This window comes from Hemiscyllium ocellatum, chromosome 13 (genome assembly GCF_020745735.1).
Source record: "Hemiscyllium ocellatum isolate sHemOce1 chromosome 13, sHemOce1.pat.X.cur, whole genome shotgun sequence".
Taxonomy (NCBI): domain Eukaryota; kingdom Metazoa; phylum Chordata; class Chondrichthyes; order Orectolobiformes; family Hemiscylliidae; genus Hemiscyllium; species Hemiscyllium ocellatum.
Window position 1 is genome coordinate 29,285,760 of NC_083413.1, and position 65,981 is coordinate 29,351,740.

General features: G+C 41.0%; 1 protein-coding gene across 1 annotated transcript; it reads left to right on the forward strand.

Moving 5' to 3' along the window:
• The first annotated feature begins 4,999 nt into the window (after window positions 1–4,999).
• On the forward strand, window positions 5,000–60,579 carry daw1 (dynein assembly factor with WDR repeat domains 1). The gene is made up of 13 exons (XM_060834098.1): window positions 5,000–5,039; window positions 5,462–5,534; window positions 17,092–17,236; window positions 19,897–19,955; window positions 28,593–28,715; window positions 34,681–34,780; window positions 37,088–37,195; window positions 45,043–45,149; window positions 48,434–48,536; window positions 50,735–50,849; window positions 51,768–51,844; window positions 59,549–59,711; window positions 60,545–60,579. The coding sequence occupies exons 1-13, from the start codon at window positions 5,000–5,002 to the stop codon at window positions 60,577–60,579; spliced, it is 1,248 nt and encodes a 415-aa protein (XP_060690081.1).
• The last annotated feature ends 5,402 nt before the right edge of the window (window positions 60,580–65,981 follow it).

Below are 65,981 nucleotides of genomic sequence, written 5' to 3' on the forward strand. Positions count from 1 at the left end.
ACTCAACACAGACATCTATTATAAACCGACTGACTCCCACAGCTACCTGGACTACACCTCCTCCCACCCTGCCCCCTGTAAAAACGCCATCCCATATTCCCAATTCCTTCGTCTCCGCCGCATCTGCTCCCAGGAGGACCAATTCCAACACCGCACAGCCCAGATGGCCTCCTTCTTCAAGGACCGCAGATTCCCCCCAGACGTGATCGACGATGCCCTCCACTGCATCTCCTCCACTTCCCGCTCCTCCGCCCTTGAGCCCCGCTCCTCCAACCGCCATCAAGACAGAACCCCACTGGTTCTCACCTACCACCCCACCAACCTCCGCATACAACGTATCATCCGCCGCCATTTCCGCCACCTCCAAACGGACCCCACCACCAAGGATATATTTCCCTCCCCTCCCCTATCAGCGTTCCGCAAGGACCACTCCCTTCGTGACTCCCTTGTCAGATCCACACCCTCCACCAACCCAACCTCCACCCCCGGCACCTTCCCCTGCAACCGCAGGAAATGTAAAACTTGCGCCCACACCTCCACACTCACTTCCCTCCAAGGCCCCAAGGGATCCTTCCATATCCGCCACAAGTTCACCTGTACCTTCACACACATCATCTATTGCATCCGCTGCACCCGATGTGGCCTCCTCTATATTGGTGAGACAGGCCGCTTACTTGCGGAACGCTTCAGAGAACACCTCCGGGCCGCCCGAACCAACCAACCCAATCACCCCGTGGCTCAACACTTTAACTCTCCCTCCCACTCCACCGAGGACATGCAGGTCCTTGGACTCCTCCACCGGCAGAACACAACTACACGACGGCTGGAGGAGGAGCGCCTCATCTTCCGCCTGGGAACCCTCCAACCACAAGGTATGAATTCAGATTTCTCCAGTTTCCTCATTTCCCCTCCCCCCACCTTGTCTCAGTCGGTTCCCTCAACTCAGCACCGCCCTCCTAACCTGCAATCCTCTTCCTGACCTCTCCGCCCCCACCCCACTCCGGCCTATCACCCTCACCTTGACCTCCTTCCACCTATCCCACCTCCATCGCCCCTCCCCCTAGTCCCTCCTCCCTACCTTTTATCTTAGCCTGCTTTGCTCTCTCTCTCTTATTCCTGATGAAGGGCTTATGCTCGAAACGTCGAATTCTCTATTCCTGAGATGCTGCCTGGCCTGCTGTGCTTTGACCAGCAACACATTTGCAGCTGTGATCTCCAGCATCTGCAGACCTCATTTTTTACTTTAGCTAAGTGTGAAGTCATTCACTTTGGTAGGAGTAACAAGAAGATGGATTACTGGGCTAATGGTAGGCTACTTGGTAGTGTGGATGAGCAGAGGGATCTTGGTGTCCATGTACACAGATCTCTGAAAGTTGCCAGCCAGGTAAATAGTGCTGTGAGGAAGGCATATGGTGTACTGGGCTTTATCGGTAGAGGAATTGAGTTCCGGAGTCATGTTGCAACTGTATAAGACTCTGGTGCGGCCTCATCTGGAGTATTGTGTGCAGTTTTGGTCGCCATACTATAGGAAGGATGTGGAGGCATTGGAACGAGTGCAGAGGAGGTTTACCAGGATGTTGCCTGGAATGGTAGGAAAATCTTATGAGGAAAGGCTGAGGCACTTGGGGCTGTTCTCATTGGAGAAGAGAAGGTTTAAGGGAGATTTGATAGAGGTGTATAAGATGATTAGGAGTTTAGATAGGGTCGACACTGAGAACCTTTTACCGCTAATGGAGTCAGGTGTTACTAGGGGACACAGCTTTAAATTAAGGGGTGGTAGGTATAGGACAGATGTTAGGGGTAGATTCTTTACACAGCGGGTTGTGAGTTCATGGAATGCCCTGCCAGTAGTAGTGGTGAACTCTCCTTCTTTATGGTCATTTAAGCGGGCATTGGATAGGCATTTGGAAGTTATTGGGCTAGTGTAGGTTAGGTAGGATTCGGTTGGCGCAACATCGAGGGCCGAAGGGCCTGTACTGCGCTGTATCTTTCTATGTTCTATGTTCTATCAAAAGTGAAAGAACTTTGAGAAAATATCCTTCCACTTTATGGTCTGGACTTCTGATCCTCGGAATTTATTTTACTCTGTCATTATTCTTTTTCAATCCGGGGAATAGCTCTTAAGCCATTTGTCTTTTGTCTGTGTTAATTGTGCTTAAGTGTGTATATATATTTAGAGAATTTTAAGGGGTATCATTTAAATTGCATAGCATTAAAGTGAAAATCTCTGCTTTTATTAAAATTAAATGTGTTGAAGAATTTTTTCCTGTTAATGATAAAACCCGGTGTGATTTTCTTTTATCCTGAATAGTGGTCAATGAGGGAAACTGGTTATTTCGCAGTCTCATTGAAATATTATACAGATTCACATTCTGTGATGGTTTGTGAAACAGTGGGGTATGATTATCAGCACACACTTTTGCGGTGAAGTTGTGATAGGCTGGATGATTTCTCCAGAGGTTAGCATCAGGGTCACTGCTTGTTTTTGATCGCTATTAATGATCTAAACGTGGACTCACAAGACATAGTTTTAAAACTTCAAGGTGACACATGACTTGCAAATGGATTGTGAGTAGAATGGGCAGATACACTGCAGATTAAGTTTAATGAAGAGAAATATGAAGTGACCTATCTTGGAAGAAACAACAAGGAAAGATGATGTAAAATGAAATATGCAATTCTGAAATGTCTGCAGGAGCAAAGGAAACTCAGAGTATATATGCACAATTAGTTGAACTAGTTCAGATTATGATGATAGTGGTATAAAATGACTACAAATTTCAACTTTCACCATCTGATTTTGACACCTAGGATAGGGTAGTGGACAGCAAAGAAGGCTACCTCAGATTACAATGGGATCTTGATCAGTTGGGCCAATCGGCTGAGAACTGGCAGATGGAGTTTAATTTAGATAAATGAGAGGTGCTGCATTTTGGGAAAGCAAATCTTAGACTTATACACTTAATGGTAAGGTCCTAGGGAGCGTTGCTGAACAAAAAGACCTCGGAGTGCAGGTTCATGGCTCCTTGAAAGTAGAGTTGCAGGTAGATAGGATAATTAAGAAGGTGTTTGATATGCTTTCCATTATTGGTCAGAGTATTGAGTTCAGGAGTTGGGAGGTCATGTTGCGGCTGTTCAGGACATTGGTTTGGCTGCTGTTGGAATATTGTGTGCAATTCTGGTCTCCTTCCAATCAGAAAGATGTTGTGAAACTTGAAAGGGCTCAGAAAAGATTTACAAGGGTGTTGCCAGTGTTGCTATAGGGAGAGGTTTAATAGGATAGGGCTATTTTACTTATAGAGGTTTATAAAATCATGAGGGGCATGGATAGGGTAAATAGACAAGGTATTTTTCCTGTCGTGGGGGAGTCCAGAACTAGAGGGCATAGGTTTACGGTGAGAGGGGAAAGATATAAAGAGACGTAAGGGGCAGCTTTTTCACTCAGAGGGTGGTACGTATATGGAATGAACTGCCAGAGGAAGTGGTGGAGGCTAGTACAATTGCAACATTTAAAAGCCATCTGGATGGGTATATGAAGGGATGGAGGGATGTTGGCCAGGTGCTGGCAAGTGCAACTAGATTGGGTTGGGATATCTGGTCGGCATATATGAATTGGACCGAAGGGTCTGTTTTCATGATGTACATCTCTATGACTCTATGACCTTCCATATTCTAAATTGGTTTTAAAAAAGGCAAAACACTGGTTTATGATGGTTTCAGTGATCACATGGTCAGGTTGAGCCAGCTCTTGAAACCATCAATAAAAAGATACCAGTCCCTCCTGAAAATGACATGATTATAAAAAGACACTGAAATGTAGGTCTGGGGTCTGCAAGTTGATTCACATCTTACTATAAATCTCACATATTGGGGTGAAAGTTGTCTACAGACTATCCAACATGGAAAAGCAATGAAACAATACAAGGGAATAAACAAAGTGAACTGTATTTCAGGCAAAAGTGTTCGGCAGATAAAGGAGTAAAATGTATTGGTAACAACAGAACTGGAAATGTCTTTCTCTCTCTCTCTCTCTCTCTGACCCAGTCTCTCTCAGCCTGTTGAAAATAGCACCTATGGCAAAATGCAAAAATATTTTGCCACGGATGAGCATGCAGGAAACTAATTAATCAGTGGAATCAGGATAAAACTTAAATGCCACAAGGACTCTAACGTCTTTTTATATTGCCTATTCTTGACATTCCCTTTTGTCCAAGGTAATCCCCTCTTTGTAAACTTTATATCTATGTTTCTTTTAGTGCTTCTTACATTTTATTATTTTCCTGAGGGTAGTAATAGAATTCCTGCTTCTTTCATTCAAGAAAACCTTGTCATGGATTTTTAAACTTTGGACTGGAGATATGTTTTAATTGAAGTTTGATGTTGCTGTTTAGCAAAAAGAATGATCAATCCTTGTTGCAGCCAACTCAGCTGCTCAAAGGAAACCAATCCACTCTTCTCATAGTCATAACAAAATAACAATATAGGATCCTGAACCGTAGATGTAGGGGCACAAAGTACAAAAGCAAGAACTTTGAGTTATACCTGCATTAAGCATTTATTTGGCTTCAATTGGATCATTGGGTTCAATTCTGGAAACTGCACTTCAGAAAGGAAGGCATTAGATTACTGAAAACATTTACAACAACAGTTACAGAGATGACTCAGAAATGAGAATAGATTAGAAAAACAGTGCCCGTTCTCCTAAGAGGACATACATTTGGGAGAAGATTTGATTGAAGTGTTCAAAGTCATGAATCAATGTGCCAAACGGTCTCTTTCTGCACTGTAGTGTTTCTATGAATGTGTAAAGTTGAATGGTGACCTTGAGTCATTGAACAGACAGCAACGTCCTCCTTTGCCAAAATGGCGGAAGAGGAACAACGCACAGAAATAGCGCGTGCGTGCTGGCCACCAATCAGCGACCAGCGTGTGCGTCTGCGCAGTTTGGATGACGGTTTGGTTGCTCGGCAACAGGAGAAGGACGCGGTCTCAGTGAAAGATGAGGCTCAAACGGTTTCTGCTGCGGTACTACCCGCCAGGTGAGAACGGGAGGATAACCCGGGGCTGGAGCCCTGAACCCCCGAGGCTGGGGGCCGCTAACTCTCCGGGGTGGTGCCGGAGTGCCGCTGCGCCGGGCGAGCCTCTCTGACACCCAGCAAACTCGGGAGGCTGTTACTGGCCCTACCCCCACTCCCCCTCACCTCCCCTTCCCTTTAAACTGGGGACATCAAACATTGCGCCTCACAGCCCATCCACCGTGAACTTCTTGACTGGGTCACTGTTATTTTGCTTTGATCTATGAAGCTAAAGTGTAGGTTCCTTCAAAGCTCTTCAGTGCTCTGTGCAGCTCAGTTCTAAATGCTATCCAGTCGGCTCACATTTGGAGAATGTGGATGCTGCACTCATCAGAAGTTCCTATGCCTTTCAAGAATACTCAATGTTTTTTTTGTATCTTTGCCAGGAATCATTTTGGAATACGAAAAAGGAGGGGAGACAAAGAACAAATCCATTGATCTGCTTGACTTGACTCCGGTGTAAGTGTGATGTAGCATTAAAATACGAATTACTTTGAAATAGTATCACATAGTTTTTACTGGATTCTGCCCAAGTCCTCTCTCTCCCTTTTTCAGCTATGCATGTCATCATTGGAAAAATTACCATAGATAACATGAGAAATGTTTCTTTAAACTAGTGATTGGTTACGATCTGGAACGCATAGTTTGGGAGATTCTCTTTGGAGGGTTGGTACAGACTCAATGGGCCAAAAAGCCTCTTTCTGCTATTGTAGGGCAATAAGATGGCTCAGTAGTTAGCACTACTGCCTCACAGCAGCGGGGAGCTGGGTTCAACTCCAGCCTTGGAGTTTGCATTTTCTCTCCATGTCTGCATGGGTTTCCTCCGGGTGCTCCGGTTTCCCTCCACAGACCAATGATGCGCAGATTGGATGGATTAGCCATGCTAAATTGCCCCGTGATGTCCAGGGATATACAGTCTGGGTGGTTTAACTATGGAAAATGCAGGGTTACAGAAATAGTGTGGGTGTTGGGTCTGGGTCTGAGTGGGATGCTCTTCAGAGGGTTGGTGCAGACTCAGTAGGCTCAATAGCCTCTTTCTGCACTGCAGGAATTCTGTGGTTTTCTTTTAAAAAAAAAGCAGCAAACTGGTGAAAATTCTCAATACATTAGGCAGCATCTAGAGAGAAAAAAATGCTCCCGACTTTTCAGGTCGAGGATCTTACATCCAGTGAAAGTTTGCATTGTGCAATTAACCTGGGTCTCTTGTTATTGGTGCAAATAAGTAGATTTGAGATGCTGCCTCTGCTTTACTTAATATCTGCATGCAGCCATGCTTAATATGCTGCTGAGTGGCTGCACTCCTCAGCAGGATCCCAAATTTGCACCACTCTGGCAATCTTTAAAGCTCCAGTGTAGTACTTAAAACCAATATGCATCTCTTAAGGTAGAAGGGAGAATTGTGTTTGGAAGAACATTCTGCTTGAAACAGATGCTGAAACTGTTTGCAAAAGAGATTTTTTCCGATACTACATTGGGCTCCTTGCTGAGAAGATGGACATGAGAAATGCCCTCTTTCCGCAGGACGTCCTCAAGACAAGCAATAGCTTTAGCTGTCCATGCTGCAAGAAGTTCAGTGATCAATGAATGATCATGGTCATTCAAATGCAAATTACCGTGTTACCAGTTGTGTGAGTAAAAAGTGAGGTCTGCAGATGCTGGAGATCAGAGCTGAAAATGTGTTGCTGGTTAAAGCACAGCAGGTCAGGCAGCATCCAAGGAACAGGAAATTCGACGTTTCAGGCCAGAGCCATTCATTCCTGATGAAGGACTCTGGCCCGAAACGTCGAATTTCCTGTTCCTTGAATGCTGCCTGACCTGCTGTGCTTTAACCAGCAACACATTTTCAGCATTACCAGTTGTGCCACTACCTTGTACTGGGTCCTAATGGTCTTCACCCAAAGGTTTTAACCATGCTGCTGAGATGGTTGATGCAATATTTGTATTTTCCCAAAATTCCATGGGTTTGACGTAGGACGCCTTAACTTGGAAGATAGCAAGTGTAACTCTTTTATTCAAAAAAAATACGGAAAAATAAAGCAGAAAACTACAGGTCAGTTAGCTTAACATCTGTGATAGGGAAATGTTAGAAAGCAGCAATTAAATAAGTCATAGCAGGACAAAAATTAAAGCAAATCATACAGAGTGAATGTCATTTATTGAAAAGGAACTCACGTTTAACCAATCTATTGAAGTTCTTTGAGGAAGTAATATGAGGTGAGGATAAAGGGAATTCAGTGATATACAGGGTTTAACTATGGTAAAGTGCCCAAAAAAAGTTAGAGCAGAAAATAAAAGCTCATTGTGTTGCGTAGTATATCAGAGTCATAGAGATGTACAGGTGGAAACAGACCCTTCGGTCCAACCCGTCCATGCCTACCAGATATCCCAACCCAATCTAGTCCCATCTGCCAGCACCTGGCCCATATCCCTCCAAACCATTCCTTATTCATATACCCATCCACATGCCTCTTAAATGTTGCAATTGTACCAACCTCCACCACTTCCTCTGGCAGCTCATTCCATATCCGTATCACCCTCTGTGTGAAAAAGTTGCCCCTTAGGTCTCTTTTATATCTTTCCCCTCTCACCCTAAACATATGCCCTCTAGTTCTGGACTCCCCGACCCCAGGGAAAAGACTTTGTATATTTATCCTATTCATGCCCATCATAATTTTGCAAACCTTTTTAAGGTCACCCCTCAGCCTCCGACCCTCCAGGAAAAACAGCCCCAGCCTGTTCAGCCTCTCCCTGTAGTTCAAATCCTCCAACCCTGGCAACATCCTTGTAAATCTTCTCTGAACTCTTTCAAGTTTCACAACATCTTTCCAATAGGAAGGAAACTAGAATTGCGTGCAATATTCCAACAACAGCCTAACCAATGTCCTGTACAACCGCAGCATGATCTCCCAACTCCTGTACTCAATACTCTGACCAATAATGGAAAGCATGCCAAAACCTTCTTCACTATCCTACCTACCTGCGACTCTACTTTCAAGGAGCCATGAACCTGCACTCCAAGGTCTCTTTGTTCAGCAACACTCCCTAGGACCTTACCATTAATTGTATAAGTCCTGCTAAGATTTGCTTTCCCAAAATGCAGCACCTCACATTTATCTGAATTAAACTCCATCTGCCGTTTGTCAGCCCATTGGCCCATCTGGTCAAGATCCTGTTGTAATCTGAGGTAACCCTCTTTGCTGTTCACTACACCTCCAATTTTGGTGTCATCTGCAAACTTACTAACTCTTCCTCTTATGCTCGCATCCAAATAATTTATGTAAATGACAAAAAGTAGAGGACCCAGCACCGATCCTTATGGCACTCCACTGGTCACAGGCCTCCAGTCTGAAAAACAACCCTCTACCACCACCTTCTGTCTCCTACCTTTGAGCCAGTTCTGTATTCAAATGGCTAGTTCTCCCTGTATTCCATGAGATCTAACCTTGCTAATCAGTCTCCCATGGGGAACCTTGTCGAACACCTTACTGAAGTCTATATATATATATATATATATATCACATCTACCGCTCTGCCCTCATCAATCCTCTTTGTTACTTCATCAAAAAACTCAATCATGTTTGTGAGACGTGATTTCCCATGCACAAAATCATGTTGACTATCCCTAATCAGTCCTTGCCTTTCCAAATACATGTACATCCTGTCCCTCAGGATTCCCTCCAATAGCATGCCCACTGACGTCAGATTCACTGGTCTATAGTTCCCTGGCTTGTCCTTATCACCCTTCTTAAACTGTGGCACCGTGTTAGCCAACCTCCAGTCTTTCGGCACCTCAACTGTGACTATCGATGATACAAATATCTCAGCAAGAGGCCCAGCAATCATTTCTCTAGCTTCCCACAGAGTTCTAGGGTACACCTGAGCAGGCCCTAGGGATTTATCCACTTTTATGCATTTCAAGACATCCAGCAATTCCTGCTCTGTAATCTGGACATTTTGCAAGATGTCACCATCTATTTCCCTACCGTCTATATCTTCCATATCCTTTTCCACAGTAAATACTGATGCAAAATATTCATTTAATATCTCCCCCATTTTCTGTGGCTCCACACAAAGGTCGCCTTGCTGATCTTTGAGGGGCCCTATTCTCTCCCTAGTTACCCTTTTGTCCTTAATGTATTTGTAAAAACTCTTTGGATTCTCCTTAAGAGATTGCCCAGCTAACAAGGAACAGAGGGTGGCCATAAGGTTATCTGGGTAGGCAGGAATATGTGTTTAAGGTTACATTCACATCAGACATGAGCTTATTGAATGGTGGTGCAGACGTGAAGGACTGAAAGGCTGGGTCCTTATTTATATGTTTGTATGTAGCTGAAAATACTACTTGGTGCTCCATTCTGCCATTACACACCCTCCAGCAATCTTAATCAATTACAACCTCATATTACTTGAACGTACCTCTCATCATCTTTTTAGTTGCAATCTTTGAGTAGCATCTCATATCTATCTCACATTGCCAGCTACTTAGTAATGAAAACTTATTGGACTACATTCACTAACATATCCCCTGTTTCTTGCAGGGCAACATGTGACCTTTACCCAGACACAGCAGCAATCACCTATTGGAGATTGTGCACAGTTGCACATTGTAACTCTGATGCAGGAGACAATAATTATATTGTAGCTCTGAAGCAATCAAAAGTATTGAGATCCTGATTCCTAATTCTTCTTCTCACATTTCATTTCCAATCTCGTTTGAAAATTTCTTTTGATCTATAAATTGCAGGTGATATAAACATGCAGCTCTTGTTATCTTCCTTTTACTTCACCACAAATCTACTCTTAGGTAAAAACAATGACTGCAGATGCTGGAAAGCAGATTCTGGATTAGTGGTGCTGGAAGAGAACAGCAGTTCAGGCAGCATCCAAGGAGCAGTGAAATCAACGTTTCGGGCAAAAACCCTTCATCAGGAATACAGGCAGAGAGCCTGAAGCGTGGAGAGATAAGCTAGAGGAGGGTGGGGGTGGGGAGAAAGTAGCATAGAGTACTGTAGGTGAGTGGGGGAGGGGATGAAGGTGATAGGTCAGGGAGGAGAGGATGGAGTGGATAGGTGGAAAAGGAGATAGGCAGGTAGGACAAGTCCGGACAGGTCATAGGGACAGTGCTGAGCTGGAAGTTTGGAACTAGTGTGAGGTGGGGGAAGGGGAAATGAGGAAACTGTTGAAGTCCTCCTTGGATGCTGCCTGAACTGCTGTGCTCTTCCAGCACCACTAATCCACAAATCTACTCTTGTCCAATTCACGTTTCCAAGACTGAAGAATTGAAACCTGGCTGGGCAGTGGTGGAGAAGGAAGAACCAGCGGAGCAGGAAGGGAAGAAGATGAAAAAAATGTCACATGTCTGTGTTTTTCATACATGAACCTCGTGCCATGAGTCATTTTCACACTCTTACCAGTATACAGAATATCATAATGGTCCAGTACTCTGTCCTCCAGCAGATTGCTGAGTTGTTGCCTTGGAAGAATGGCAGTGGTGCCATGGAGCACATTCTGTTGTCCTCTCTCAGGATTTGGAAATTTCGGTGTTTGACTGGGGTGTACAAAATTACAAATCACACAACAACAGGTTATAGTCCAGCAGGCTTAATTGGAAGCGCTAGCTTTCGGAGCGCCGCTCCTTCGTCAGGTGGTTGTGGATTATACAATTGTAAGACATAGAATGTATAGCAAAAGTTTACATTGTGAAAAATACGTTGATTGTTTGTTAAATCTCTCTTCTGTTAGTATGACCATGATAGTTTCACTTCTTTCACATGTAAATCACAAAACCTTTTTAAGATTAGATTAGATTCCCTACAGCGTGGAAACAGGCCCTTCGGCCCAACAAGTCCACACCGACCCGCCGAAGAGTAATCTACCCAGACCCATTTCCCACTGACTAATGCATCGAACACTATGGGCAATTTAGCATGGCCAATTCACCTAACCTGCACATCTTTAGACTGTGGGAGGAAACCGGAGCACCCAGAGGAAACCCACGCAGACACAGGGAGAATGTGCAAACTCCACACAGACAGTCGCCCAAGGCTGGAATTGAACCTGGAGCTCCTGGCGCTGTGAGGTTGCAGTGCTAACCACTAAGTTACTGTGCTGCCTCATTCTCAGTTACATTCTCAGGTTAACTGTAACAATTGGTGTCAATGCAGGTAAAATATTGAGATTAGATTAGATTACCTACAGCGTGGAAACAGGCCCTTCGGCCCAACAAATCCACACAGACCTGCCGAAGCGCAACCCAGCCAGACCCATTCCCCTACACCTAACACTACGGGCAATTTGGCATAGCCAATTCACCTAACCTGCACATTTTTTGGACTGTGGGAGGAAATCGGAGCACCTGGAGGAAACCCACGCAGACACGGGGAGAATGTGCAAACTCCACACAGTCGCCTGAGGCGGGAATTGAATCCCGGTCTCTGGCGCTGTGAGGAAGCAGTGCTAACCACTGTGCCACCATGTTGAAGGTATTAGCCCCCTGTGTTCCCTGTCTGTGCCATAATGTTTAGACTGATTCTAATCTAAAAAGTGAGTTAACAGAGTATTACATGGATTCATGAACCCAAGATCCTTGTGCTCATGTCACACTACAGGTGACCACCATTGCACTAAACACAAACACAGACACTTCTATGCGCGCGCGCACACACACACACAAATACACAGGCACTCCTATACACAGACACTCACACACACACACTCCTACAGGCACATCCACCCACACTCACACATGCACCCTCTCACAGACTAAGACACTTTACACCCACACACACATATACACTCTCTCTCACAGATACTCACAAGCCCCCACCCCAGACATACACACACACCTACAGACACACATCACATACTCACACATGCAACCTCTCACAGACTTAGACCACTTTACACTCACACACACGCGCACACACATATACACACACAATAACCCACATGCACACATACATCTATACGTTTGTACTTGCAGTGTTACATTGTACTTTGCTCAAAAACTGCATGAATCCATGTAAGACTCTGTTAACTCACTTTTTAAATTAGAATCAGTCCAAACATTATGGCACAGACAGGGAACACAGGGGGCTAACACCATCAACATCTCAACATCTTATCTGCACTGACACCAATTGTTACAGTAAACCTGAGAATGTAACTTTTAAAAAAACGTTTTGTGATTAATATATGAAAGAAGTGAAACTATCTCGTCATTCTAACAGATGAGAGACTTAACAAACAATCAAGTTATTTTTCAATGTATAATTTCTGTTGCATCATGCTGTAAACTTGCACTATAAGTTCTGTGTCTTACAATTGTGCACTCCACAACCACCTGATGAAGGAGCGGCACTCTGAAAGCTAGTGCTTCCAATTAAACCTGTTGGACTATAACCTGGTGTTGTGTGATCTGTAACTCTCTCAGGATGACAGCATTCCTCCATTCACATTTGCTGTTCATCAATGTCATTGCTTAGCAACCAGCCAACTTAGATTTCTGCTTATGCTGAAATGATGCAATCAGAATTGGGCCTTTTAGTTCCAGAGCTACTTTAGATCATTCTGCAGAACCAACTGCAGTCTCCTCCATATTGCAGACATATAAGTAGCAGAACAAGCAGAGGCACATGACACACAGACACGAAAAGAAACCACAAGAGTAATTACTTGACATTTATAGGTAATACAGTAAATACTTTATTATATATTTTATTAGGATGTTTTATGGTGATTTTTATTTTCACATTGAAATCAAGCATTTGATGTGTGATGTGACTTCCACTTCTGTGACATCTTCCCCAGTGGTTTCCTCTCATTTGTGTACTGAGACCTGCAAAAGCAATCATTGTACTCAGGTGAATATCATGAATATAATGTATATCAATCACTACCACCCCTCCTCCCACCACCACCACCTTGCTGTCTGATTGACTTGTGGTTCAGGGGCCTTTGCAAAAAGAGGCATTGTAAGTTTCCTGCCGGCTATCCATCCAGAAAGCAAGAGTCTTCGTGCTATAACAAGATTCTAACCACATTTTCTAGCTGAGAATGAGATAGTAGAATTGCTCCCTGAACACTTTGTCTGGATATGACCACATGCTATGCGCCCTCTTGTCCCTCTTCTGTCACTTTATCTTGATCTATGTTACTTCTGCTTGTTCTTCCTAGTGCTGTCACTTAGGGTGGATATAAGCTACAGCATTCATGTCTATCTGTGCAAAATCTTTGAAATCAGGATAAAGCTCTTCATACAAGATCATTCCCTTTAGAATTTAGCAATTATAAACAACTTTGAAAACCACCATATATTTCTACAATTCAGCAAGAGCTGGAGAAATCAATCAGAAACTAACCAACAAACAGTTCCTTTCTTAACTCTATACCTTACCAGACCCTCACTCGCCCAACTTCACTTCAGCTGTGAAGAGTCATCTAGACTCGAAACCTTAGCTTGCTGTTTCTCTATGGATGCTGCCTGACCTGCTGTCATCTCTAGCATTTGTTGTTTTGAGTGCAGATTCCAGCATCTGCAATTATTTGCTTCTAAATAGTTGATGATTCCTTTCAGGAGAGGAAAGGTCATGGATTCTTTCCAGCTGCTGAATAATGTCAATCTGTACAAGGTTAAATAAGGATATCAGCAGTAGCTTTAAGATCCAAAATGATTGTTTTGGTGGATCAGTGTAACTAGTTTACTGATTTCACCATCTGCCTGCTTTGCCAACGTATGCACTCTCTGTATGTACTAATGATTTCACTGAAATGGCAAACAGTGCAGCTAGCACCAGATGGATTTTCTGTGTACACCATTTTGAGGCAAAATGCTGCATGTGGTGCCAGAAGCAAGAACACAATAGAGCTGTGGTTTGAGCTGACGAGTGTGTGGCCTACTCTTCTTTCCACCAAAATATGCCCACTCACACCTGTTGTGAAGTTGTTTGTAATATATGATTTTAAGCATTTGGAATCCATTTTTAAATATTTATGTGTTCAGTTCCCTTTTGAATGTTTACAAAAAAATTAATACTGCACAAGCTTGCAACTTATTCTGAAGGCCAGTGAACCACTGTGAAAGGCAGAATTTCCTAATATTTGACTTTACTTCATGTTTGTATAACATATGCACATATTCCTGACTTTCCCTTACTTATTAACTGAAGAAAAAGCCAATCCACACAGTACCATTTTAGAGACTGCAATCAAATCTTCTGAAAATCAAAGGTTTTCTGAAAAAGAAAAACAATAGAACTCCATAAATCTATTCTGTTAATTAAGGATTGTGTAATATTGGCATGAATCTAGTAATCCTGTTCTTTATTAATACCATATTTTTTAGCAAAATTAAACAAAATATTGCCTTTCTTAAAATTTATTCATGGGAATATAGGTGTCACTGACAAGGTCCGCATTTGCTGATTTGTAATTGCTCTAGATAAGGTCTTGAGTCACCCTCTTGACCTGCAGCAGTACAGTTCTATCTTGTGTAAGAGGTAGAACCATCAGAACAGATACAATGAAGAAATTGGAATAGTGGAATAAAGTTTTACAGGGTGTGTGTTGGGAGGAAGTATAACCACTGTAATGATGGGTCTCAGTGCTGTACCTACTAGTATCCAGTACTAGTGGATAGATTAGAGTGGTGCTGGAAATGCACAGCAGGCCAGGCAGCATCCGAGGAGCAGGAAAATCGATGTTTCGGGCAGGAGCCCTTCATCAGAAATTCTGATTCTCGTGGATACTAGTAGATAGCTTATTTGTAGAAATGGAGACATGAGAAGCAGAAGAGTCAGACCTGGGCAATGAGAAAGTGAGAGGTGGATAGAAATTTGAAGTAAAGTCTTTGAAAGTTTCCAGAGCAAACACCTTCAGTGATTAATGTACTACTTGATCCGAGTGCAAAGGAATCTCAATAGAATTAGGATAAAATATCTGAGTATCCTGTCATTTGCTGTTTTAATTCTCCTTTTTTCATTATTGACCTCAATGTTCTGTTTCAGTGAAATTCACATAATGAAAGCATTTAGCAGGTTTTTTGACAGATGGAATGTTGAAAAGGGCAGATGGTAGTACAGATCTCCAATTAATCTCTGGATATTGTTCTACCAACTGTAAAAGTCAGCAGAACAATTCCATTCCCTGATGTTACCAGCACTTCACTGGAAAGAACCAGAAACAAAGAAATTCGGGTTTGTGGTGATCTTTGATGTTGCTAGCAGGTTATGTCCATCCTATTAACTTGTCAAGAGGTCTTCTTTCTGGAGGCTACTATTGTGAGCATCTCGGAGATTTTTGAGGCACTGTTCTTCAATCATGTCCAGAGTCATTGAGTGTGTACCTTGTCTTGTTAATCGCAGACCTCACTATCCTATGAGAGTTCCCTGCTGAAAAGGCAAAAGTTCACGTGGCTGCAATGAGATTGTCCTATGAGGAGACGTTGAGCAGTTTCTGCCGATACTCATTGGAATTCAGAATAATGAGAGATAATCTTATTAAAACATAAGATTCTGAAAGGGTTGGGTGGGGTAGACATTAAAATTATGCTTTGTCCTGTGGGGGAATTTAGAACTAGCAGTCATGGTTTAAAAATAAGGCTTCTCCCAATTAAGATGGAAATGAAAAGAATGTTGTCTATTGGGGGGACATTATTCTTTGAGATTCACTTCCACAGAGAATAGTAGAGCCTGAGTTCTTTAATAAATTCTTGGTTGTATGAAATAATTTTTTCATTGAAAACAGAATCAAAGGTTTTGAGGAGAAGGCAGAAAATTGGAGTTGAGGTCACAATCAAATCATGTTATTGAATGGTGTACATGTTTGATGGTCTGAAAGGTCTACTGTTCCTCTTATTTCTTGTGATTTTCTAATCTTCTTCATTGAAGTGCCGAAGTTGGTAGATTCCTGCTTCCTGAAATTCTGGCAATTTTGTTCTTCATGCTGAAAGAGAGGCAGGCAAGAATTTAAAACTTGATCCAGTTTCAAAAACTTGTACAATTTAGATGAAATTTTTGTGGATGTTCCTTTTCTGAAATAATTTGTATAGACATTAATGTATTTAAATTAAGTAAATCATGCTTATGATTTAGGTTCTGGGGAGTGTTATTGAACAAAGAGACATTGGAGTGCAGGTTCATAGTTCCTTGAGAGTGGAGTCACAGGTCGACAAGATAATGAAGAAGGTGTTTGGTATACTTGCCTTTATCGATCAGTGCATTGAGTATAGAAGCTGGGAGGTCATGCTGTGGCTATATAGGACATTGGTTAGGCCACTTTTGGAATACGGCATGCAATTCTGGTCTCCTGCTACAGGAAGGATGTTATGAAACTTGAAAGGGTTCATAAAGGATTTACAAGGATTTTGGAGGGTTTTAACTACAGTGAAAGGCTGAATAGGCTGGGGCTATTTTCCTTGGAGCATCTGAGGCTGAAAGGTGACCTTATAGAGGTTTACAAAATCATGAGGATCATTAATAGGATGAATAGTCAGGGTCTTTTCCCAAGATAAGGAAGTCCAAAACTAGAGGGTATAGGTTTAAGGTGAGAGGGGAAAGATTTAAAAGGGAACTAAGGGGCAAGTATTTCACACACAGTGTGTTGTGTGTGTGGAATGAGCTGCCAGAAAAAGTAGTGAAGGCTGGTACAGTTACAACATTTATAAGGCATCTGGGTGGGTCTATGAATAGGAAGGTTTTAGTGGGGTATGGGCCAAAGGCTGGCAAATGGGATTAGATTAATTTAGGATATCTGGTTGGCATGGATGACTTGACCTGAAGGGTCTGTTTTCAGCTCTATGACTCTATGTCTAAAGTATGCAGATATATTCAATAACTAATTGCTAAAATCATGAAAAACTCAAAATTTGAATTGTGTAGGCAGAATATCTTAGTTTTGCAATGTTTGTCTGAGTGAAGTTTTAATTTTTTTTGTATTCCTGTCTATGCTACTCGATTTTCTGGTGTTCAGAATTGTTGGCATTAAAATGTATTTTTCTTTCACATAACGATTAATCTAGTGCAGATGTAGATGCTGTGGTTGAGGAAATCCAGAAGATTGAACCACTTATAACTGCATCTCGCACAGAGCAGGTGAAACAGTTGGTCCAGAGGCTTCAGGAAAAACTTGGTCAGCATGATGATCACAAATTCTACCTGTTTAAGGTGAGAAATGTTCTTGATGTCAATAGATGAAATTATGTTCTGCTGCAATGCATTCTGCTCTTTAGAGGGCAGTAGTTGTCAGGAAATGCTGACACTGATTTAGTACAAAGCTAGATTATTATAACACCTGATGATGGTTCCCTTGATGTATTTAGTTAACTAACTGGACAAATACATTGAGACAATCAGGCATGTGAGTTGCTTTTATATATTAAGTTTTTTTATCATGGTAATGTTAAGTTTCAGGTCTAATTTATAAATCATGCAGGATTTGTGATAGTACTTTGCAAGAAGTACAAGACATATGGAATATACATAAATAGATTATAATAATGAAATAGTACAAGACTAGATTTAGTTGCAATAACCCATGTTTCAATCCAGTTAATGTAATAAAAATATTGCTGTTTCATAACAAGAGAGCGCCTTTTTCCTTGCACAAATATATAAACCTTATGTGCGATAAAAGTGCCTGTCTATTTGAAATGTACCCCCAGTTTGTCTTTTTAAAAATTTTATCAATTAGATTTAACAATAGCCTAACTTTTATGGTTTTTTTCCGGAATTGTAATTTGCTGGGATAACTGAAAGATGAAACTCTTTCAATCGTCTGTTGTTCCGCAGGTTTGATTGAGGACAATTCTGCATTAACTGATTAATTAATATTCTATTTTTTGGTTAGCCTCCAGTGAGTATTTGTGATAGGCCAAAGTCAATTCATAACAAATATTGTTTTGTTTCTTCATATCAAATTTTGTATGTGTGGATGAAGAATGAAGGTGCTCATCTTAAAATATTTCTATTTAATCAACTTTATATGCAACAACAGTTAGAGATTGTATAGTTAACATCCTTTAAAAACTAACTTTACTAATTTTGTGATCTTGATTAAAAGATGAATTGACAGTAAAATTGACTTTAAGCTTATACAGTTACAGAATAAAAACTATAGGATCTGAACTAAGACTGCTCCAACTCATTTCACATTGTTGCCGTAACTAACAGATAAAGGTAACTAAAGATGTTCTTTCTGGTTCCAAATGCTGCCAGCCTGTCTCAATCCCTCATAGGCAAAAGTGAGTACTGCAGATGCTGGAGATTCCCCAATGCCTGGAGGAAGAACGCCTCATTTTCCGCCTCGGGACCCTCCAAACCCGTGGCATCAATGTGGACTTCACCAGTTTTCTCATTTCCACTCTCTTCCACCCCCCACCCCCCACCCCCCACCTTATCTCAGTTCCAACCTTACAGCTCAGCACTGTCCTCATGACCTGTCCCATCTGTCCATCTTCCTTCCCACTTCTCCACTCCACCCTCCCCTCTGACCTAGCACCTTTAGCACCACCTCCATCCACCTATTGCACTCTCAGCTACTTTTCCCCCAGCTCCACCGCCCTCCTATTTATCTCTCCAACCCCGAGGCTCCTAGTCTCATCCCTGATGAAGGGCTTTTGCCCGAAACATTGATTTTCTTGCTCCTCGGACACACCCTGACCTGCTGTACTTTTCCAGCATCGCACTTTTGGCTCAATCCCTCTACACTGGGGAGACAGGACGCCTTCTTGCAGAGCGCTTCAGAAAACATCTCCGGGACACCCGCACCAATCAAACCCACCGCTCTGTGGCCGAACACTTTAACTCCCTCTCCCACTCTGCCGAGGACATACAGGACCTGCGCCTCCTTCATCGCCACTCCGTTACCAGCCGATGCCTGAAGGAAGAACGCCACATCCTCCGCCTTGGGACCCTCCAACCCTATGCATTAATGTGGATTTCACCTGTTTCCTAATTTCCCCTCCCCCGACCTTACCCCAATTTCAAAATTCCAGCTCAACACTGTCCTCATGACCTGTCCCATCTGTCTTCCTTCCCACCAATCCGCTCCACCCTCCTCTCTGACCTATCATCTTCACCCCCACTTCCATCCACCTATTGCACTCTCAGCTACCTTCCCCTCAGCTCCACCGCCCTCCCATTTATCTCTCCAATCCCGAGGCTCCCAACCTCGTTCCTGATGAAGAGCTTTGGCCTGAAACGTTCATTTTCCTGCTCCTCGAATGCTGCCTGACCTGCTGTGCTTTTCCAACACCACACTCTTGGCTCAATCCTTCATACTCATGCCAAATAAAACCCAAGGTTTGCTGAAGGTGTCACAGCTGGCCAGTATTGTTCAGAGGTAACTGGTGAGGTACCTCAAGAAGCATTGTTTAGATGTGTCTGAAGCCTAGCTTTGCATTTGTCCATGGTACCTATACCTCGATTGCACAATGTAAATGTTCTGACCTGTTTCTCCTTCACTTTTGATTTTAATACTTGCATATGTCGGCATATCACTTTCCAGTATGACAGACATTGTGCAGTAAATCTAGCACAGGAAGGGGAAATTTTGACATTGCATAATTGTTTGAAGAAGGATGAAAGTATATTGGTAGTTAGTTATACCTTGATCCTCACTTTATTTCCATATTATTCATAATTCTTATTTTTAAGTAGTTGCAATAAGGTAACCAGTGTGAACACTGAGCAGTTATCCAGTCAGTAAACAATCTTATGAAAGTGAGGTCAAACTTGAATATAATTTTATGTGGGTTTGTATTTGAAGGTTGTACCAAAAAAAGCCAAAGATTTTTACTTTGGTTCCAATTGTTTTCTTAATGTAGGTACTTCGGGCACATATACTACCACTGACAAACGTTGCATTCAACAAATCTGGATCAAAGTAAGTATTCCATTTGCTGTATGAAATCTACAGTTCTATTTCAATTCTCTTGTTTGAAAAGTTCAGTATTATTCTATTAATGTGCACAGAAACTGTTAGCCATCTGTTGGTGTTCTGATGAAAGGCCATCAATCTGTTATGTTGGCTGAGATATTTCTAGGGAATTGCAGTAATACAGTAGTAACTTTGTAAGGCAGGGAAGTGGAGATTCCACCGAATTGAAAAACAAGATCTTATTATATGTATTTTCTTCCACTTCCTGTCTGGTTTCCAGAGAAGTTAATAGACTGACAAACCCAAGACAGGAGGCTGCAACCTTTTTGAGGTCAGTTATTGCAATCAGGAATGAGCAATCTGGGCTGAGGAGAAAGAAAGTTACCATGACAGAAGAGACTGACTATGAATGAGATAAAAACAATGACTGCAGTTGCTGGAAACCAGATTTTGGATTAGTGGGGCTGGAAAAGCACAGCAGTTCAGGCAGCATCTGAGGAGCAGTATGAATGACCCTGTTGTCTGGGTGGTGGAAATCTGGCTTGAAGTATGTTTGTAGAGAGAAACACATTAATGTTTCAAGTCCAAAGATTCTTCTTCAGAACTTCTTAAGTTCAATAGAACTTACCATAGGAATGACCTTCCCTGGAGAAGAAACATTAACCTAGGAACGAAGAGATATCATAAGAACAACCAATGACAGTACCATTACACATCTCAAAGTTTAAAGACTATGTATGCAATGCTTACACCAAGACTGATACGAATGAAACTTTCTAGAATTAACACTCTGATTTGCCAATTATAGCACATGCAATTTGTTTTGTGATGAGGGAGATGTTTATTGTACCGTTAATGTGCTGGTTGGCTTGGTGTAGTTATGTGATCTCCACCTTTGCTATAACCACAAACATACAAATGTACAAAATAGAAGCAGATTTGAAATTTTGGAGAAGGTTTGTAGCTCAGGTTGTGGATCGAGTTGTAAGTTTGTTCACTGAGCTGGTAGATTTGTTCTCGGACATTTCGTCACCATGCTAGCTAACATGATCAGTGAGCCTCCGGTGAAGCGCTGGTGTTCTGTCCCACTTGCTATTTATCTATTTCAGTTTGTTGTAGTTGGTGATACCATGAGCGATTCTACTTCTTAGAGGTTGGTAAATGGGGTCCAAATCTATAGGTATGTTAATGGAGTTCCGGTTAGAATGCCAGGCTTCTAGGAATTCCTGTGCATGTCCTTGTTTAGCCTGTCCCAGGATAGATGTATTGCCCCAGTTGAACTGGTGTCCCTCTTTGTCTGTGTATGGATATTAGTGCTTGTTAGTCATGTCTTTTGGTGGTTGGTTGGTGCTCATGTATCCTAGTGGCTTGCCTCATGCCCATTTATCCAATGTAATGTTTGTTGCAGTCCTTACAGGGCACTTTGTATATAACATTCGTTCTGCTGATTTTTGATATGGGTCCTTTAAATTCATTAGGAGCTGTTTCAGTGTGGTGGTAGGTTTTGTGTACTACCATTATGCCTAGAGGCCAAAGTAGTCTAGTCATCGTCTCTGAAATGTCTTTAATGTACGGTAAAATGTTAGAGTCTCTGGTTGTGTTGTGTCTTCCTATATAGGTCTGTTGTGCAGGAATCAATGGACTGTACTCTTCAGATTCTGGATTAGTGGTGCTGGAAGAGCACAGCAGTTCAGGCAGCATCCGAGGAGCAGTAAAATTGATGTTTCGGGGAAAAGCCCTTCATCAGGAATACAGGCAGAGAGCCTGAAGGGTGAAGAGATAAGTGAGAGGAGGGTGGGGATGGGAAGAAAGTAGCAATGAGTGCAATAGGTGAGTGGGGGAGGGGATGAAGATGATAGGTCGAGGGGGGAGGGTGGAGTGGATAGGTGGAAAAGAAGATAGGCAGGTTGGACAAGTCAAGGGGTCAGTGCTCAGCTGGAAATTTGGAACTGGGGTGAGGTGGGGGAAGGGGAAATGATGAAACTGTTGAAGTCCACATTGATGCTCTGGGGTTGAAGTGTTCCAAGGCAGAAGATGAGGCGTTCTTCCTCCAGGCATCTGGTGGTGAGGGAGTGGCGGTGAAGGAGGCCCAGGACCTCCATGTCCTCAGCAGAGTGGGAGGGGGAGTTGAAATGTTGGGCCACAGGGCGGTGTGGTTGATTGGTGTGGGTGACCCGCAGATGTTCCCTAAAGCTAGGAGGCGTCCAGTCTCCCCAATGTAGAGGAGACCGCATCAGGAGCAACAGATATGATAAATGATATTGCTGGATGTGCAGGTAAAACTTTGGATGTGGAAGGGTCCTTTAGGCCTTGGATGGAGGTGAGGGAGGAGGTGTGGGTGCAGGCTTTGCAATTCCTGTGGTGGCAGGGGAAAGTACCAGGATAGGAGGGTGGTTGTAGGGAGGCGTGGACCTGACCAGGTAGTCATGGAGGGGACGGTCTTTGCGGAAGGTGGAAAGGGGTGGGGAGGGAAATATTTCCCTGGTGGTGGGGTCTGTTTGGAGGTGGCGGAAATGTTGGTGGATGATCTGGTTTATGTGAAGGTTGGTAGGATGAAAGGTGAGCACTAGGGGCGTTCTGTCCTTGTTATGGTTTGAGGGGTGGGCTCTGAGGGCGCAGGTGCGGGATGTGGACGAGATGCGTTGGAGGGCATCTTTAACTACGTGGGAAGGGAAATTGCGGTCTCTAAAGCCGGAGGCCATCTGGTGTGTTCTGTGGTGGAACTGGGAGCAGATACGGTGGAGGCGGAGGAATTGGGAATACGGGATGGCATTTCTGCAGGAGATAGGGTGGGAAGAGATGTAATCCAGGTAGGTGTGAGAGTCGGTGGGTTTGTAAAAAAATGTTGGTGTCAAGTCAGTCGTCATTATTGGAGATGGAGAGGTCCAGGAAGGGGAGGGAGGAGTCAGAGATGGTCCAGGTAAATTTAAGGTCAGGTGGAATGTGTTAGTGAAGTTGATGAATTGCTCAACCTCATTGTGGGAACAGGAGGTGGTGCCAATGCAGTCATCAATGTAGCAGAGGAGGAGGTGGGGACTGGTGCCAGTGTAATTAGGGAAGGTCGACTGTTCTACCTAGCCAGCAAAGAGCCAGGCATTGCTGGGGCCCATACGGGTGCCCATGGCTACCCACCTGCACTCTTCAGATACCCATTGTTCCTGAATATGTTGTACAGGTGTTTTTCCTTAGCTTCTCATCGTTCCTGGGTGCTGCAGTTTGTTGTGGCTTGTTTAAATAATATTCTGATGCAGCTCCATTTTTGGGTATTGGGATGATTCTTCCTGTAGTTGAGTATCTGGTCAGTGTATGTGGCTTTCCTGTAAATGCTAGTCTGAAGCTCTCCATTGGCTTTCATTCCTTATGAGGTTGCCATCAAGGTCATTATTTTTGCTTTTAAGTGCCATGGGACACTGAGTATACAAGTTGGCAAGTAATGTAACAGCTGTTAAAAAACTTTAGCTAGGCCATATTTGGAGTATTATGTGCAGTCTGGTCACCACACTATGTGAAGGATATGGAAGCTTTGGGGAGAGTGCAAAAGAGGTTTACCAGGATGTTGCCTGGACTGCAGTGTATTAGTATGAGAAGTTAGATAAACTTGGATTGTTTTCGCTCGAGTGTTGGAGGCTGAGGGCAACTTGAAAGAAGTACATAAAATTATGAGAGGTATGATTAGGTTGGATAACTGGAATCTTTTTTCCAGGATGGAAATGTTACTTATTAGGTGGAATGCATTCAGTGAGGAAAATTTGAACAAAATGTGCAAGGCAGGTTTTTGCATAGAGAGTGGTAAGTGTTTGGAACATTGGACAAGGAGAGGTAGTAGAGACAGAAGCTTTTAAGTTGCATTTAGACAGGCACATGTACGGCAGGGAATGAAGGTATAGAGGGCATGTTCAGGCAAATCGGATCAGTTTAGAATGGCATCATAGTTGGTGTAGATATGGGGGGGGCTGAAGAACTTGTTCCTGTGATGTACAATACAATGTAAGACTGACTTCTGAGTGCTTCTGGCATTATTACTGTTCAGACTTTGATTTCCAGAATCCATATTACTATACCTTGTTTTATGAACATTCAACTTTCATTAGAACGCCAATGTTTAGAAAAAAATTACAGATGCAGTCTTTATTGTTGCATTTGCATGTGAGAGACATTGTAAATTTGAAGGTGGTTTGAGTTTGTAGTGGATGTTGAGATCAGAGTTCATATTTAAGGTAAACTGTTATTAATTAATTAACTCTGGAATCTAACTTTATTCTACAGACTTCTAACTTGGGTGAGTTTGCTACCACAAGTGTAGCAGATTGCAATAATATTTTAATAGTTCAATCGATGTTACAAACACATAATTAGAATTACACATTACTGTTCCAAGAAACAGTGGAAGTTCAATGCCAGACTGTGAAAGTTCATTATCTTTCCCAGTCATTTGGATAATTCAATCTGAGTTCAAATTTAGTTAGACACATTTACAATGGAAAAAGAACATATGTTTTACAGACAACATTAAGCTCTGTTTATTAAATTGCGCTTCAGTCTGTACAAAATTAGTGATCTTTAATTTCTTACAAGTGAAACGGATCAGGAAATCAGAATAAACAAGTGAATGAGATCTCCAAACAACCAGGTTACGTCACTTTATTGGAAATCAGATAAAGTCAACTCTCATTTCACGTAAACTTTAAATTGAGATTGTTATGATCAGACCCAAGGCAAAGTTACAGAAGTTCTTATGGTTCCAGATGGATAATACAAATTGTTAAAATCCCAGTGAGGACAAACTGGCTCCCTTCATTATTTACCCATCCCCTCCATCGGTCAAAAAGGATCCCCTTCCTTGTAGATACTTTTCGCTCAGACCAAATGCATTTATATTTTAAAAGGAGCTAATTTGACTAAGTTTTCTTCAGTTAATAAATGTGAAAAGGGAAAATAATGTAACACCCATACACAAAGATTAAGAATAAGAAGTGAGTTCTGTCTAGGGTGTTCATGAAGAGTAGATAGTAGAACATTGATGATTAAGAGGTCAATTTTGAAATTCTTGTCTTAGTTAGTTTAAATCTTTTTATCCTGCTTCCTTTTGATGATGGTTGTCTGGCAGTACTCAGTGCAAGAGAGTCATTCTGTAATGAAAATAAAGAACTGCAGATGCTGGACATCTGAAACAAAAACAGAAATTGCTGATAACCCTCAGCAGGTCTGACAGCAACTTTGGGGAGAAAGCTTGGTTAATGTTCTCAAAACGTTAACTCTGCTTTCGTCCTACTATTGCTGCCAGACCTACTGAGTTTCGCCAGCAATTTCTGTTTTTGTTTCTGAGTCCTTCTGCTGTCTTATTTTCTTTGTACTGGCTTATTAGGTAACTAACTTCTAGCACTTGGAATGACAAAGCCCTTTTGCAGGCAATGCAAGGGTGACTGGTGAGTGGTTCTTCCACTGTAATCTTCACAGCACACTAATGCTTGAACTCAGGCTTGTATTCACAGGTATGTCAGTTCACCAGCACATTTTCTTTCACGCAGATCAGCATTGTTGTCAGTGTTTAATTTTTTTTGTATATTTCTAGAAGGGTAAAACACAAAAAAAGTGTGTGAGAGGTGGCTTTCTGCTGAGAAAGGGGTGATAATCTCCTCATTGAGGCTTCCTGCTATGTCACTCTGTTTGATGTTTTGACCTGATATTCTTTAGGTGCAATATTCCATAAGTCCCCTACAGGCCCTTATCATGCAGCACTGAATTTATATGTGCACTCTTCTTTTTAAATCTGTAATAGTCCTTTTTTTTGAAAATGCATTTTACAAATAATTACAAATAGAATGAGAGCTCCTCCTAAACTAAGGTACTTTGTTAAAAATTCCAAACATATACTATCTCAATGGATAATGTTTTCTGTGACTTTGTTTTCAGTGCATATGGTAAAAAAAAATTGCTGGTGATGACAAATAGCTTTACTTTAATTTTGAGCATGCATAAAAGATTACAAATTCTGTAAGCAAACATTGAATTAAAATGTTTCCTTTATATTTGATAAGGCCATAAAAATGATCAACTTCTAGATTTTGTCAAAAAAACTATAAAAGCCAAGAATAATGATGAGTATCTGTTACAAAAAAAAGAAAGATTCTATTTCTTACTGCATGGAGTATTGGCAACTACACTTCAGGAAGTTAAAAATCACACAACACCAGGTTATAAGACAACAGGTTTAATTGGAAGCTCACTAGTTTTTGGAGCGACGCTTCTTCATCAGGCGATAGTGGAGGGCTCGATCGTAACACAGAATTTATAGCAAAAATTTACAGTGTGATGTAACTGAAATTATACATTGAAAAATTGATTGTCTGTTAAGCCTTTCATCTGTTAAGCCTTTCATCTGTTAGAATACAGTGATAGTTTCACTTCTTTCATATGTAAATCACAAAACCTTTTTTTAAAAGTTGCATTCTTGGGTAAGCTGTTAACAATGGTGATAGCTAGACAATATGTTGAAGGTGTTGGCCCCCTGTGTTCTCTGTCTATGCCATGATGTTTAGATTGATTCTAATCTAAAAAGTGAGATAACAAAGTTTTACATAAATTCATGCAGTTTTTGAGCTCAGAGTTCTACATGAATGCATGCAGTTTTTGAGCAAAGTACAACATAACTCTGCAAGTACAAGTTCACCCCACAAAATATATGTGTGCATGTGGGTCTTTGTCTGTATGTGTGTATGTGTCTTTTTGGGGTGGGGGTTGTGAGTGTGAGAAAGTGTGTATGTGTATGTGTGTAGACAGTGCAGAGTGTCTTTAGTCTGTGAGGGGGTGCATGTGTGAGTGTGGGAGTGTGTGTGTCTATAAGGGTGTGTGTGGGTCTCTGTGTGTGCGTCTGTGTGTACCTGTGTCTGCGTATATGTGAGAGTGTGTGTGTATAGTGCAATGGTGGTCACCTGTAATGTGACATGAACCCAAGGTAATGGTTGAGGCCCTCCCTATGGGTACTGAACTTAGCTATCAGCCTCTGCTCGGCCACTTTTCTCTGCTGCCTATCCCGAAGTTCACCTTGGAGGATGGTCACCCGAAGGTCCGAGGCTGAATGTCCTGGACCACTGACATGTTCCCTAACTGGGAGGAACCCTTCTGTCTGTTGATTGTTGTGCGGTGCCCATTCATCTGTTGTCGTAGCCTTTGCTCGGTTTATCCATTGTCGTAGCCTTTGCTCGGAGGGCCTCAACCAGGACCTTAGGTTCAAGTCACATTACAGGTGATCACCATTGCACTACACACACACACACACACACACACACACACACACACACACACACACACACACACACACACACTCTCTCTCTCAGATACACATGGACACAGGTACACAGACACTCACACACATCCTTATAGACACACACACTCCCACACTCTCACATGCACCTCCTCACAGACTTAGACACTCTGCACTGACTACACACACACACACACACACACACACACACACACACACACACACACACACACACACACACACACACACACTCTCACACTCACAACCCCCACCCCAGACAGACACACACATGCAGACAAAGACCCACATGCACACATATATTTTGTGGGGTGAATTTGCACTTGCAGAGTTACATTGTATTTTGCTCAAAAACTACATGCATTCATGTAGAACTCTGAGCTCAAAAACTGCATGAATTTATGTAAAACTCTGTTATCTCACTTTTTAGATTAGAATCAATCTAAACATCATGGCATAGACAGAGAACACAGGGGGCCAACACCTTCAACATATTGTCTAACTATCACCATTGTTAACAGCTAACCCGAGAATGCAACTTTTAAAAAAAGGTTTTGTGATTTACACATGAAAGAAGTGAAACTATCACTGTATTCTAACAGATGAAAGGCTTAACAGACAATCAATTTTTCAATGTATAATTTCAGTTACATCACACTGTAAATTTTTGCCATAAATTCTGTGTTACGATCGAGCCCTCCACTATCACCTGATGAAGGAGCGTCACTCCGAAAGCTAGTGTGCTTCCAATTAAACCTGAAGGACTATAACCTGGTGTTGTGTGATTTTTAACTTTGTACACCCCAGTCCAACACCGGCATCTCTAAATCATGACACTTCAGGAAGATACTAAGATATTAGAAAATATGCAATGCAGATTCACTAAGACATAGCCATGTCTGAGGATATGTAGATAGAACACAAAAACTGAAAAATGTTTCTCTCCTTCATTCAGCCAACACAGGTTTGGAGAGAAAATTGTAAAATTGTTTAAACATATGAATTGAATGGACAAGATGCAGAGCAGCAAACTGTTTCTACTAGTTGATGGTTCAGAATGAGGGGCTTTAAATATTAAAACTACAGAGGAGAAACTGAGAAACCTGCTTGCACAGAAAATTTCGCATGTGGATTCATTATTTGCAGATTAATAGCTGGTGCCGAATCTAATTTATTGTTTAAGATTAGGTCAGGTAGGTAGAAGAAGGAATATCAGAACAGGGTGGTTAAATACTCATGTATAGATAAAACACTGACACTGGCTGGCTGGTCTGTTTCTGTATCGTAAGTTCTATGGATTTCGAAATATATTAATCTTATTAAACAATTGGCAAAATTAATAGTTCTTTTGCCTATGTTAGCTTTATTACAGGAAGCTATGACAGGACTTGCAAAGTGTGGGATACTGCATCAGGAGAAGAGCTGCATACACTTGAGGGACACAGGAATGTGGTCTACGCTATTGCTTTCAACAATCCTTATGGGTGAGAAAGTGAATTGCATTATTGATTGCAAATATTTGTTATTAAATCTGTAATAGTGATTTCCTGAGTTTTATTGGAAATTACAGTTACATTATTAAGTTATGATTTGGTGGTGCTGGTGTTGGACTGGCATGTACAAAGTTAAAAATCACACAACACCAGGTTATAGTCCAACAAGTTTATTTGGAAGCACTAGCTTTCGGAGTGCTACTTCTTCATCAGCAGCACAACTACCTGATGAAGGAGCAGTGCTCCGAAAGCTAGTATTTCCAAATAAACCTGTTGGAGTATAATCTGATGTTGTGTGATTTTTAACTTAGTATAAAGGTAAAGAACACATACACATCTTGAATTGTATATGTCTGATCAGCATCTTTGTAATGCTTAAAGTTTAGAGAATTTTACTTATATAAAATTTGAAATATGCACTTGTTTATACATTGTGCATATCAAATTTTTAAGTTCCCTACTAATTTTATGTTAAACTCTTCTTTAAGCTATGTATTTGGAGCTACAGAATTCATATATAGAAACTTTATAAAATGCATATGAATACAATGTGATTATCTTAATGTTGTTGTTGAAGAAAAATGCAGAAGTTTTTAAATAAATGTGCTATGTCTTCAAATAGCCAATATTTATATAATTTAACTATGAGATTTAGAGATAGCAAAGCCTTCCATCTTTCTGTTGCTCAAATGAATTTTGATGAATCCCGAACTTTCAGCATCCGAGGGTTTACCCTTAACCAAAAATTAAACTGAACCAGCTATTAGTGTGGGTATGGGAACAGGTCAGAAGCTAGGAATCCTGCAGTTCTGACTCCCCAAAGCCTGTCCACCTCTATCAGGCACAAGTCTGAGTATGATAGAAGATTCCCACTTTCTGAACAAATGCAATGTTAACAACAGCCAAGATGCTTGATATCATGCAGAATAAAACAGCTTGATTGGTTAGTTCACATCCACAAACATTCGCTCCATCCGCCATTAAAACACAGTTGTAGAAGTGTGTAGAAGAATCTACAAGAAGCACTGCAGAAATTCATCAAGGTTCCTTAGACTATACATTCAAACATATGGCCATTGCCATTTCGAAGGATAAAGGAGCAGAAAGATGGGAGCACTATTACCTGCAAGTTTCTCTCTATGCGCTTCACCATCCTGTCTTGGAAATATATCACTGTTCCTTCAATCTCGCCGGGTCAAAGTCCTGTAACGCCCTTTCCAACAGCATTATGGGTGTATGTGTATCAAACGGCCTGTAGCAGTTTAAAAGCATGGCTCACTACTACCTTCTCAGTAGTAATTAAGGCTCTGCAATAAATGCTGGCCTTAACAGTGAAGCTCAGATCCTTGAATGAATATAAAAATCCTTGCATAACAATCTTTGTTGCCCAAATTCCAGTATAAGAATAGCAATAAAAACTCTAGAGTTTAGAGCTGACAAGATTTCATATTATAGCCCCATTAGAGGTGGTGCTGCAGAAACTCAGAATTCAAAATAGATTATTAGACTGTTTCCAACCATTTCCCATGCAGCTCATGCACTGTGCCATGATTGTATGAGTAATAGTGCACTGAATGTATGCAAAGTGGACAGATTATTTAGTCAACCAGTATCTAATGCTGTTTTGTGCATGGTCTGCCATTTTGGATCTTACGGGTTTTGTTAATATCCTCTTGTAATCTCTCTCACTTAAACATTCTTTTAACTGAATGAAAGCTCATCCATTAGTGCTATCTGACGAAGTGCTTTAAACTTTGCTATAACATGTGAGTGGAAGTACAGTATTCAATTTGCTTGAGGTCTTTATTTAAAAAATGAATGATATTGAAATATGTATACATCAGATACCTATGTCATATTGACAAAAAAAATTGATCTCATAAGCCCAGTGTCAGCTTCTATGGCAGCGCAGATTTCGGGTGGTTTCTGCTGTGCTGTTATGGGAGCTGATACATTGGTCGCCAGAGGCAGCTACCTGGCTGATTCACAACTCTCTCATGGACTTGGTTACCAACTATGCTAATGTTGGAAAGGACACAAGCTAAGTGCAAATCCATGTGCCAAGTTGATGTTGGATTCCTCCATGCTTTTTGACAGTGACAACAAGCCAGCAAATGTACCAAAACATCTGTGTGTGTGTGTGTGTGTGTGTGTGTGTGTGTGTGTGTGTGTGTGTGTGTGTTTGCGGGTTCTCCAGCTTTCTCCTGTATCACCCTCCTTTGAAGTCCTGACTTGTATCCTCTGCTGCAGAAACTGTGTCTTTGTACTCCTGGTGAACTGGGCATGAGGCTTCCTTTTCAGGAGCCTGCAAACCACTTCCTATAGAAATCAATGTAAAAGTTGGAATTAGGTTCTGGAGCGTCTTACTTTTGAGAAAGAAAGAATTGTACTCCCCAAGTTAAAATACCTTTCATTGCTAAATCCTTACATTGTTAAAATACATAACTTTAAAAATATTTGGAATGCACATGTTTGTGTAATATTATCGCCACAAGCAAAGGTTGAGGAAGCTTTGGATGTGCTTGTACTCCACCACTAACACACTGGAGATGGAACACCTTGAGGCCCTATTTATTGTAACTGGTGACTTCAATCAAGCCAATCTAAGAAGGTTGTTGCTCAAGTACCACTAGAAATTTACCTGTCCCACCAGGGGCCTGAAATTTTTCATCGCTGTGAAATATGCCTACCACTCCATCCCCCATCCTCATTTCAGGAACTCCGACCACAATGCCATGTTTCTTCTCCCGGCTTACAGGCAAAAGCTCAAGCAGGAGACCCCCTCATGGATACAAGCCCAGTGCTGGTCAGAGGAGGCAGAAGATCAACTCCAGTGCTGTCTGGAATCAGCTAATTGGACCATGTTCAAACAGCCCGCAGGTACCTTGGATGAGTATGCCACCACCATCACAGACTTTATCAGCAAGTGTGTGGAGGACTACATATGGAGGAAGCCAATCCGGGTGTTCGTCAATAGGAAACCCTGGATGAATCAGGACATACAGAACCTGCTAAAAACCAGGCTTGAGACCTTCAGATTGGGAGACCCTCTAAAATATAAGGAATTCAAGTACGACCTTCGCAGAGCCATTAAGACAGCCAAGGACCAATACCGATCCAAACTAGAGAGCCAGATAGACACCTGGTGACTATGGCAAGGACTGAATGACATCACAGGTTCTAAAAAGAGACAGTGCAAGATAGCAGATAATGACATATCTCTCTTAGATCATTTCAATGCCTTCTATGCTCGCTTTGAAGAGAATGTCAGCGGATCAGGAACACCTATTCTGATAGGTCATGATGAATCGATCCCACCAGTCACTGCATCAGAGGTCAGATCAGTTTTCGTTTGTGTGAATCCAAGGAAAGCAATTGGACCAGACGGGGTACCAGGGCATGCGCTTAGAGCATACGCAGATCAACTGGCAGAGGTCTTCTCAGACATCTTCAACCTCTCCCTGCAGCAGGCCATTGTCCCTGCCTGTTTCAAGAGGGCCAACATCATCCCTGTGCCTAGGAAGGCTCATGTAGCATATCACAATGACTACCGCCCAGTAGCCCTAACTTTGGTGGTCATGAGTGCTTTGAAAGGCTGATCATGGCATTAATCAACTCCAGCCTACCCACTACTCTTGACCCATTCCAATTTACCTATTGGACCCACAGATCCATGTCAGATGCCATATCACTTGCCCTTCACTCCTCCCTTGAACATCTTGACACCAAGAACAGCTACGTCACAATCCTACTCATTGACTACAGTTCAGCTTTCAACACTATTATCGCCTTGAGACTAATTACTAAAGTTAGTGATTTTGGACTAAGCCCCACTCTCTGTAACTGGATCCTCAGTTTCCTGACCCACAGGCTACAATCAGTGAAGACTCAGGACAATATTTCACTGTCACTAACACTCAACACTGGAGCCCCCCCAGAGGTGTGCACACAACCCCCTACTATACTCACTATATACCTAGGACTGCGTCGCCAAATACCAGACGAATGCCATTTACAAGTTTGCTGATGACACCACCATACTCGGTCGAATCTCAGATAATGACAAAACAAACTACAGAGGTGGAAGACCTGGAAAAATGGTGCACTGAGAACAACCCAGCTCTCAATGCCAGCAAACCCAGGAACTCATTATTGACGTTCAGCGGGATGTTACTCACGCCCCCGACACATTAACAGCACAGAGGTGGAACGAGTGGAGAGTGTCAAGCTTCTGGGAGTGGTCATCCACAACAAGCTTTTTTGGACTCTTTATGTGGACACACTGGTTACAAAGGACCAACAACATTTCTTCTTCCTCAGGCAGTTGAGGAAATTTGGCATGACAGCGAATACCCTTGCCAACTTTTATAGGTGCGCCATCGAGACCACTCTGTCTGAATGTATCATTACCTGGTATGGCTACTGTACCATTCAAGATCGAAGACAGTTATAGAGAGTGGTGAACTCGGCCCAGACAATCACAAAGACCAACCTCCCATCTATAGAATCCATCTACCAGGGCCGCTGTCAAGGAAAGGCCGCCAGCATTCTCAAAGATCCATCACTCCCCCCTCTCCCCAAACAATGTTTTTCTACAATTTCTACCATCTGGGACAAGATGCAGAAGCCTGAACACACGCACCAGCCATTTTCAAAACAGTTTCTACCCTACTGTTGTTAGAATACTGAATGGACTTGCAAACTCTTAACAATCACTGAATCTGTGGTTTTGTTTTTGCCACTGTTTACCTATTATTTACTTATCTATGATTTGGAAATGCCAGTGTTGGACTGGGGTGTACATAGTTAAAAATCACACAACACCAGGTTATAGTCCAACAGGTTTAATTGGAAGCACACTAGCTTCACTTATCTATGCTACTTAACTCTGTGATCTGCCTGCATTGCTCGCAAGTCAAAGCTGTTCACTGTGCCTCAGTACACGTGACAAGAAATTCAATTCAATTCAATTCAATTAGAACTGGAAAATGGTGATTTGGTCATTATTGAGTTGTAAAGTTTTGTTAATTGATTGCTTAGAAGTGCAAAGTCAAAATGGTCATGGAGATGACGGTCTATTTCCAAAAAGCTAGGTGACTTTGGAAAGTTATGTCCACCAAAGTTTGTTTTAATTGTTGAGCAAACAGACCGACAAAACTCTAATGTATATATGTTTAACAAGCTTCTGGACTGAGGTAATCAGTGTGTTTTTTTGTTTTTTGCCCAGAATGTAGGTACAGTTTCTGGGAAAGTTTATACAGACAAGCAGAATTGTTTCTCAGTCTCGCTCTCTCGCTCTCTCTCTCTCTCAGTAAAATCAGCACTCAAAAAGAAAAATGAAGTTATTTATTTTAACAGTCAGGAATCCTAGCTGTTTTTTCACCTGAATTTGAAATTTAGTCTGAGGTTTTTCCATATTCTTGTGACTGTTAGCAATCCGATCTCATCAAAAGGAATTCAAAGGTATATGTGGGAAGTCAATTTATTTCTATCATCTGAATTCATCTCAAGACCTGCAAGGGTATTGTGTTTTCTCCCTTGTTGCCTAATTTTTCTCCTACCATAAAAGCTCTGCAGAGTTGTGTATGTATTTGTCGTGTGTGTGTGTATGTATGCAAGGGAATATAGTTTAATTTACATATTTTCTTAGTTGATAACCAGTGTGTCACTTGTTTGATGTTTGTGAGAAATCCGAAAATTGAATAATTCATATTCGGATAATAGAGGTTGTTCTGCATTGCTACTTTAAGAGAAATGTTCTATTCAATGTTTTGTGGACAGCTTTATTCTTTTCGTACAAGTATGGCTGTCACTTCTTAAGAACATCTTATATAATTCTCTTCTTTTATTTATGTTACAATGGAGATTGGAGAGCCACTAAATGGAAATTCACTCTCTACATCGTTACATCACAGTTTTTGTGTCATTATTGCAATGTGTGCTTACTTTTAATTAGAGACAAGATTGCAACTGGTTCATTCGATAAAACCTGCAAATTATGGAGCTCTGAAACAGGCAAATGTTACCATACATTTCGTGGACATACAGCAGAAATTGTAAGTTTCTCTTTTTTTTAGGTTTAAAGAGGGCATCTTGGTTTTATTGTTTTTTTATTAAATGATAAAAATTCTTTTTAAAAAAATCATATTTTATAATTTTGTTGAATTTATTTAATTTATTTTCAAGAAAATTGCAGATGACATTTTGGGGCTTGAGGGTTACATGTGGTGGAGCTGAGTATGATTCACTGACTTGTGTTTATTTACATGAGGGAGATGCAGTACCAATCAAATCAATTAGACCAAGCTTATTACTTCAACAGCAGAGCTTCCTGATGGCCTACCTTTTCAAATTAGGCTTTCATTGTGATCTCATGAGACCTGTGATGTTCTTAGATTATTGTCTATTTGTTACCACATCTGCAGAGTTTGGAAAGAAAAAATCCAAATTGTGTAGCATTTCTAATCCATTCCCATATTATTTATTTTGCTGTATATACATTTTCTATTCAGTAATAACATTGTTTTCCTTTGGGAACCTGAGCAACCTGAGTTGGTTTTTGAAAGTTAATTCAGTTCTATAACACCCATAAAAATAATACTATAACGTCTAAACACAAATTTAATAGTAAAAAGCTATTTAAGACCCAGTATAAATTGCCATATCCTATCAAGCAACAAACACATCCTCTTAGCCCTGTTCAGTTTCATATTCAATGACCCATGTGAGAAAATTATGTCCAGTTCAGTGTGTTTTCATTTTTGCTTAGTCTTCTGTAAGGGATCTTATCAAGTTCCTCTGTAGATCCACATTGTCAATATTCTTAGACCCTCCTGAACCATTATATTAATGACCTTCTTTAAAAAGTTTACTTAATGAAACAGATTGTATCCTTTACGAATCAATATTGTCTCTTTTTGGTTGGATCATGCTTGTCCAAGTGTTCAGTGACTCTATCCCCAGGGATAGATTCAAGGGACTTTGCCACCTTGATATCAAGCTTATAGATCTGTAGTTACTTGATTCCAAATTCCATCCCTTCTGCAGGAATGGATTAATATTTCAAATTTTCTAATCCAAATGTGTAATTACTGAATCTGCTGAGCTCTCGAAAATCTGGCCAACACATCTGCAATTTCCTTTCTTTTTAATATACTGAAGTTGAAAACTGGAGACATATATGCCCTATATCTCATTAATTTCTGCATTCTTCAGTTTTAATTTTGTGTTGAATCCACCAAATTTTTTTGTTTATATTTTTCTAGGTTCCTCATAGTTCTAGTGCTTTGTCGTCATCCTAAATTGTAAAAACCGATACAAAGTATTCATTTTAAAATGTCAGTCATTTCCTTAGATACACAAACTCAATTATGAACAAAGATAATTAGAGGATTACTAATGCCTTTAGAAATAATATCTGTGTATGAGATACCACTTTAAGGATAGAGAAATGTTACCACACTGGACTTTTGAAAAGCTCTTCTTTTCAGTAATTATACCAAATAATGCAATTGACAATCCTTTAAAATCCATAAAAATATCTCGGGTTTTAGAGCTCAGACTTAACAACTAACTGCAGTGTACATAACTTTATATAATCTCCATTCCAGTCAAACCAGAAAAGAAAAAACATGTTAATCCCGAATCCCTTCGATGACAATATTTATTACTTAAAAGGCACATAAGGTTTATGAACCACGCAACATACTAATTTACTAAGTTTGTTTTACTTGCATCCATTGCATAGAATAGTAGACTTTATTCTGCCACTTTTGCCTGTCATTTGAATTCTGATAATAAGGGTTAAAATAAGCATATTAGGGTATATCAGGGTAAACAAAAAACACTTCTTGCCAAGGAATGCATAAAGAAAACTGGAAGAAAGTGGAGTAATTAATGGGGAACCAGTATATAACCAAAGATACCCTAAACTTGTATCTCTTCAAAATAACAATTTGTACTCTTCTGCAGTTTAGTTCATAACAGCATCCAATTTCATGTCTTTAGCATGTATGTTCCAATTACTATTGTGCTTTCTTTGACATTTGCAACACTGCAAGAATAATGATTTTAAACAAAGTAATGCTTGCTTAAAAGGAACATTTAGTAATTTAGAGAAGTTCTAATGATGTTCAAAGATCCATGATTCTGATGTTTGTGAGTTGTGATGTTCTTTTATTTCTGTGATTGGAAATGGTAGTTAATTATACCAGGAGTGCTGTCAGAAACTACCATGGCAGTCAGTGCCATTTGAAAAATGCCTGATAAAAATGTATGGTTTTTAATTGTCATGTAAAACTGTTGAATATTTTTCTTTATAAAGGTTATTGTTTTTAATTACTTTTTTAAAAAATCTATTATAGGTGTGTTTATCATTTAATCCCCAAAGTACTCTAGTAGCAACAGGCAGTATGGATACGACAGCAAAGCTCTGGAACATCCAATCTGGAGAAGAGTCTGTAACACTAACAGTATGTATGATGAAAAATCCTTCAAGTGCTTTTTCATTTCTTTCAATTGTGAACAGAATGAAAGTATCACTACTTTGTGAAGTGGTGGGGGAATGTGGTGATGGGGAGGTGAATTCACAGTACTGTGCATCATTGCTGTTTCCAGTGCCTTGGTTGATACTGGGAGACCTGTCAAGTAGTGTGCTAGACTATTTCAGAGTGTACTCCGGAGTCAGTGAATCTGGGGTCATATGTAGGCCAGATCAGGTGATCTGATAGCGGATTTTCTTTCCTTAACGAAAATTAGTGAACCAGATTTTTTAGGCCAATCAATTCTGTTTTTAGATTAGCTTGTAATTTAAATATCACCATCTGCCATGCTATGACTCGAGCCCTTGGCACCAGAGCGTTAGTTTGGGTATTCAGTGATAATACCACTACACTTCTACCTCCTCGTTTAAACATATAGTGGTCATTTTGATTTGAGACGAACAGTGGTTCACATTTTGAGTTGTCTCTTTTGCCCATAGAAGTCATTCTCTATGGAGCATCTGACTTGCTAATATGAATTTGCCAAATTGTCATCTGCCATGTCATTAGTTATTGTAAATCAAGGCTTCAGCAAGCTGTTCAGGAAGACTCCACCTGGTAGCAAGATTAGATTGAAGGAATCGAGGGAGGACTAGTCATTTAGATACAAAATTAGCGTAAAGGTAGGCAACAGAAGGTGGTGGTGGAGAGTTGTTTTTCAGAATGGAGGGGTGTGACCAGTGGTGTGTCACAAGGATTGGTGCTAGTTCCGCTGCTTTTTGTCATTTATATGAATAATTTGAATGTAAATATAGGAGAAATGGTTAATAAGTTTGTAGATGACACCAAAATTGGTAGTGTAGTGGACAGGAAAGAAGGTTATCTGAGAGTACAATGGGACCTTGATTAGATGGGCTGATGGATATGGTGCTAGAAAAACACAGCAGGCCAGGCAGCATCCGAGGAGCAGGAGAATCGACATTTCGGGCATAAGCCCTTCTTCAGGAATATGTAGAGGGAGGAGAGCTTCTTCAAGGCAGGCATCCTTGCAAGAGGATACGCAGTAGGTTAAGATCAACTAGGCAAAAATGAGGACTGCAGATGCTGGAAACCAGTGTTGAAAAGTGTGGTGCTGGAAAAACACAGCAGGCCAGGCAGCATCTGAGGAGCAGGAGAATCGACGTTTCGGGCATAAGTCTCCTTGAAGAAGGGTTTAGGCCCGAAACGTTGATTCTCCTACTCCTCGGATGCTGCCTGGCCTGCTGTGTTTTTCCAGCACCACACTTTTCAACTCTGGTCTCCAGCATCTGCAGTCCTCACTTTCTCCTAGATAGGCTGTTGGGCTCAGGATTGGCAGATGGAGTTTAATTTAAATAAGTGTTAGGTGCTGCATTTTGTAAGGCAAATCTGGTCAGGACTTATACACTTAAAGGTAGAGCCCTGAGGAGTGTTACTGAGCAAAGAGACCTTTGGGTGCTGGTTCACAGTTCCTTGAATGTGGAGTCGCAGGTTAACAGGGTAGTGAAGACGGTTGCTGCATTTTGGGAAGGCAAATCTTAGCAGGACTTATACATTTAATGGGAAGGTCCTAGGGAGTGTTGCTGAACAAAGAGACCTTGGAGTGCAGGTTCATGGCTCCTTGAAAGTGGAGTCGCAGGTAGATAGGACAGTGTAGAAGGTGTTTGGTATACTTTCTTTTATTGGTCAGAGTGTTGAGTACAGGAGTTGGAAGGTCATGTTGTGACTGTACAGGACATTAGTTAGGCCACAGTTAGAGTATTGCATGCAATTCTGGTCTCCTTCCTATCGGAAAGATGTTGTGAAACTTGAAAGGGTTGAGAAATGATTTACAAGGACGTTGCCAGGGTTGGAGGATTTGAGCTACAGGGAGAGGCTGAACAGGCTGGGGCTGTTTTCCCTGGAGTGTCGGAGGCTGAGGGGTGACCTTATAGAGGTTTACAAAATTATGAGGGGCATGGATAAGCTAAATAGGCAAAGTCTTCTCTCTGGGTCGGGGAGTCCAGAACTAGAGGGCATAGGTTTAGGGTGAGAGGGGAAAGATATAAAAGAGACCTAAGGGGCAACTTTTTCAGACAGAGGGTTGTACATGTATGGAATGAGCTGCCAGAGGAAGTGGTGGAGGCTGGTACAATTGTAACATTTAAGAGGCATTTGGATGGGTATATGAATAAGGAAGGGTTTGGAGGGAAATAGGCTGCATGCTGGCAGGTGGGACTAGATTAGGTTGGGATATCTGGTTGGCATGGATAGGTTGACCCGAAGGGTCTATTTCCATGCTGTACATCTCTATGACTCTATGACTTGGTTTTATTGGTCAGTGCATTGACTATAGAGGTTGGGATGTCATGTTGTGGCTGTACAGGACTTGGCTGAGTGATGGACAGGGTGTTGCTGGGAGTAGTGGGTTTGAGTTTTAAGAACATAGGACAGTGACCTTATAAAGGTCTTTAAAATTGTGACGGTATAGATAAGGTGAGTATCCGGTGTCTTTTCCCTAGGCTGGGGGTTTTCATGACGAGGGGGCAAGTTTTTAAGATGAAAAGAGAAAGATTTAAAAAAGACATGGGGGAAAATTTCTACACAGAGTGAATTGTGTGTGGAATGAATGTCCAGAGGAAGTGATTTCGGAATTTAAAAGACATTTAGATAATTACATGAATAAGAAATGTTTGGAGGGATATGGACCAAACACAAGTAGGTGAGACTTGTTTGTTTGGGATTATGGTCAGCATGGACTATTTGGACTGAAGGGACTGTTTCTGTGCTGTCTGGCTCTATGCCTCTCTGACATTAGGCCATTTTTGGAATACTGCGTTCTGTTCTGGTTATCCTTCTATAGGAAGAATGTTGATAAATTTGAAAGGGCACAGAAACTATTTACAAGGATATTGCCAGGGTTGGAGAGTTTGAGCTATAGGGAGAGGCTGAATGAGATGGGACTGTTTTCCATGGACCATCGGTGACTAAACGGTGACCTTATGGAGGTTTATAAAATCTTGAAAGGCACAGATAGAATGATGTGGAGGAGCTGGTGTTGGACTAGGGTGGACAAAGTTAAAAATCACACAACACCAGGTTATAATCCAACAGGTTTATTTGGAAGCACTAGCTTTCAGAGTGCTGCTTCTTCATCAAGTGGTTGTATAGAATCAATAGCCAAGGTCTTTTTTCACTGGGTAAGGGAATCCAAAACTACACAGCATTGGTTTAAGGTGAGAGGGAAAAGATTTAAAAGGGATCTAACGGGCAACCTTTTCACACAGAGGGTGGTGCATGTATGGAATAAGCTGCCAGAGCAAGTGGTGGAGGCTGGTTCAACAACAACATATAAAAGACATTTGATTGGGTACATGAATAGGAAGGGTTTAGAGGGTTTATGGACCAAACGCTTGCAAATGGGACTGGGTCAGATTGGGATGTCAGGTTTGTATGGGTTGAAGGACCAAAATAGCCCCTGGATCTGTGCTGTACAACTGTATGGTTCTAAGATCTTTCCATGGATTGCCAACTTGCTATAGTGGAGAGGCTTGAGTGTTCAGTTGAATACTAGCTACCTGATGAAGGAGCAGCACTCTGAAAGCTAGTGCTTCCAAATAAACCTGTTGGACTACAACCTGGTGTTGTGTGATTTTTAACTTTAAACAAATTTAAGACCCTTATACTTTTTGGGAGCAATGATTGTTTTTATCAACTTGGCCAAATTTAAATTAGTCTGATCTGTCTCGCTAAGTTTATTTTCAATGATGTCCAATATTGTGGTTCCCACTGGTTCACAATAATTATACTCCAGCCTTTTTTCTTTGATTTTCAATTCTCACAGCAATTGTCCTGAATTGCTACTAGCTCGATAGAAGTGATGGAAAATCAAAACATTAAGTGTGGGTTACTTCAACTTTCCCTTACTGATGTCTTGATTTATATGTGCAAAAGAGTCATAATCCAAATTAAAATTTATGGATAATTTTGGCACTTCTTCTCAATTAACTAGATCCAACCTTTGGCTTATTGATAGCTGTGTCACCTCTAAGTGAAAATATTGATACTTCAAGCCCCATTCTAATTATTTAACAAATAGTCTACATTGGCACTCACTACAGAGAAACTTTTGCACTGTTGTATAAGGTTCTGGTTTTCAATCAGTTGTTTCATGATTTTTAAGTGGTTTAAGTCACCTCCAGATCCCTGATTCTGGACACTGGACTTATTTAGGGAATGTGAAATGAAGAGGCTGTAGACAGATGTTTCGGGGCAAAAGAATCCCTGCGTTGACTTAAAATAAAAAAGGTAATTTTAATACAAGCAAATAGGTAATGTAATAAAACAAGGAAATTGACACAATCAATGCACAGAACAGTAGAACTCTAAATATACTAATAACTAGGTAACCGCTATAAGAACACTATTCTACTGACACACAGGAAACAACAAGAGTTAATTTTAGAAACAAAAACAGAAATTGCTGGAAAAGCTCCGCAGGGCTGGCAGCATCTATGAAGAGAAATCAAATTAATGTTTCGGGTCCGGTGACCCTTCCTCAGGGTCTTCACAGATGCTGCAAGACTTGCTGAGCTTTTCCAGCAATTTTTGTTTTTGGTTCTGATTTATACAGCATCCACAGTTCTTTCGGTTTTTATTCATGGTTTAATTTCAGACTCTTTAATCAGAATTCCTACACTTGGGTCCCAATGCACTGTGTACCCCTCCCTGCTAACTAGGTCGGAAGTTTGGGGTCTCAGGAATTTATATTTACCACTCAAAACTTGGTTTTGAAGTGTGCCCAGTTGCTGAGGTTCTTGCTGTCAGCTCCCTTGATTTGGAACCGGCCTGTGCCTGGAAGATTTTGTTCAGATAGCGCTGGTTGGCATCTCCCTTCCTCGGTGCCCTTTGTTCTGATGATACTCTTGGTTCAGCTTCCCAATTAAGTTTCTTTGTTTGGCCTCTGTATTCAGCTTCTCTTGGTCTTGCTTTAGAAGCTGTTTGTTGGTGGTGAAAGCCTTTTGGGAAGCTGTTTTGTGCAGATGCTTGATGTTGAAAAAGACTCTCCTCCTCAGGTAAGATTGAGGATAGCAGTTATATTGGCTGTGTGCCCCCTTATCTTCCTTCATATTTGTAGATTTCCTTTAGCTCTTGATTTTCTATCCTGAGGTTAATTGGCATTCCGATGGTTAGAGTATGTGTGAATGGGTTTTGATCGAGGTTGAATGTCCAGTATCTCTGTACATCCAATTTTGTCTGCGCTGAGTAGCCGAGGTGTAAAAGCTGTCTCACTCTTGCATCTGTTGGTTTTGGCTGATTGTTCTTTTGGAGAGGAGGTGTAAATTGGGATTCCAGGCTGAACAATAGTCTCAGAAAGCAATCTCCATTTCCAGGCTTGTTGGTTGTGCATTTTCAATTAGACAGGCAGGAGCCTGGAAGAACACAGTAAGCCAGGCAGCATCAGGAGGTGGAGAAGTCAACATTTCAGGTAGAACCCTTCTTCAGTCCCCGAAACATCGACTTCTCCACCTCCTGATGCTGCCTGGCTTGCTGTGTTCTTCCAGCCTTCTGCCTGTCTACTTTGGATTCCAGCATCTGCAGTTTTTTTGTCTCTAGCCAAGGTTATGTATTTCCTGCCGACTCATTCTAGCTCTCATTTACCTTTTTAAAAGTTTTGAAAAGTCCAGGGTTTTGTCCAGAATTTTGGATATTGGGATTTTTGATTGATCTGAAAAATTGGTGCCATCATTTAGATGAGATTTTAAACCATGATGCTGTCTATTTCCTCAGATGGTGTTAATGGGTCCCTTTTTGTGTCATGGCTGATTATAGCTTTCAGTTAGAGATTAAAAAAAACTGCAGATGCTGGAATCCAAAGAGACAAACAGGAGGTTGAAAGACAGCAACTCAGGCAGCAACATTTTGGGAGTAACCCTTCTTCAGGAATGGAGGTGGGGTTAAGGGGAGCTGCAGATAAAGAGGGCGTGGGAGATGGTTTTGGATGGAGTGGTGAGGTAGTGATAGGTGAACATAGAGAGTGGGTACAATCCAGGTCTGTCTCACCTGTCTCTCCTCCAACCTACTTTACTGCTTCTGGTGTTCCCGATGTGGTCTTCTCTACATTGGTGAGACCAAACGGAAATTCAGGGCATGTTTTGCTGAGCGTCTCAGCTGGGTCCACAAGGGTCAGCCTGACCTCCCAGTCACTGCCCATTTCATTTCTCTTTCCCATTATCTCTTCGACACATCCATCCTCAGTCTCCTCCATTGCCACAGTGAATCAGCAAATTGGTGAAATAACACCTTATCTTCAGCCTGAGCAGCCTACAGCCCGAACGACTGAGTTCTCCAATTTCAAATAACATCCCCTTCCACCCCCTGACTCCCTTTTCAGCCCCTCCTCCTCCCTTCCATTCCTCTGACCAACTCTTCCTTCTGGCCACCAACCGGATTCATTCCTCCCATCGACCAAACTGGTCATATCCACTGCCTGTGTTCACCTATCACTACCTCACCACACCCAAAACTCTCCAATACCCGTCTTTATCTGCAGCTCCTCCACCCCCACTCCAGTCCTGAAGAAGGGTTATACCTGAAACATTGACTTTTCCACTTCCTGATGCTGCCTGGTTTGCTGTGTTCTTCCAGCCTCCTGCTTGTCTACTAATTATTGATGTCAACTCAGAATACTTTAAACATTATCTGATCATTTATCACATTACTGTTTGTTGGAAACAAAAACAGAAGTTCCTGGAAAAGCTCAGCAGATAGAGTCATAGAGATGCACTCTCTAATTCTAGACTCCCCCACCCCAGGGAAAATACTTTGTCTATTTATCCTATCCATGCCCCTCATAATTTGTAAACCTCCATAAGGTCACCCCTCAACCTCCGCCATTCCAGGGAAAACAGCCCTAGCCTATTCAGACTCACCCTATAGTTCAAATCCTCCAACCCTGGCAACATCCTTGTAAATCTTTTCTGAACCCTTTCAAATTTCACAACATCTTTCTGATAGGAAAGAGACCAGAATTGCATGCAATATTCCAAAAGTGGCCTAATCAATGTCCTGTACAGCCACAACATGACCTTCCAACTCCTGTACTCAATACTCTGACCAATAAAGGATAGCATGCCAAACGCCGCCTTCATTATCCTAGCTACCTGTGACGTCACTTTCAAGGAGCTATGAATCTGCACTCCAAGGGCTCTTTGTTTAGCAACAATCCCTAGGACCTTACCATTAAGTGTATAAGTCCTGCTAAGATTTACTTTCCCAAAATGCAGCACCTTGCATTTATCTGAATTAAACTCCATCAGCTACTTCTCAGCCCATTGGCCCATCTGATCAAGATCCTGTTGTAATCTGAGGTAACCTTCTTCGTTATCCACTACACCTCCAATTTTGGTGTCATCTGCAAACTTACTAACTGTACCTCTTTATGCTCACATCCAAATCATTTATATAAATGACGAAAAGTAGTGGACCCAGCACCGATCCTTGTGGCACTCCACTGGTCACAGGCCTCCATCTGGCAGCATTTGTGAAGATAAATGTTTCAAGTCTGGTGACCTTTCATCAGACCTTCCTTGGGTCTCAGGAAGGATCACTGGACCTGAAACATTAACTTTGATTTCTCTTCACAAATGCTGGCAGACCTGCTGAGCTTTTCCAACAATTTCTGTTTTTGTTTCTGATTTACAGCATCTGCAGTTCTTTCGGTCTTTACTGTTTGTGGCTCTTGCTGTCGTCAGATTAATTGCCATGTTGTCCACGTAACAGTGACTTCACTTCAAAAATACAGGTTATTCTTTTCTGATTAACTTTTTTTTCTCTTTCAGGGGCATTCAGCTGAAATCATCTCTTTGTCATTTAATACAACAGGGGATAAGATTATCACAGGTTCCTTTGACCATACTGTTTCTGTGTGGGATGTGGGATCTGGCAGGTGGGTAAACTGCTTAATCAGAAAACATCAGTCTGCAATTTTAATAATGTAAGTTTTGAACACCTTTACAGCATTTAAATTGAAATTCTTTATTTCTAATGTAACCTATAGTGTCTTATATTTTTGCACAAATTATGGAAAACATAATTTCAGCATAAGCCCTTAGGTTGTAACAGCACCCACATACCATCAATGCAAAAATAACTATTTATCTCTACTTTTCTCACGTGCTGACCTTTCTATCCCCTTTTATTTTGTTTTGTCCCAATATTTCCAATAGTTTAATATTGCATATCTTTTATTACATTTCAATCATCTTAGTGGCCTTGTTAGTCAAGGACAGTATAATGGTGGCTGAAAGAACTTTTGACGAGGACTTGTCAACTGAGGTAGTGTGGCTGAAGTTAAAATCAGGAGAGGAGAGGTCACACTGCTTGGAGTTTTTTTTTGGCCTCCGCAGAGTTCCAGGGAGGTGGAGAAGAGGATTGGCAAAATTATTTTGGGTAGGAGTGAAAGGAACAGTGTGGTCATTATGGGGTCTTTAACTTCCCCAAATTGACTGGAAATGCTATAACTCTAATACGTCGGATAGATCAGTTTTTGTCCAACGTCTACAGGAAGGCTTCCTGACACATTATGTCGAAGGGCCGACAAGACGGGAGGCCACACTGGATCTGGTGCTTGGTAATGAATCAAGTGTTTGATTTAGTTGTAGGTGAGCACTTTGGAGAGAGTGACCATAATTCAGTTACGTTTAGTTTAGCGATGGAAAGGGATAGGTACATGCCATAGGTCAAGAGTTATCAGTGGGCAAGGGCAATTATAATGCGATTAGGCAAGAATTAGGATGCATAGAATGGGGTAAAAAAATGCAGGGGATGCAGAAAATGGAAATGTGGAGCCGGTTTAAGGAACAGATATTGCATGTCCTTGATAGGTATGTCCCTGTCAGGCAGGAAGGAAGTAATAAGGTAGGAGAACCGTGGTTTACTACAGAAATTGCATCCCTTGTTAAGTGGAAGAAGGAGGCTTATGTGTTGATGAGACAACATGGTTCAGATGAGGCAATGGCAGTTACAGATCAGCTAGGAAGGATTTAAGGAGAGAGTTAAGAAGAGCAAGCGGGGACATGAGCAGTCTTTAGCAAATAGAATAAAGGAGAACCCTAAAGCTTTGTGAGGAATAAAAGGATGACTAGGGTAGGAATAGGGCCAGTCAAAGACAGAACTGGGAAGTTGAGTGTGGACCCTGTGGAGATTGGAGGGGTGCTAAACGAACATTTCTCATTGGTTTTCACTCAGGAAAGGGAGAATATTATAGAGGAGGAGAATGAGATACGAGATATTAGACTAGAAAGGATCGATGTTAGTTACGAAGAGATGTTATGAATTCTAGAAGGAGTGAAAGTAGACAAGTCCTCTGGGCCAGATGGGATTTATCTGCGGATTCTTTGGGAAGCTAGGGAGGAGATAGCAAAGCCTTTGGCTTTGATCTTTGAGTTGTCATTGTCTACAAGTTTAGTACCAGTGGAGTGGAAGATTGCAAATGTTGCGCCCTTGTTCAAGAAGGGCATTAGCGATGACCCAAGTAATTATAGATCAGTGAGCCTTACTTCTGTTGTAGGAAAGGATAATAAGAGATAAGATTTATAATCATCTAGCAAGAAACAATTTTGATTTCGGATAGTCAACATGGTTTCATCAAGGGCAGGTCATGTCTTACAAACCTCATTGAGTTTTTTGAGAAGGTGACGAAGCATGTAGATGAGGGTAGGGCAGTTGAGGTGGTATACATGGACTTCAGTAAAACCTTTGATAAGTTTCCACATAGTAGGCTGTTGGAGAAAATACAGAGGCATGGAATTGAGGGTGATTTAGCAGTTTGAATTAGAAATTGGCTTTCTGAAAGAAGACAACGGGTGGTGGTTGATGGAAAATATTCAGCCTAGAGTCCGGTCACTGGTGGTGTGCCACAATGGTCTGTTCTGGGACCACTGCTGTTTGTCATTTTTAAAAATGACTTAGATGCAGGCATAGGTGGATGGATTACTAAATTTGTAGATGACACTAACGTCGGTAGAGTAGTTGACAGTTTGGAAGAATGTTACAGGTTGTAGGGGGACTTGGGTAAACCGCAGAATTGGGCTGAGAGGTGGCAAATGGTGTTCAATGCAGCTAACTGTGAGGTAATTCACTTTGTGAAGAATAACAGAAAGGCAGAGTACTGGGTCAATGGAAAGATTCTTGGTTGTGTGGATGTCCAGAGTGATCTTGGATCCATGTACATAGATCCCTGAAAATTGCCACCCAGGTTGATAGTGCTGTTAAGAAGGCATAGGGTGTGCTGGTTTAACTGGTAGAGGGACTGAGTTCCGGAGCTGTAATATCATACTGCTACAAAACGCTAACGCGGCTGCACTTAGAATATTGTGTACGGTTCTGCTCGCCATATTTCGGGAAGGATGTGGAAGCAATGGAAAAGGTGCAGAGGAGATTTACCAGGATATTGCCTGGTTTGGAGGGAAGGTCTTATGAGGAAAGGCTGTGAGACTTGGGTCTATTCTCATTGGAAAGAAGAAGGCTAAGAAGGGATTTGATAGAGACATACAAGATGATCAGAGGATTGGATAGGGTAGACAGTGAAAGTCTTTTTCCTAGGATGATGATGTCAGCTTGTACAAGGGAGCATAGCTACAAAATGAGGGGTGATAGATTTAAGACAGATGTCAGAGTCAGGTTCTTTACTCAGAGAGTGGTCAGGGTGTGGAATGCCCTGCCTGCCAATGTAGTTAACTCTGCCACAATAGGGAGATTTAAACAATCCTTGGATAAGCACATGGATGATGATGGGATCGTGTAGGGGGACGGACTTAAATTAGTTCACAGGTCAGCGCAACATTGAGGGCCAAAGGACCTGTCCTGCGCTGTATTGTTCTATGTCCTTTGTTCTACATTCTATCTTCTGAAAAGAAGAGACACAAATATCATTCGTTATATTTCCTTGTACATAAAAACATTAGTTAAGTAGAACAAATATTTTAAAAATAATTCCTTTTAGAAATCCATACTGATTGACCCTGTTTAGAACATGCCTTTCTAAGTGTTCACTAACTGCTTCATATATTATAGCCCAGAATAATCGTAACTTAAAATTATTTGGCCGATAATTTATTTGTTTATTCCTTTTTCTGTTCTTCCTTTTCTGCAACAGGAGTTTAACACTTGTTCATGTTGGATCAATACAGAAAGTATTAACTAGCTGTTTTTAATTCTCTGATCTTTTAGGAGAATGCACACACTGATTGGACATCGAGGAGAGATCAGCAGTGCACAGTTTAATTGGGATTGTACACTCATTGCTACTGGATCAATGGACAAAACCTGCACAGTAAGATACTCACTAAATGATCCTCACAGCTTTATGAAGGAAATGACACTGGTTTCAGACTGTGGATCTGAATTTAATTTTCAATTTAAAAGTTTGTCTCATTTTTAAAATTAATATAATGAAATTAAAAATAAATCGTATAGCCATCTGATTTTGCCAACTGCAACTTGCCACCACTGGCTAGTTTCCTCCATTGTCTCTAATTTACCATGCTGCATTTCCTACACCAATTATTGGAAACCAGGCATTTCTTCTATTAAATATTGGAAAGTTTGCAGCTCTATTCTTTGTTCCTCAGCATCAACTCAGCTTCTTTAGCCATTGATTTACTAATTGCTCCTCTTTATTTTCTGAGGTTGGAACTGACAATTCACAACCTCAATATATTCTATTTGACCCTGAGCTGAACTTCCGACTCCATTAGCAAGTCTTACTTTGTAGTATTATTCCTTGTTCTGATCGTTTTCTACTCAATCTGGTATTCAGGCCTTGTTTAAGCCCACCTTTGACAGTTCTAATCTTTTCCTGGCTAGTCTCCCATCTCTGTAAATTTGATGTTATCTACATCTTGCCAATATCAGGGTCTCACACCAAATCCCATCCAGTCACCACTCATCATCCCTGTTCTTGCTGATATACATGGTTTCCATTCCAACAATGTATCATCTTTAAAAATCTCATCTTTATATTTAAATTCCTCAGTGACCTTGCCTGTTCTTACTTTTGTAATCTCTTCTAGTCCTACAATCTTCTGATTATTCCTGCAAATCCTGCATATCCTCAATTTTTACCTTTTCCCCATTAGTCACTGTTACTTCAGTTAAGCTCAAGAATTCCCCTCCCAACTCTTTTCACTTGATTATTCCATTAGGTCTATTCTGTTAGGTCGTTGCATAGAATCTATGTCTTTGACCAGTCTTTAAGTCACTTGTCTGGGTAACCATTTTTGTGCCTCTCTGTTAAATTTAATTTGGTGATAATCCCGTGATGGGCTTTGGGAAGGTTTTACTACGTTAATGCTGCTTTATAAAAACAAGTTTCGGTTGTTAAAGGTATTTCCTATCATTTAATTTCTGCCATTTTATTTGATTAATAATTTCTCTTAAACCGTAAGTATTAGAAACTACAGGTTAAGTATGTTAGCTATTGGCACAGCAGATTCCTGCCAATTTACTGTATCATATGGTTCATATCCGCAGTTTTCTCTTGTGGTGACATCTGACATTGATTAGTGTGTTGTACATGGGATTAGCAAGAATATACAAGAAGTTTTCATGCAGACTCTTGTACACCTTCCAGCAGTATTGCTGGAACCTAGAGTGTAGGTTGCTAGTTTTCTGAGAGAATGGTGTGTATCAAATGAAAACTGAGGATAAGAAAAGTGTAAATTCTGAACCCTGCATCATAATGTTACTGTGGTCCTATGTTTTTGCATTATCATGAAGTAATTTTTTGATGGTAGTCAGGGAAAGAAGAAATTGTCCCATATATCATAGTATAGAACTGTTAGAGGTAGAAATTGGATCTTGTTCTGTTTTGGAGAAAGTGAGGACTGCAGATGCTGGGGATCACAGCTTAAAAATGTGTTGCTGGAAAAGCGCAGCAGGTTAGGCAGCATCAAAGGAGAAGGAGAATCGATGTCTCGGGCATAAGCCAATGTCGATTCTCCTTCTCCTTTGATGTTGCCTGACCTGCTGCGCTTTTCCAGCAACACATTTTTAAACTCTTGTTCTGTTTTCCAAGAGTAAGGTGATTGCCATGAGTCCTGATTTAGGCATCCATTTGCCTTCCTTGCAGTTCACCTGAAATAATACTGATCAGAAATTTGATTGAACCATTTGTCATGTGGTGAGAGTGGCTACTGAACAGGCATTAGACCTTTGAATGTGCTATTGAAGGGTCTAGCACAGGCTTCTTTTCCTGAAATGAACTGACCTGAACAGTATCGTTGACGGCCCTGCTCCAGTCATGTTTCTTGGCGTGGAAATAGTATAGTTAATGTTGACCCACCACCCTATCTTCTGAAATTTCAGTTTCAAGCCATTTTATGTACCTGCCGGTGCATTGGCAAAACCTTTGAGCAGATTAACTGCCTGCTCCATCAGTTGAAATGCAGAACAAGAAATTTTGTATTTCTTTCATTAAACAAGCATTCAGCAATTAATTAATTTGATTCATGACTGTTGATTATTCTCTAGCTTTGGGATGCTGTCAGTGGAAAATGTGTGGCAACATTGTCTGGACATGAAGATGAAGTACTGGATGTTTGCTTTGATTACACAGGGCAGCTTATAGCGACTGCATCAGCCGATGGTAGGTACACTAAAGTTGGATTCATAAAGGAAAAAGTGTGTTCATTATACTTATTTTGTGTGTTGGTGTGTCATGCCCCTTTTTCAGTGGAATATAATCACTTAGACTGTGTAACAAATTTTATAAGGTAGAATGCAGGAGATGATGTGATATATTTGATACCGGATTATAATGTAAAAGCCCATCCTGCTTTTCTGAGGAAAAGCTGCATTGTGGATGTCAGCTTGCATTGCTCGCTTGGAGCCCTCCGTTGCCTAAGGCACACTCAATTACATTCCCTCTGTTCTCTTGAACACGAATTGGCACTATCTTGACTCAGCAACGTAACCAACAAGTGATGTCAGGATTTCAATTTAGGTAAAGCCCCATCCTGGTTATGCCTACATGTTCACTCTTGAGAAAAGAGTATGTGAGTACGCAGCAGCGTTATTGAAAGGGCCAGGCACCTTGATTGAAAAAATATTCCAAAAATGTAGTTTCATTGCAAAGTATCTGAAAGTACTCTGGTGTTTTTTAGGGGTGCTTGGGTGAATTTTTCATTGAATATTACTGCATCCTCATTGATGACAAAAGATTAGGTTGTCTGTCCACATAAAAGTATGGGAGCAGTTGTGACAATGCCTTTGAATCTGCAGCATGACAAAGAATGCATGGAATAGAAATTTGGATGAGAGAGAGCAAACTCAAGCTTATTATTGGTTTCTGATGTAATCCCTATCTGTTTCTAAAAGCCAGATGAAGCCTGGGAGCAGCTAATACTTTGACTTAATCTTTGGTAGATAATTATGAATTTTGTCATAATCTAATTTGCAATTAATGATAAGAAATGTTCTTGCTTTTATTGCATTTGTTTTTATACATTTATGCTATTTGTCCAGAGAATTCATAAAGCTAAATATGTTCACTCTTTACTTGAAGGTACTGCGAGAGTTTATAGTGCAGCAAGTCGCAAATGTATGGCGAAGCTAGAAGGTCATGAAGGGGAAATCTCCAAGGTAAGTTTAAGAAAACTGGCTGAAGAATTATTCCATAAAAGATAAGGTTATAAGTGTAATTTGCCTTGTGCCGAAAACTGGCAGAACAATTGCTTCAAACATTGGCTCATTAAGACAAATTTACCTTCAGGCTTCATGTTGCTCATGTCTGCAAATGGAGTGACGCTTAAATTCATCCAACGCAAATATGGATAAGCTCTTACATAGAGCTAGCAATTCAGTCTAGTCTTGGGGTGTGCTCAGACGCAGCAACAAACCAGAAGCGTTTTGGTGGGCCACAGAAGTGCATTCCTGTTTCTCCAAATTGTTGAGTCTCCTCCACTGGTTTTTTTGAGGATGGAAGTTTGGGCCACTCAATTTCATACAATGATGCAGGCAGACATGGGTGCAGGGAGGAATACATCTGCTGGAGAATAAAATGCCGAAGGAGGTTTAATGACCTGAACGAAGCAGGAATGGTGAGTGGCAACACTCAAGTATGCCCTGATCTTCATCTTCTCACAATCCCTCTTATTCTGCTTTCAAGCCAACTTCAGCACATCACTCTTTGTATTAACTTATTTTGTATGCACAGCCTGCCCTCCCTACTAAGACACTTCTTGCATCCACATATGACCATGCACCATAGCTACTAATCATCATTTTGATATAGTACTATGTATATCTCTCAAAGCGATCCTCCACAAATGTTGGCTATCCACCTTCTCAAAAATTTTACATGCTTATAGGTCTCTTCTTCCTTGCCATAGAAGAGAGCGCAGAAACCAGGGAAAAGCAGGTAAATGGAAATGGCTGCCCAGTCATCTCCGTAATAACAACAATGGAGGAACAGGTGCTGAAGACAAGGCAAAATTTGGAATGACTAACACTAGAAATGGGATCTCCCATTTAACCAGTGATAAAATTGAATAACAACCACATGGCATGCAACACCTACTCAATGTGACTTTATATCAGAAGCCATTGAAATGTGATGTGTGCAATTATTAATTATCACCCTCTTACCTCTGACAATACAATTATGTTCTTTACCTTCCATGGCTGTTCAGCGTCCCATAAAAGGTGGTACTTGAAGAGGGTGAAGAATCTTCAGAGATATTCACTCAGGCTGAGGATTGAAACTTTGCACACTGCTCACCAGCTTATACACACATTTCAGTGGAAGCACAAGACATTTTGTTAGCAATATATCCTTTAAGCATATAGCCAAACCAGACATTCCCATGAAGGCTGAGAACAAGTCAGTCCTTTTAAGTTACCACATGTACACAGTTGGACAAAAATATTATTAGGACCTTAGCTTTATAGGCAGCGTACAACAAAAAAAAGGGAGTGTTGATTGCTGGGAACTCACAGGGTATCTCTCACATCACAAGTGAGCAGGAGCAAGTGGTAAAAACAAGGCTAATGAGGATTCCAATTGAAAGGCACAGGATGCTCAAGTTCTATTCTGTGAATGCAAAGGCTAATCCACGGCACTGTTGGTGGAGAGGAAATCTCTGGAGCAACATTGAGACAGTAGTGAGGTTTTGATAAAGTGTCTAGCTGTAGTCAGCAAGATTGGAGATGTATTGGAAGAGTCTGTCTTTAGTATGAACGCCATGGTGTTTGTACTGATATCTACATGCATGGAAAGATTGATAGCTTTCATGGAGGATCAATCCAACATTCAGCCAAATGTATGCTGGTCAGTGGACTCCACATTTAATTTGTCACATTAATCAGGGTTGACGAAGACTTAAACTTGCCTATTCAACAAAATGCTCACCAGTTCATTGTTAGAGGAAAGGTGAAAGAGGTCTATGGGAGGAAAAATAAAGGGAGTAACATTAACATAGGAACTTTGCTCAATTGCTGCCTTACATTGCTCATTTTGACTGTTACGTACTGACTCCTACACAGATGACTATGGCTGACCCTGCAAATCCAAGGCTGGATGTAGTTAGAAATTGTTGGCAGGGCTCCATAGCTAATAGGACATCAACCATGAGCATTGATCAGTCACAGCAAGGAAATGAGAGCCTGGCTCGACCTCTGCTGAAGTCACATGTATAACACCACATGCAATAGTTGAGAAAGGAATAAAAGGGATTGTAGTTGCACAGGTATATTTACATTAGTGTTTAATACAATGCTAATACCAATTTTCTGCTCATTTTGATTAGTTCACTTCCCCAAATTGCCCATTTTCTCATACTTACTAGAACAAACTCTGTCTTGTGAAGAGTTAAAGATGAACAATGGGTAATTTCGAATGGGACTAATTGTTGATTGTGGAACTGCTTTGCACAAGAGGTGGGAGGTGGTGAAGTGGGTTCAGAGTGGAGTATGAAGGTGGCTGGAGTGCTTTGATTGCGATAGTCCTGTAGAGCTAGACAGTATGGCAAATGCAAGCACCCACTTATTCTGGCTGGAAAGAGCAGTTGAGAATTTTGTATAGGTCCTGTCAAACATTGATCATCACCATATTGTGAGACTGAAAATATAACATGCAGATTTCTGCAAGGAGACAGAGGCAAGAAAAAAATGAAATGTGGTGTTGACTTTGACCGGCCCTAGTTTTGCATGACATTCTGATCCACTTAACTGGAGATTTTGTTCCAGGAGACTGCAAATGTCTGTGATCACCTGAAAGAAAACTCTGATTCTCCTGACGCACTGCTGCTCAATCAGTCGTTGGGTTGCTGCTGGCTTCTCAGTCTTTTCTCAACATTAAAGTTAGAAATCACACAACACCAGGTTATAGTCCAACAAGTTTAATTAGAAGCACTAGCTTTCAGAGCACTGCTCCTTCATCAGGTAGTTGTGGAGGACACTATTGTCAGACAGAATTTATAGCAAAAGTTTACAGTGTGATGTAACTGAAATTATACATTGAAAAATACCTTGATTGTTTGTTGAGTCTTTCATCTGTGCGAATACCATGATAGTTTCACTTCTTTCATGTGTAAAGCACAAAACATTTTTTTAAAAAAGTTACATTCTCAGGTTAACTGTAACAATTGGTGTTAGCCAGACAATATGTTGAAGGCTAACACCAATTGTTACTGTTAACCTGAGAATGTAACTTCTAAAAAAATGTTTTGTGATTTACACACGAAAGAAGTGAAACTATCATGGTATTCACACAGATCAAAGACTCAACAAACAATCAAGGTATTTTTCAATGTATAATTTCAGTTACATCACACTGTAAACTTTTGCTATAAATTATGTGTCTTACAATAGTGTCCTCCACGACCACCTGATGAAGGAGCGGCGCTCCGAAAGCTAGTGCTTCCAATTAAACCTTTTGGATTATAACCTGGTGTTGTGCGATTTTTAACTTTGTACACCCCAGTCCAACACTGGCATCTCCAAATCATTTCCACAACGTAATATCAATACTGTTAACCATACATAACCCACTCATCTTTTACATTAAAATTCTTCCCATTGTCTCATTTACAATACTAAAGAAAACAAGATTATTTATGAAACAGCAGCAGTTAATTAATGGTGATGAAATAATGTCATGAAGTGGAATAACAATGAAAACAATGTTTATAGGTATTGCATGGTATGACTATTACTTATAACTTTTCTCATTCTTGCAGCCATGTGTGTATCAGTGTCATAGGTTGGTGGCACAAGTAAAGATATTACGGCCAGTGAACGTAGGATAATGATTTCAGTTAACACCATTATCCTCAAGATAACTGTTTCCCATATGTTGTTTGTTCAATATTTCTGCACAGTTGCCTCGAAGCTTTAGAGCTGTTTAACTTTGAAATGTTTGAAGTAGTTCTTAATCCGATATAAATCTTTATTTCAGCATTAATAAATGAGTGTAAATGTCACGACTGAGTAATGGTGACGTTTACATTTTTTTTATCTCTCTAAAAATCCCAGGGAAGATTTTCTTTCAATTTATTGCAATTCTTTGAGGAGGTAACATGCAGTATAGATAAAGGGATCCATTATATGTAATATATTTTGATTTCTAAATAGTGTTTGACAAGGTAGTGCACACAGATTAATATATGAATGGTGATAGTTTGTAAAGGAGGAGGTGTAACAAGACCTGCATGTCCTTGTACACCAGTCATACATGCAGCAGATGATGAAGAAGGAAACGGGTATGTTGGCCTTCAAAGTGAGAGGATTTGTGTACAGGAGCAGGAGCTGCAATTGTCCAGAACTTTGGTGAAACCACACCTGGAGTGTTTTGTGCAGTTTTGGTCTCCTTATCTGAGGAAGGGTGTTCTGGCTATGGAGGGAATGCAAAAAAGGTTAACCGGACTGATTCATGAAACGGCAGGACTGACCTGTGAAGAAGGATGTATTTGTTCGGACTACATTCACTGGAGTTTAGAAGATTGAAGGGGAATCTCATAGAAGGCTTCAGTAGGACTAGACAGGTGAAATGCAAGGATGTACCTAATGACTATGGGGACCAGAATTAGGTGTCACAGTTTAAGGCAATGGGATAGACCATCTAGAACTGACATGAGGAAAACCTATTGGAAGGATGTTGTGAAATTTGAAACGGTTCAGAAAAGTTTTCAAGGATGTTGCCAGGGTTGGAGGATTTGAGCTACATTGAGAGTTTTAATAGGCTGGGGCTGTTTTCCCTGGAGTGTCAGAGACTGTGGGGTGACCTTAAAGAGGTTTATAAAATCACGAGGGGCGTGGATAGGGTAAAGAGACAAGGTCTTTCCATGGGGTGGGGGAGTCCAGAACTACAGGGTGTAGGTTTAGGGTGAAAGGGAAAAGATATAAAAGAGAGCTAAGAGGCAACTTATCCATACAGAGGAAGATTCGTGTAAGGAGTGAGCTGCAGAGGAAGATGTACAGCACGGAAACAGACATTTCCGTCAACCTCATCCATGTCAACCAGATATTCCAACCCAATCTAGTCCCACCTGCCAGCACCTGGCCCATATCCCTCCAAATCCTTCCTATTCATATACCCATTCAGATGCCTTTTAAATGTTGCAGTTGTACCAGCCTCCACCACATCCTCTGGCAGCTCATTCTATACGTGTACCATCCTCTGAGTGAAAAAGCTGCCTTTTAGGTCTCTTTTATATCCTTTCCCTCTCCCCCTAAACCTGTGCCCTCTAGTTCTGGATTCCCCCACACCAGGGAATAGACTTAACAATTTATCCTATCCATGCCCCTCATGATTTTATAAACCTCTATAAGGTCACTCCTCACCCTCTGACGCTCCAGGGAAAACGGCCCCAGCATATTCAACCTCTCCCTATAGCTAAAATCCTCCAATCCTGGCAACATCCTTGTAAATCTTTTCTGAACCCTTTCAAGTTTCACAACGTCTTTCCGATAGGAAGGAGACCAGAATTGCATGCAATATTCCAACAGTGGGTAAAAACAAGGACTGTAGATGCTGGAAACCAGAGTCTAGATTAGAGTGGTGCTGGAAAAGCACAGCAGTTCAGGCAGCATCCGAGGAGCAGTAAAATTGACGTTTTGGGCAAAAGCCCTTCATCAGGAATACAGGCAGAGAGCCTGAAGGGTGGAGAGATAAGTGAGAGGAGGGTGGGGTGGGGAGAAAGTAGCATAGAGTACAATAGGTGAGTGGGGGAAGGGATGAAGGTGATAGGTCGGGGGGGGGAGGGTGGAGTGGATAGGTGGAAAAGAAGATAGGCTGGTAGGACAAGTCATGGGACAGTGCTGAGCTGGAAGTTTGGAACTGGGGTGAGGTGGGGAAAGGGGAAATGTTGAAGTCTACATTGATGTCCTGTGGTTGAAGTATTCCAAGGCGGAAGATGAAGTGTTCTTCCTCCATGCATCTGGTGGTGAGGGAGCGGCGGTGAAGGAGGCCCAGGACATTCATGTCCTCGGCAGAGTGGGAGGGGGAGTTGAAATGTTGGGCCACAGGGCGGTGTGTTTGATTGGTGCGGGTGTCCCAGAGATGTTCCCTAAAGCGCTCTGCTAGTTTGCGTCCAGTCTCCCCAATGCAGAGGAGACCGCATCTGGGGCAACGGATACAATAAATGATATTAGTGGATGTGCAGGTAAAACTTTGATGGATGTGGAAGGCTCCTTTAGGGCCTTGGATGGAGGTGAGGGAGGAGGTGTGGGTGCACATTTTGCAATTCCCACGGTGGCAGGGGAAGGTGCCAGGACGGGAGGGTGGGTTGTTGGGGGACATGGACCTGACCAGGTAGTCACGGAGGGTCTTTGCAGAAGGTGGAAAGGGGTGGGGAGGTATTCCAACAGTGGCCTAACCAATGACCTGTACCGCCGTAACATGACCTCCCAACTCCTGTACTCAATACTCTGACCAATAAATGAAAGCATACCAAATGCCTTCTTCACTATTCTATCTACCTGCAACTCCACTTTCAAGGAGCTATGAACCTGCACCCCCAAGGTCTCTTTGTTCAGCAACACTCCCTAGAGCCTTACTATTAAGTATATAAGTCCTGCTAAAATTTGCTTTTCCAAAATGCAGCACCTCGCATTTGTCTGAATTAAACTCCATCTGCTACTTCTCAGCCCATTGGCCCATTTGATCAAGATCCCGTTGTAATCTGAGGTAAACTTCTTCACTGTCCACTGCACCTCCAATTTTGGTGTCATCTGCAAACTTACTAACTGTACCTCTTATGCTTGCATCCAAATCATTTATGGAAATGACAAAAAGTAGTAGACCCTGCACCACTCCTTGTGGCACTCCACTGGTCACAGGCCTCCGGTCTGAAAAACAACCCTCCACCACCCTCTGTCTTCTACCTTTGTGCCAGTTCTGTATCCAGATGACTTGTTCTCCCTGTATTCCATGAGATCTAACCTTGCTCACCAGTCTCCAATGGGGAACCTTGTCAAATGCCTGACTGAAGTCCATATAGATCACATCTACCGCTCTGCCCTCATCAATCCTCTTTGTTACTTCATCAAAAAACTCAATCAAGTTTGTGAAACATGATTTCCCACACATTAAGCCATGTTGACTATTCCTAACCACTCCTTGCCTTTCCAAATGCATGTACCTCCTGTCCCTCAAGATTCCCTCCAAAACATGCCCACCACCGACATCAGGCTCACTGGTCTATAGTTCCCTGGCTTGTCCTTACTACCTTTCTTAAACAATGTCCTGAAAGATCAAATGTGCTGCTCTATTTTCTATGTTTCTATAAAAGCTCATAGGTTTGGGGTAATACATTAACATGGACAAAGTTTGGATGAAGGTTTGTTTTGTCTCAGGGTAGTGAATCTGTGGAATTCTATCCCACAGAGGGATGTGGAGGTTGGATTGTTAAGTATACTCAAAACTAATAGAGACAGATTTTTAATCAGTAAGGGAATCAAGGATTATCGGATTAAGCAGCGCTCTTTCTAATTTTCTCCCCAGCTGCATGACAGGACTTCCAGAACCTAAAGTCAATGTCATGATCCATGTGGAACCTTGAAGTAAGCAAGTGCTCAGTTTAGGGGGAACATAGAGGGTAAGGCAGGGATTATGTGGCATACACAGCAACACTTGTTGCTTGGGAAAAAAAAATAACTCCAAGAAATCCACTTGGAGTCTTCACAAACCAAGCCAAGCAGCATGATTAAAAAAAAACATGATTGACTTGATGACATTTGTATTTTAACTGTAAAAATGCCATTGTTAATCTAGAGTCTTTTTGGCAATGTTAGTATTTGCAGTCACATGGATGCAATATTGTTCTAACGTTGCAGTGCTTTTGTCAGATTTGTTTCAATCCTCAGGGCAGTCGCATTCTTACTGGCAGTTCTGATAAGACATCCAGGCTCTGGGATCCTCGCACAGGCCAGTGCCTTCAGGTGTTAGAAGGTCATACTGATGAAATTTTTTCATGTGCTTTTAACTATGAAGGGAATGCCATCATCACAGGTATTATATGAAAGGATAATTGAATAATATTAATGTTAATTTCTTTGCCGTCATGATAATAAAAGCAAATTTAATAGTAACTTTCAAAAGGAAAGTGAATATATACTTCGAAAGAAAACCTTGCAAGCTATGGGATCAGATCAGGGAAGTAAATTGATAGCTGTTCCAAAATGTTAGCCCAGGCACAATGGGCTGAATAGTCTCTATATGCTGGATGATTCCAAGAATGTCTTTTTTTTTTCTGCTCCTTCCTATGCCCCTAGAAAGCACAACAAGGTTCTTTCCTAATTAATGGTGCAGGAAAGTTTGAACTGTACGTCTTTATTGATCCACTAATATGTCCTACATTTCAAAAGTGACTACATGTCAAAAGTATTTCATTAGTTTTGAGGTATCTAGTTGTCATGAAAAGTGTTGTAGAAATGCAGGTTTTTCATTTTCTTTTTTACCTGAACTTGATCAGTAGTGGAAAGACAGGTCCTTTACATTGAGCCAGTTGAGACAAGCAAACTATTCAATTCTCTATTAGATTGCATCCTTCAAATCACCGCCTAATATGGATAAAATATTTATTTTAAATATTGTCTCATTTGGTGTAAATTTGGTTTTTATTGTTCTTGATTCAGGGTCACCAGCCTGGTCTGTGAGCTGAATAGACCAGTGTTCACTTACAGTATTCAACTTGTATATAAGATTAATTAGTACAAGTTCAAAAAATAAATAATTTATTTAAGAATACATTTGATTTCCACTATAATTCTTAAATGTTTTTTAAATCATTTGGCTTTTTTTGCTGGAGGAAAAATGATTTTATTCTTTTTGTTGTAATACAGGAAGCAAGGATAACACTTGCAGAATATGGCGGTGAATAAAGATGGAGTCATGAAAGCTAACTTTGTAAATTCACACCGATAAACATCGAAGACTGCTGTTATGTTGTTCTAAAGTAGAGTCTATACTATTTCAGACATTCATCGTCTCAAAGGACTTCTATAAAAATATCAAAGCAACATGTTCAGTTTCTTTGTTGTGTAAAATGTTATTGCAAAGTAGTACCAAATAAGATACGTCAGCTCAGCAGAGAATCCTCTTTGATAAAGTATGAGCTGCACTTCTAACTGCAACAAAGCTCTAAAACCACAACAATTTGTTTTTTTTTTCCTTTTTACCAAGGTTCGTTAGAATTTAAAGCTTTAATGTGGTTAATACATGTTTTAACAGTTCTGAAATTTGCAAATATTAAAAAACTATATTTGATAGTGTTTGATCATTGAGTTATTGCAAATAAATTCAATACTTTCATAAAGTACCACAATTACTCTGAAGTATTATGCCTTAGTAGCTAACCATCCAAACCTCCTTCAATTTGTTTACAAAATAAAAATATAACTAGGAGTTCTTCATTTAGATGTCATGCTGTCTTCTTTAATCCTACCCACAATGATATCCAAAGCTAATTAGAAAACAGTTACGACCGATTTTCAATGTTTATGAATGCATGCTCCAGCAGGGAATCTCGCTTACCAGCTGTTTAAGTAACAAATCACAGGCTTTTCCTAGTCTTAAAATTAAGAAGTGGAAAATCACAAGGAACTCATTCACAGCTTCCCTTCATGTATAGTCACCAACTGAGGGCCAATTTTAAGAGTGTGCATTTGTTCTGCATTGTAAAAGCACAATGGTTGCATGTGATAAGTTGAAGATGAACTTTATTGGTTCTTCCCACATTCATAGTAATGTTGTCATCGAAAACCAACTTGATATTTTTATTGCTGCACATTAAATTTTCAATATTTAGAAATGCAAACAGTTTATTTTCTTGTTTACTTCATAGAATGTGAAAATTAATCACAGCTGTACAGGGAGGCAGACTTGGAACTACATTATCTTTGGCAACTGCAAAGGAACTTTTGCTTCAATTTAATATTTGTAATATTTTTCTACATCACAACAAATTGTTCCAATTAAAAAAAACTCTTTGTGCTTACCTCTACTGGAATTTGGCTGAACTGCATCAGGAAGCGAAAGATTGATTGATTGAAGCCTTTTCCTGAGCATTAGTGACCTTTTCAGACTAAATGTTCTTCTGTGACACACTCACCAATTAATTGTTCGAAAAACTTTTTAAAAAGAGCGATTGCTCAGTTGGTTGTTAGCTCTCTTGCTTCTGAGTCACAATATTCTGGAATGAAGTCCCATTCCAGAAACTTGAGCTCAAAAATCTAGTTTGGCAGACTAATGCAGTGTTGACAGAATGCTGCATTGTCAAAGCTGCCATCTTTTGGATACAGTTAAAAATCACGCAACACCAGGTTATAGTCCAACAGGTTTATTTGGAAACACTAGCTTTCGGAATGCTGCTCCTTCATCAGGAGGTTGTGGAGCATAAGATCATAAGACATGGAATTTAAGGCAAAAGATTACAGTGTCATGCAATTGAAATGCAAGGTTGAACAAGTCATTTAAGTCGCTTTAACTTAAAAGAAGTTCTGGGATTTACATATTAATGAACCGAAACCTGTGAGCCATTCTAGAAGATGAAAGACAACAGCAATCCAGGTTTGTTCAATCTTTCATTTCAGATGCATGATACTGTAATCTTTTGCTATAAATTCTGTCTTATGATCTTATGCTCCAGAATCACCCAATGAAGGATCAGCACTCGGAAAGCAAGTGCTTACAAACAAACCTGTTGGACTATAACCTGGTGTTGTGTGATTTTTAACTTTTGCTATCCTGTAAAGTTAAAGACAATGTGGTTCCCTTGTTCAAGAAGGGGAGTAGGGATAATCTATAGGCCAGTGAGTTTCACTTCTGTTGTGGGCAAAGTCTTAGAGAGAATTGTAAGGGATAGGATTTATGAACATCTGGATAGGAATAATGTGATCAAGGATAGACAGCAGGGTTTTGTGAAGGGCAGGTCATGCCTCACAAACCTTATTGAATTCTTTGAGAATGTGACTAAGGTGGACTAAGGAGGTGGGCGAGGGTAAAGCGGTAGATGTGGTGTATATGGATTTTAGTAAGGTGTTTGATAAGTTCCCCATGGTAGGCTACTGCAAAAAATACGGAGGTATGGCATTGAGGGTGTGTTAGAGGTTTGGATTAGGAATTGGCTGGCTGGAAGAAGACAGAGGGTAGTAGCTGATGGTAAAGGTTCTTCTTGGAGTGCAGTTACTAGTGGTGTTCTGCAAGGATCTGTTTTGGGACCATTGTTGTCATTTTTATAAATGATCTGGAGGAGGGGCTAGAAGGTTGGGTGAGCAAGTTTGCGAATGATACGAAAGTCGGTGGAGTTGTTGACAGTGAGGAAGGATGTGGCAGCTTACAGCGGGTTATAGATAAGCTGCAGAGCTGGGCAGAAAGGTGGCAAATGGAGTTCAATGTAGCTAAGTGTGAAGTGATTCACTTTGGTAAGAATAACAAGAAGATGGAGTACTGGGCTAATGGTCGGATACTTGGTGGTGTGGATGAGCAGAGGGATCTTGGTGTCCATGTACGCAGATCTCTAAAAGTTGCCACCCAGGTAAATAGTGCTGTGAAGAAGGCATATGGCGTACTGGCTTTTATTGGTAGAGGAATTGAGTTCTGGAGTCCTGAGGTCATGTTGCAGTTGTATAAGACTCTGGTGCGGCCACATCTGGAGTATTGTGTGCAGTTTTGGTCGCCATACTATAGGAAGGATGTGGAGGCACTGGAACGGATGCAGAGGAGGTTTACCAGGATGTTGCCTGGTATGGTAGGAAGACCGTATGAGGGAAGGCTGAGACACTTGGGGCTGTTTTCATTGGAGAAAAGAAGGTTTAGGTGTGACTTTAGAGGTGTACAAGATGATTAGGGGTTTAGATCGGGTTGACAATGTGAACCTTTTTCCACGTATGGAGTCAGCTATTACGAGGGGGCATAGCTTTAAATTAAGGGGAGGTAGTATAGGACAGATGTTAGGGGTAGATTCTTTACTCTGCGATTCGTGAGTTCATGGAATGCCCTGCCAGTAGCAGTAGTGGACTCTCCCTCTTTATGGGCATTTAAATGGGCATTGGATAGACATATGGAGGATAGTGGGCTAGTGTAGGTTAGGTGGGCTTGGGTTGGCGCAACAGCGAGGGCCAAAGGGCCTGTACTGCGCTGTATTTTTTCTATGTTGTCCACCCCAGTCCAACATCAGCTCCTCGATATCATCTTTTGGATACGACATTAAGTTGAGGCCTTGCCTACCTCTCATGTACATGTAAAAGATCCTGTGGCACTGTTGCAAAGAAAAGCAGGAGACTAATCTTGGGTATTCTGATGAATATTTATCACTCAGTCAACATCCTCTCCGATAAAATTATCTGAGCATTACATTGCTGTTTGTAGCAGCTTGCTATGCTGAGAAGTTGGCTGCATACTGCATTTATACTTTGCAATACTGACTATACTTCACAAGAACTTCCAAGGTGCTTTGAGACATTGATGTTGTGAAAAGTGTTTGATAAATGTAGGTTTTGCTTACATTTACCCACACAGAAGAATGGGAGCCGGATCAGAGCCATTATGGGCAAAAGACTCTAACACTAATCCTACCCAAGTTTCCAGGGTGAATGGAAGGCACACTGGCACAGTTTGCCAGATGGTTATTGTGCAACAGGGTTGGCATGTCCTGCCTTTAGTCTTACAACAGTCATCGACTTGCCTCATAAAAGATTGGTAGAAATTATGCTTTATACATATTGAATCAGAGACTCCTGGAAAATGGGCATAACCAGACTGAAATATGATGACGTCAGCCTCAGAGACTTAAATGCCGAGATAGCTGATAAACAGATTGGGTGTTATGATGTTTAATACAAAATTCAATGTTCATGGTACATACCTGAATTTTACTATAATTGGTAAGTCATTGATGGTATACCTTTCCTCAGTAAACAATATGTCATATGTTTTGAATACAATATTGTGAAAGATTAGTGGGAAGTCAGAGGATTGGAAGCTTTAAAGATCACCAAAGGAAAACTTAAAAAGCAATAACGGCAGAGATGGACTATGAGATTAAGCTACCTTGTAATATAAAAGATTGCAGGAGCTTTTTTGGATGTATAAAAGATAAGAGAAGCGAGTGAACATTGGACTGCTGAAAAATAGGCTGGGGATGTTTTGATGGGGGATAAAGAAATGGCTGAGGAATTGAATAGGTATTTTGCATCAGTCTTCATAGCAGAAGACACAAGTAGCATACCAGAACTTCAAGAGAGGTAGCAGAGGTGACTGTAGTGACCACCACTAAGGTGAAGGTGCTGGGGAAGCTGATATATCTAAAGGTCGATAAATTACTGAACCAGAGGGACTACACCCAGCGTCCTGAAGGAGATCGCTGAGGAGATTGTAGAGGCATTGGTGGTGATCTTTTGGGAATCACTGGAGTCAGGGAGGGTGCCAAAGAGCTGGAAAATGGCTAATGTGACACCTTTATTTAAGAGAAGGGGCAGAAGACAGGAAACTATAGGCCAGTTAGTCCGACCTTGGGCATTCGTAAGATTTTAGCTTATTATTAATGAGATTGCAGAGTACTTGGAGATGCAGGATTTTTGAGGAGGTAACAAGCATGTTAAACATTGGACAGCTAATGGAAGTGATCTGTCTGGATTTCCCGAAGGTCTATGATAAGGAGGCTGCTAAATAAGAGCTTGTGGTGTTAGAGTCAAGGTACTGGTATGGATAGAGAATAGGCAGAGAGTAAGGATAAAAGGGTCTTTTTCAGGACAGCAGTCAATGACTAGTGGAGTTCCACAGGTGTCAGTGTTGGGACCACAATTATTTGCATTGCACATTAATGATCTGGATGAAGAAACTGAAGGTATTGTTGCTACGTTTGCAGATGAGACAGAGATAGGTGGAGGAACAAGTAGTATTGAGGAAGCAAAGAGGCTGCAAAAGGACTTAGGCTCGGAGAGTGAGCAAGCAAGTGGCAGATGAAGCATAATCTGGAAAACTGAGAGGTTATGCATTTAGTTAGGAAGAATAGAGGTATAGACTATTTTCTAAATGGAAAAAGACTTCAGAAATCCAAATCAGAAAGGGATTTAGGAGCTGTAGTTCAGGAATCTCTTCACTTGATAGTTAGGAGTGCAAATGCAATGTTAGCACCCATTAGCTGGAATATAAGAGCAGAGATGGCCTGCTGAGGCTGTAAAAGGCTCTGGTTGGACCACGTTTGGAATACTATGAGCAGTTTTGGGCTCTGTATCTAAAAAAAGATGTGCTAGTGTTCGTGGTGGTCAAGAAGAGGTT

Coding starts and splice junctions, on each gene's coding strand:
- daw1 (XM_060834098.1), top strand. CDS start 5,000: ATGAGGCTCAAACGGTTTCTGCTGCGGTACTACCCGCCAG. Junction 34,781..37,087: donor GTGGACATACAGCAGAAATT/GTAAGTTTCTCT, acceptor AATCTATTATAG/GTGTGTTTATCATTTAATCC. Junction 51,845..59,548: donor ATGAAGGGGAAATCTCCAAG/GTAAGTTTAAGA, acceptor TGCTTTTGTCAG/ATTTGTTTCAATCCTCAGGG.